Genomic DNA, 71,639 nt, shown 5'->3' on the forward strand with positions numbered 1-71,639 from the left:
AGAAAATAATATTAAGAAAGAGCAAAATAATAAGAGTCACAGAATAAACTTAAGGGAAAAAGGCAGTAAATGAAAGGTATGCATCATTAACAAAAGGAAAACTAATTTGATATTAATAAATTTAATAGAATGTTCTTTTGAGAAATAGCTAGGAAGAGCATCCAGTAGATTAAACAATCTTGAAGAAAATGGAAAAGGCACAACACAGAATATGAACAAGACACAGATATTGAATGTAGGGCATAATTGAAAGGGAATACATTCTTGAACACTAATGTTTTCAGAGTGTGGATGATATGGTTGATATGCTCAGAATGCCTACATTATTTAATATATCCCTGAAATACCTGAATATCTGAACATCACAAAGACTGTGGAAGGACGTGAAATTTGCCAGTTGTACCTCAAAAAACAGTCACTTTTTTTTTTTTTTTTTTTTGAGATGGAGTCTCTCTCTGTTTCCCAGGCTGCAGTGCAGTGGCACGATCTTGGCTCACTGCAAGCCCCGCCTCCCGGGTTCATGCCATTCTCCTGCCTCAGCCTCCCGAGCAACTGGGACTACAGGCACCAGCCACCACGCCTGGCTAATTTTTTGTATTTTTAGTAGAGACGGGGTTTCACCGTGTTAGCCAGGATGGTCTTGATCTCTTGACCTGGTGATCTGCCTGCCTCGGCCTCCCAAAGTGCTGGGATTACAGGCGTGAGCCACTGCGCCCAGCCAAAAACAGTCACTTTTAGAAGCAAATATTTAGCTTTCCAGATGTGTTACTCTCCGATTTTGTTTCCCTCTCCATTTCTTTTTCTTTGCCACACTGCTTATGATGTATAACTCTTTCACGTCTTAATGCCAATAATGATAGTGATACCTTAAAACTTATATTACCATTTAATTAATTACACAAATGGGAATACTTTCCGGTGAAAAATGTGTCATTATTCATATTGACATGATGACTATAGGTGAAAACTGGATGCAAATTTCTAATATATAACTTCTACTAGATAAACATACAATTGATTTATATGTTGATCGCTTACTCTGCAATCTTGCTAACCTCAATTATTGTAGAAGCATTTTTTTTTAGATTGACTTTTCTACATACACTCTCATGTAGTCTTTGACAAAAGATACTTTTACTTCTCCCTTCCAATCTGAATGCATTTTTTTTTGTCACTGGACACAATCTCCAGTGCAAAGCTTAACTATGCCCACATTCTTGCACATATTAGTCTTAGATTGCAGTATCCTGCAGGTAAACACTCAGGACAACTTCCAGCACTTGAATATTTACTCCTTCCCCCACCCCACATACTGGTAGAATTCATGTTGGGATACTACATTTACTATGAACATACACCCCTGATTTGAAACAAGACTAGGATGCAAGGTAAAGAATGTTAATTCACTAAAGTTTTGACAGACTGAGGCCATTGTTTCAGATTGGAAATAGGAAACTTAAAAGAACTACATGGACATTGGGTAAAAGAACATGGGTTGAAATTTGCCTGGCAGTAGCCCAAGAGTAAATGGTCTTCAAGGTGCATATGAAGGAACTGTAAGAGGGAAATGGGATAATTCACATCTCCACCAATAATTAAATGTAGCCACACTAGCTTGGGGGATTTGAGGTGAGACATCTAAAATACTAAGTCATGGTGAGGGCTGGAAGACAAAAGAATGAATCACTTAATAGGAATGGCTGTGGGGAAGGGCTTGACAGAATCAACCTCTCACTTCCATGTGAACCACGAACATTAAACGTGGAGAAATGAGGAGCGGCAGCAGATCAGTTTGGGATGCATCTTCAGGGGATGCTGAAACAACAGCAGCATTTGGTTTCCTCTACACCCCTGTCACCCCTCCCCTATAAGCCCAGGGAGTGGTCAGCAGTGGTGCTTTGTGATGTCTAAGCCACCCTTGGACTGCCATTGGCTGGGACACTGCCTGTATGATCAAACAAAGCTCAAGGGTGTGGCTTTGCCTTGTCACCAGGAGGGTATATATAGGGAGGGCAAGAGCTCTGGGCCACTGGGAAGCTTCAATATAGCTGTGGAAGTCTGGACTCTACAAGATCCTGCTGTAGACATTCAACAAGCAACCAGAATCATGGAAAAGCCCACTTCAAGCACCAATGGGGAGAAGAGGAAGAGCCCCTGTGACTCCAACAGCAAAAATGATGAGGTAAGATTGTTAGGTTTTGAAGCGAAGGCGAGGGTGAAAGAAAGACACACAGAGAGGGGGCAGCTCAAACAGCAACACAGGAATACTGCAGACGCTTGTGGAAGTGGGGGATCAGCTTAATGCCAGATCCCACCACCGCTTACAGCCTGGGGTACTTACAGGTATGGGTGGGAGGGATCTGGGCAGTATGGCTTGCTGCCCGGCAGGATATTGATAAGATGTTCTTATGATCAGGTGGTTTGGCCCTTTTTCTGGTGGAATATCGTTGTGGTGTTCCTTAGAACTTTGCCAAGCAAGATATGATAGGGATGTTTCTTTAGTTGGGCCTTTGTCTGCCTTGTGGACAGGTGGTTAGGCAGGATGTTTCTCACGGCCTGAACCCCCATGGGATGTTTCACTTTGACCAAGGTCTGCAAAATAGCAAAGAACTTACAAAATGGTGCAGTTTGGACTAACAGATGATCCTACCCATGCTCCTCTTCTTCCCCATAGATCCCTACCCTGTGATTCAACCTTGTTCTTCTCTGGATCGAACCCCTTCCTCAACCTGCATTCCTTCTCATAAAGCCCCCCTTGCTATCCAGTCTCTATCCTATTCACCCAAAATAATGTCTTTCTGGCCTCTCCCTGTTTTCTTAACAGATGCAGGAGACACCAAACAGGGACTTAGTCCTCGAACCGAGTTTGAAAAAGATGAAAACATCAGAATATTCAACAGTATTAGTGTTGTGCTACAGGAAGACTAAGAAAATACATTCAAATCAACTGGAGAATGACCAGTCCTGAGAGAACTCCATCAATCCAGTCCAAGAGGAGGAGGACGAAGGATCCTCACAGGAGGACGAAGACCTAGACTCATCTGCAGAATCTTCAAAGCAGGATGAAGACCTACAATTACCTGAAGGATCTTCACAGGAGGATGAAGACCTAGACTCATCTGAAGGATCTTCGATGGAGGAAGAAGACCCAGACTCATCTGAAGGATCGTCAGAGGAGGGTGAGGAAGACTAATTAAACATGGAGAAACCAAATTGGACAAATCCTCACCACCAACGGTGATGATTACAATAAAATCAAGTTTGAGAAGCTGATGGCTGCATATATCTATGCCTGTTTTCTGATGGTGGGGGGGAAGGGAAGGGAAGAGGTAGGCATTTGAGAAGGGAGGGATATGAGGTCCTGTAGGGTTGGTGGACAGACTCGCAGGTTGACAGTAAGCCAGACATTGTAAATAAGGCCTGGGGGAGCACTGATTCCTAAAGAAAATTTTCTTCTTAAAATTTCCTCTCACAGGAAGTGGAGATGTGTATATGTTCATGCAACTGTACCCGGCAGCACATAGTTCTGCTGAATGTACATATCAAAGGTATTCCCATCCCATTTCCATTTGATATTTTCCTAGGTTAGAAATATATGCTTTATAAAGAGTTAATGTTCTGTAAAACACAAAGCACAATACAGACATACACAGACACCTCTGCTCACTCTCTCTAGAGGGATACAATTAAAAACATTGGTTATAGGGCCGGGCGCAGTGGCTTGCGCCTGTAATCCCAGCAGTTTGGGAGGCTGAGGTGGGTGGATCACCTCAGGTTTGTGAGGTTTTCAAAGAAAGATCTTGATCAAAAGAGGGAATGTGAAAGCTGACTGTGCGAATGAACCAGCTTCTCCAGTGCCAATGAGCCTCATTTCAAAGCAGTGGAGATAATTAGAAAATTGTACTGTTACTATAAAAGAATAACAAAAGGGGGAAATTGTAAGGGTAACTAAACATAAAATTGAGATTTTCCTGTTGCCAAAAGAGCAAGAAGAGACCTTCCCCATTTCACTTTCCTTAGAGCATTTCCTTGAGAAAATTTGTATTTATAAATTCTTCCTTTGATATGTAAGCCTCTGGCCACCCTATAACCCAGGAATGTCTTGAACTTGAACTCCAGGCCTCAAGTGATCCTCCAGCCTCAGCCTCCCAAAGTGTTGGGATTACAGGTGTGAGCCACCAAGCACCGCCACCAGGAATGTCTTTCTTCAGGGCCACGGAGCCATCTCTTTGAAAGGTGAACGTTGAGGAAGATGATGTCTTTGTCTCCCTGTCACCAGGGGAGTTTAACTTAGGTGCCTTGCTCCAAGCCGTAAGCACCTGCTTGTCATAGAGATATGAGTTTTATTTTTCCTTCAGATAAAGGCAATTAACTAACACAGATGGGTACTCCAGTTACTCGATGAACTTAGGACTTGCCTGGGAGCATTTAGTGTTCACCCTTGGCTGCTGCTGTACAACAAGGCCAATTACCTACATATCTGGACTTTCTGATTTCTGCTACCACTTTTTATTTTTTGTTTTGTTTTTGTTTGTTTGTTTTTGACGTGGAATCGCCCTCTGTTGCCCAGGCTGGAGTGCAATGGTGCAATCTCAGCTCATTGCAACCTCTGCCGCCCAGGGTCCAGCGATTCTCCTTCCTCAGCCTCCCGAGTAGCTGGGATTACAGGCATGCACCATCATGCCCAGCTAATTTCTGTATTTTTAGTAGAGACGGGGTTTCACCATGCTGGCCAGGATGGTCTCGATCTCCTGACCTCATGATCCGCCTGCCTTGGCCTCCCACAGTGCTGGGATTACAGGCGTGAGCCACCACGCCTGGCCTCTGCTAACACTTTTGGATTGTATGAAACACTACACTTCAAAGTGTGGGATCTGGCTTCCTAGACAGCTGTCAAAGGGGCAGTTGATGCAATCTAGAAGTGTAGGGGAGTTCGCACCTGTGGGGTAAATTTTGACCAATAAGAAAAGGAACCAGGAGTGAGAGTCAGGTACGTAATTCCCTCTCCTCTCCTCCCCTCTCCCCATGCACCAATTCCAGGCATTGTTTCTCAGTATAGTCTGTCTAGAGGTGTCCTGTATGGCCCAAAGCCTGTTTCCTTGGGAATCTGAGCTAAAGCAATGGGCATTCAAACACTCGAAGACAGTGTTAAGTGTTGTGGAGGACCCAGATCTGGGCAGAGGAAAATTATCCCAATAAGAAAATGGACAATTTGAGGATGTGGAATAGAGGGAAGGACTAGAAGAACCAGTAGTAGTATAGCTTAGGGGTACTATTTTTGGAGAAAAGGGCAGTTCTGGTGATTGTTCCAGTGAATCGCTCAGCTCTGTTATATATATATATATGTATATATCCTTTCTTTCCATCATTCTCCCCTATGAAATCATCCGTAAAGTATCCTTTTATAACTCTCTATTGCCTGTGAAGTGAATTTTCTTTTTTTCTTTATCTTTTTTATTTAGAGATAGAGTCTCTGTCGCCCGGGCTGGAGTGCAGTGGTGCGATCTCGACTCACTGCAATCTCCGCCTCCCGAGTTCAAATGATCCTCCCGCCTCAGCTGCCCTAGTAGCTGGGACTACAGGTGCACACCACCAATGCCTTGCTAATTTTTTTTATTTTATTGTATTTTTAGTAGAGAAGGGGGTTCACCATCTTGGCCAGGCTGGTCTTGAACCCCTGACCTCAGGTGATCCACTCGCCTCAGTCTCCTAAAGTGCTGGGATTACTGGTGTGAGCCACTGCGCCCAGCCTGTCACTTTCCTTTTGGAGAATAAAACATATTGAGTCTTGTGCCAAAATGCAGGGGAAGCTGCACCCAGACAGGTAACAAAATATTATATATATATAGATAGATAGATAGGTTTTTTCTACATACCAATATTAACCATTTAGAAAACCAAATTGAGAAAAATTACACTTATATAGTGACAAATATACATAAAATATCTAAAACCAGATGATTGGAGCAAGATGGCAGATAGATCCCGTGCCCCACTCAACATTCCATTGAACTGGGAAGAAAATGTTTTCAAGGGTCAATTCTCAAGAGTAGAGGAAAATAAGAAAACGTGTCAGTGGTTCACCAGAAATATTGAGGCATTCCTGGGAGATAGAGTAGATGTGATCAGACTGGTAGAGAAACCCAAGGAGACAAGAGCATCACTGTAGACGAGAGATGCTGTTTGAGACAAAGACTTACTCCGTCGCCCAGGCTGGAGTGCAGTGGCGTGATCTCGGCTCACTGCACACTCTATCTCCCAGGTTGAAGGGATTCTCCTGCTTCACTCCGAACTGTAACTGGAATTCACAGAGGCCTGCCACCACGGCCAGCTGATTTTTGTATTTTTAGTAGAGACGGGGGTTTCACCCTGTTGGCCAGGCTAGTCTCCAACTCCTGACCTCAAGTGATCTGCCTGCCTCGGCATCCCAAAGTGCTGACATTACAGCATGGGACACCGTGCCTGCCCAGGAGATGATCTTTGTAACAAAGCCTCTGAAAAACTCCAAACCCTGAATCAAAAAAACACGGAGCTGGAAAGGGCCTTAGGATAATCATCAGGTAGGTTAATTTAAAAGTTCATTAGAAACATCTGAATCGGCCAGAGTCCCCTCCAACACCACACTCAGATTGGCTGGCAGTAGCCACTTTTGCCTCTAAGATGAAACTCTGATAATTGTTCATTAAAGAAAGTGAAGGCCTGGCGAGGTGGCTCACACTTGTCATCCCAGCACTTTGGGAGGCTGAGGCAGGAGGATTGCCTGAGGCCAGGAGATCGAGACCAGCCTGGGCAACATAGTGGATGCCGTCTCTACCAAAAATAAAAAACTAGCTGGGTGTGGTGGCGTGTGCCTGTAGTCCCAACTAGATCGGAAGCTGAAGTGGGAGAATCCCTTGAGCCTGGGAGATCGAGGCTGCAGTGAGCTGTACTTGCATCACCGCACTCCAGCCTGGGCGACAGAGTGTGATCATGTCAAAAAAAGAAAGAAAACAACAACAACAACAACAACACACACACACACACACACACACACACACACAAATGTAACGTATCAGAACTTGGTGTAACTTCAGCCCTTCACAAGGAGAGAAACACATTTGTGGAGAGAGGACCATGTTCACTCTTTATCTATCCATGATAGACAGATAGTCCGGAGCTTTATATACCCATGGAACCTAAGGAAAAATGTTGCCTGTCATAACTCACAATCTTCCAGCCACCCTTCCTTGTATCTGTCTTGTGGGCTGGGGGAACCAACTTATGGATCCCATCTTCCCAGGGAGAAAGAAAAATCAAATCCTTCATTATCTCTTTTAGGGTATGCTCTCCTCTATTTGCATGGAGGATACGGCATTCAATATCTAGTAGCCGAATGTTACATTTGGGTAATACAGAACTATATTGGGATAAAATAGAATTTGTTTCCTCTGAGACACAGGTAGAGGTACGTCCACACTGACCTGGGTGGCAGCCACCTCTTCCTGCAGTGCCAGGCAGGGCATGCTCACGGATCTGGGGAACCTCTTGCTCCTGGAGCCCCACAACCTCCTTCCTGGCATCCTTTCCCTCTGGTGGCTGTGACAGCCCACACTTGGCCTTGGGTCTCCCCTGCTTCTTTGCCTGCCCCTCTTCTGCCCACCCTGCATATCTCTGTCTCCCACTGTCCCTGCTGTGACCACGACTGCCTGCCCTCCCTACACTCTCTCTCTCCTAGGGCTCCTTGTCTTCGGTAAATGAACCCACAGCCTTTACATTGTGATTGGAAACAGAGCCTGGGGCTTGTTCAGTTCTCCCTCCTTCCATCACACACCTGTCCGCCTTGATGTTTCTGAAGTCAGTGAGCTCCAAACTCAACTCCTCCTGCACCTGCCAGGTGTAGGACCTGTGACAAGACACCTACCATCTGTCTGGGACTCTGTCTCTCATCTATCATATAGGCATAATGATGATCGTGTCCTCCTTCTAAGGCTGGGGAGAACCAGGAGGCCAAGGTGATGGGCTATGGATGGTCAAAACAGCTCCAAACCTGCCTCCACCTGGGGCTGGTGTTTCAAGTTCATTGTGTGTGAATGGAGCTTTGATGTCTCCATTGACACGCAATGGTTTGTTCTAAAATAGACTCCCCTCTGCCCTTCCCTTCCCCACAACTGTTTCACCTCTGTACCGTGCAATGGTACCTGTGAGAAAGAACTGTCCCATTCCCAAATCATCATCCCCACCCCAGCCCCCAGGCCCTTGGTTGGTGAGACCCTTGATGGGCGCTCTCATGCTTCTGTCCAGTAGACTTTCCCACCAATTGCTCCCCTGCATGGAGACTAAGTGGACTCTTCTATTCCCTGTCCATCACAGGGTCTACATTGCACGCATCTGCCTGATTCTTCCACGTTCCCCAGATGACGATTTCATCTGTGTCTCCTCCCACATCCACCCAAATGGACCGTCCCAGACCTTGAAACCGAAAATCATTCAGAGAGCGAAGGCCAAGATGCCCAACCACCTGCTACAGAATCCTGCTCCAGGACTGAAGTGTATAGTCTGTATCAAAATAAAAACTGGAGGACAGGTGCTGCGGCTCACGCCTGTAATCCCAACACTTTAGGAGACCAAGGTGGGAGGATTGCTTTGGCCCAGGAGTTTAAGTCCAGCCTGGGTAACATAGAGAGACTTTCTTGACAAAACCTTAAAAAACTTAGTGGGTCATGATGGTGCATTCCTGTAGTCACAGCTTCTCTGGAGGCTAAGGTGGGAGGATCACTTGAGCCCACGAGTTCAAGGCTGCATTGAACTATGATCATGCCACTGCACTTTAGCCTGGGCAGTGCAAGACCCCTTCTCTAGAAAAAGCAAACAAACAAAGAAACCCAACAACTGGAAACATCCTCCTCTGGAATGGTGGTCAGGAACATCTGCCTGCCTTGTTCCCTGATGTCTCTCCAGCACCTAGAACAGCGCTCAGCACGAGAACACACTCATTAGTGTTTTGTTGAATAAATGACTCCTTTGACACAGCAATTCAACTTCTAAGAATCTTTCCTAAAGAAATATTCACACACGTGCAGAGACCTGTGCGCACATTAATGAGAGGAGCAAACAACTGGGGAACGTTTGCAAAGGTTTATTAACTGTCAGTGACTGATACGGGGAATCAGAGGAGGGGAGTACATGCTGAACAGGAAACAAATTGAGGGGGGGCTTGACCAGGACTCATGGCAATGGGGAAAAGCATATGGGAGATGCTTATACTGGTACTTGGTGTGTCTGTGTGTGTGTGTGTCTGTGTGTGTGTGTTTGTGTGTCTGGTGTGTAAATGCAGAGGGGAAAATTGGAAATTAAACACTCAGATCTGCCCTCAGTAGTCACATCTGGGGAGAGAGGAGGGTAGTGCTGTTCTATGGAGAGAATACCTGACTATACTTGCTTTCTGAGGTAGGTGCATGGATACACAAACCGAAATACACATTAAGCATGTCTTGCTCATCAATGAAAACGCTAATATCTAACAGAATGGCACACTGTAAGAAAATACAATGGAAACACTAACATCGAACTCTTGTCACACTAAGAAAAATGACGCTCAACTTTTCACTGTTGTGAACACTTGCTTTCACTTGCTATGCACCTGATGACGCGGGGTCCGCAGCCATGCCCATGTTCGTGAAAGGTCACCACGTTCTGCTTCTCATCATGGGCATGTGTCGTATCCCCGAGGCTGAGGCAAGAAGAGAGAAGGAAAGTAAGTGGCAGTGAGTTCCCACTGCCTGATAACTCAATCTCAACTCCTCCTGACCTGCAGACCCTGCACACTCTTGATTCTGCCCTACCCCAGGACCTGCACACGCCTTCCATGGTTCCTTGAAGTGAACCATCTGCTCATGCCACAGTGACTTCTTTGGCTGGGTTATCCATTCCTAGGCTAGAGAAAGGTGTGGCCCACATACAGGGCTGACCTGGAGCTTGGGAACCCACAGCATCCTGAGTAGGGAGGATCCCTGGATATACAGGGCAGGGAGTAAAAAGAGCTTGCGAAGGCCAGGCGCGGTGGCTCACGCCTGTAATCCCAGCACTTTGGGAGGCCGAGGCGGGCGGATCACGAGGTCAGGAGACCGAGACCATCCTGGCTAACATGGTGAAACCCCGTCTCTACCAAAAATACCTGGCTGTTCTCGAACTCCTGACCTCAGGTTATCCTCCCACCTCTGCCTTCCAAAGTACTGGGATTACAGGCGTGAGCCACCACGCCCGGCCTATCCGATAGTTTTTCTGTATAACTCTTTGTTCCTGGGAAGGTGTGTCAGTCCAGACACTCCACATGAGTTTCAGGGTTTCTGGATTGATAGATCGTAGGATACGGAGCCTCTAGAGCTGAGCTGAGCCAATTCTTCTTCCAGTCCCTAGCCTATGAGCCCCCAGAGACCCTTACAGGATTTCTGCCTTACAGTGTGGAGGGAGTCTACAGGTGGATGATATTGGTTGTAATCGCCCAGCTCAGAGGGCAGAGGGAGAGGTAGGAAAGAAATGTTCAGTTACTGGCCAGCTTTGATGAGTCTGCACTTTTTCTAGGAGCTTCCCAAGCCCCTTATTCTTTAATGTTATCAGGCCACTTTGGGCTAGCACTGGGCCAGCCCTGCCAAGTGTCTGCTCTATATGTTTACAGAACAGGTAATAAGCCTTCTAGGAAACAAGGAGAAAACAAGAATGCAACTTAGAAAGCTCCGCCTGGGCTGATCCTCCATCTGTGGCCTCTGACCTTTCCCACTCGAAGCCATCTCATCCCCCAGTGGGGCTAAACCATCAAGGGTTTTGTTACAGGAACTGTTCTGAACTCCAACCACTTCCCACCTCGTCTGTGGCATCTGCAGGGTTTGGTTTGGGAAGGAAGCCAGCAGCTATTCCTGGTTCACCATCTTCTTCTTGAACCAGATATGCCTTTACATTTTAAAAGTAATTTGAAGTCATTACTAACAACAAGTAAAAGATATATACCACTTAACCACATGACAGGCACTATTCTAAGTGCTTTACATGTACTTACCCATTTAATCATAGCAATCAAATGAGCTAGATAGTGTGGTTATCCCCAGTTTACTCTTGAGTAGCCTGAAACACGGAAAGGTTATATGACTTACACAAGGTCACATAGCTTAATAAGTTGAGAAGCCAGAAACTGAACCCAAGCTGTCTGGTTCCAGAGTTTGTACTCTAAAATACTAGCGTTAAGTGGGCACAGTGACTCACTCCTATAATCCCACCACTTTGAGAGGCTGATGTGGGAGGATTGCTCGAGGTCCAGAGTTCAAGGTCAGCCTGGGCAACATAGCCAGACCCTGTCTCTACCAAAAAAAAATTTTTTTTAGTTACCCAGGCATGGTGGTGCACACCTGTAGTCCCAGCTACATGGGAGGCTGAGGCAGGAGGGTCACTTGAGCTGAGGAGGCTGGGGTTGCAGTGAGCCATGATTGTGCTATGGAACTCTAGCCTGGGCACCAGAGTGAGGCCCTGTCTAAAATAAAACAAAATTTAATGCTAGTGCCTTTTACCATTCTACCGTTCTATCATTCATAAACATCTGTATACATTCCCTGAACACCGAAAGAACTTCTCTTTTTTTTCCTGTCCCTCCTCCCATCTTCCATGTTTATAATACCTGGAATTTTATTTCAAGACTATAATTTTTTAAGTTTACAATCAAAAGTTTACACTTTTTAATAAGTTTTACTGGTTTTCTTCTCATCATTGCTTGTTAAAATCACCTCCTTCCTCTTAAATTTACTTTTCTCTTCTCATAGACCTGTATACCAACAATGATTTCTGAAGGGTATATGCGTCATGAATTTTCTGAAATATTTTCTCCCTCATTCTGGATTATCCTGGCTGTATATAGATATCTAGGTTCAACTTTTTTGTTTGTTTTTGTCTTGTTTTGTTTTGTTTTTTTGAGACAGTGTCTGGCTCTGTCACCCAGGCTGGAATGCAGTGGCACCATCTCGGCTCACAGCAATTTCCACCTCCCGGACTCAAGTGATTCTCCTGCCTCAGCCTCCCAAGTAGCTGGGACTACAGGCACGTGGCACCACACCTGGCTACTTGTTGTATTTTTTGTAGAGATGGGTTTTGCCTTGTTGGCCAGGCTGGTCTCAATTTCCTGAGTTCAAGCTGTCCTCCCATCTTGGCCTACCAAAGTGCTGGGACTACAGGCGTGAGCCACTGTGCCTGGCCCAAAGTTATTTTTAATCAGCTCCTTGAAAAACTTCTCCATTGCATTCTCTTTTCTCTCTTTCTCTCTGGGGCCTTTCAGGATTTTATCTTTATCCTAGAAATTTTACTCCTAGGGAGTGTGTGCGTATATGTGTGAGTGTGTGTGTGTGTGTGTGCGTGCCTGTGTGTTAATCAGGTTCAGAACTAGGTGACATTTTTCAGTTTGAAGATTCATGTGTTTGTTCAGTTGAGAAAATTCTAGAATATTATTTCTTCAAGTACCTCCTTCTCTACAGTCTTTCTATTTTTTTTTTTTTTTTTTCCTTTTCGAGTCGGAGTTTTGCTCTGTCATCCAGGCTGGAGTGCAGTGGCACAATCTCAGCTCACTGCAACCTCTGCCTCCCGGGTTCAAGTGATTCTCCTGCCTCAGGCTTCCACATAGTTGGGATTTCAGGCGCCCACCACCACACCGGGCTAATTTTTGTATTTTCAGTAGAGACGGGGTTTCGCCATGTTGGCCAGTCTGGTCTCAAACTCCTGACCTTAGGTGATGTGCCTGCCTCAGCCTCCAAAGGGCTGGGATTACAAGCGTGAGCCACGGCGCCTGGTCCAGTCTTTCTGTTCTCTACCTCTGCAACTTCTATTGGATGAACGTTGAAACCTCTGGGCTCTATCCTCCATTTCCTTTATTATTTTCATTTCATACTTTCTATTTCATAATCCTTTTCTGCTATACGGTGAAGTAGTGCCATGCCTGAACACATTTTTTCATTGGGTTGTTCCAGTTTCTCTTACTGATATGCAAAAGCTTTGTTGTATATTAGAGATGGTTACTGTTAATTTATTGAGGATGCTTCACCAATTTCCCCAACATTTGCCTTTTTAAACAGTTTTGTGGTGTTTTTTGAATTAGATGATACTTCAATTTTTACATCGTTATGTCAGATTCATTGTTCATAGCCTTAGTGTAATATCAGGAAGTGCCTATGACACCTCAAGATGTCTTACACTGTAATATTTTCCTAAATTTTCATCTAGTTCTTTATGACTTCACATTTTCACGTTTAAGTAACTGATTTTTTAGAATTTATTATTTTATGTGGTTTAAAGTAAGGATTTAATCTTCATTTTTTCAAATAGATAGACACTTGTCAAGCAATCATTTATTATACAACCCATCATCTTTTGCCCACTGTTTGAAAATGCATGCTGAAATTTGCGTATAGATTAGTCTGTTTCTTGACTTTCTATTTTGTTTCACTAATAAATGTTTCTATGTGCATTCATTTTTTATTGCAGCTGTAACAAATTTTCGGTAGCTTAGACAACGCTGGGCGCAGTGGCTCAGGCCTGTAATCCCAGCACTTTTTGGAAATCTTTACCAACAAAGAAAAATTCTGATGTATTCTCTTTCAGTTGAATGTCCTCAGATGACTTTCGGCAGACTCTAGAGAATCTTCCCGAAGGTGAGTATCTCTCAAATCTAAATGACCAGAGAACCTTTGTCCCTCCATGGATGCGAAAACTGGTAAGAGTGGGAGAATATCAAAAATGCCCTCACTGCCTCCTTTTTCCCATGTCTATCACAACACCTGATGTAGCATTGACGGCTTGATAACACCGACAGTTGTAATCCTTAACACTTCTTTTGTTTTCATAGTGATGCCAGATATTCTAAGCAGGTTACATGGATTAATTTATTTAATCCTTAAGAATACGTCTATGACGTTGTTTCTATTATTATCTCCAAATAATAACGTCTCATACATTTCAGTTGTCATCCACACAAAAGCCATGTGACTTGGCGCAAATCTTCTAAGTTCTCTGAGCTCCAGACTCCTGGGCCATGAAATGGAAGTAAAGAATCATAGTTCATGTTTTAGATCATAGTTATCAGCAAAATAATAATAACATGAGACTATCGTGGTACAGAGATGTTAGAGAATTTTCCTGAGGTGCAGCGGCAGTGGTAGTCTGATCCAGAGCTCCAAGCCATTTAAAGCTCATTCACGTTTGCATTTGTTTATGAAGTTCAGATGTTGCTCACTAGGGCTTTACCCCATAGGGCCTGCTGGTGCTTCCAAGGAGACACCCACTCTCGCAACAGGAAGGACCAGCTGGCTTCTGATCCGTTACTGGGGCCACTCGCATGGCTTAGGAACAGGTTTGACTGTGGGCCCTTCCCTACTGTGAGCTCCTTGAGGGCTTTGTCTACACCTGGTGCATCCGAGAAACCCCAGTCCCAGCCCAGGGGTTTCCTTGGAGGCCCCTGAACGAGTGACTCCACAAGTACATATTCAATTCCGGTTTAGAGGGTAAAGGGATCTGGGATTGGGTTGCCAGTATGGAGGCCAAATTCAAAGAAGGATCATGAAAGGTATTAATTGTTATTATTACTACATTTAAACAGTGTTTATAAGCTCAGAGAGGACTTTCCCTTAGCCTATTTTACATGTATTGTTCACTATTTCATAAGTGAGGAAGCTGAATAAATGTAGCTTAAGACTGTTGGTCAGTGACCCATCCCAATGCAACCAGAATTGATATGGTTACCACCTCACTGAATTCCACATTCAATGTTGGTGCCTCGGTAGGCTGGTATGCCAGATCTGGTACTGCTTTCTTTGCTGCCTGGATTAATTTCAGCAAACCATTTCTTTCCCTCTCCCTTCCCTGTATTCCTCTCCCCACACCATCTTTCCCAGCAGTGTTTCGTCCCCTCCCTATGTTTTTACATTTACCCTCCCAGCAGCTGTCTACGAGCTTTTATGGGATCCCTTGTATTTTATAGAAGCTCTTCCTTTTGTAGACCTGTGAATTCTTAGAATGCTATGCTCCAAATCTTCTGTATATCACACTCTCAATTACATGGAGATTTTTGCTGTTTGCAAGAATATCAGTCCTAAAAGAGTGGGAAGATAAGCATTCTATCCCTGGAAACCCCATTCATGCAGGCCAATCCTTTCCCTTCTAACCTCCCCTCCCAGGTTTCTCCTAATTTAGGCAAGTGTAACTCTCCCAGCTTTGTTGAGAACATTGATTAAGGTAATGCATGCGAAGACGCTTTGTAAGCTCTAAAGCACTACAGAAATGGCACTGATTCTGTTTATCTGTGACCCTCACATTATAAAGATCATGCCCAAGAAGCCAGCAGAGGAAGGAAATGATTAGAAGGGAGTGCCAGAAGCATCTGCCCCACAAAACGATCCGAAGCAGCTGTGCCCACCCAGGAAAAGCAAATACCTCTAGAAGATTCACAAGAGATCTGGTAAGAGGAAACAATTCGGGAACAAACCCTCTGGCTTTCCTGGCTATGTTCAGGTGTGTGGATTGGGTGTGTGGCACGGACCCCAGACAAGCCTGGGTCCCGGCTGGGCTGAGGAGCTTGCCCAGCTCCAGAAGAGATGTTAGACATGACTTCCAGAGACACAGAGTGGAGTTGTCATCCATATACAAACCACGTGACTTGGGGCAAGTCTTCCAAATTTTCTCAGCTCCAGATTCCCAGTCCATACGATGGAAGTAAAGAATCATAGTTCACAAATTGTTTGGAGACATTATATTTAGTCTAGAAGGCCTGATGACATGAAAGGTGCTCAAGCAATTCTATCTGTAATTACCTGGGATCATGTCTTACGCAGCTCAATGCCTGATACCCAATCAGGTGTACTTCAGAGATATTGCAGGTTCGGTTCCAGACCACTGCAATAAAGTGAGTCACACATTTTTTTTTGTTATCGTCGTTTCGCAGTGCATAAAAACATTACGTTTTCACTATAGTGTACTCTACTAAGTGTGCAATAGCATTGTCTAAAAATGTACATACCTTAATTTTAAAATAATTCATTGATAAAAAATGCTAACAATCTTCTGAGCCTTCCGTGAGTCACACTCTTTTTGCTGGTGGAGGGTCTTGCCTTGGTGTTAATGGCTGCTGGCTGATCAAGGTGGTGGTTGCTGAAGATGGGAGTGGCTGTGGCAGTTTCTTAAAAGAACACAACGGTGAAATTTGCCACATTGATTAGCTCTCCCTTTCATGAAAGATTTCCCTGTAGTGTGTGATGCTACTGGATAGCATTTTACCCACAGTAGAACTTCTTTCAAAGTTGGAGTCAATCCTCTCTAGCTATGAAAGTCCTAGATGGCATCTCCTTCCAATAGAAGGCTATTTTATCTACACTGAAAATCTGTTGTTTCGTGTAGCCACCTTCATCAGTGATCTTAGCTAGATCTCCTGGATAACTTGCTGCAGCTTCTCCATCAGGGTTTGCTGCTTCACCTTGCACTTTTATGTTATGGAGACGGCTTCTTTCCTTAAACCTCACGAACCAACCTCTACTAGCTTCACGTGTTTCTCCTGCAGCTTCTTCACCTCTCTCAGCTTTCATGGACATGAAGAGAGTTCAGGTCTTTCTCTGAATTAGACTTTGGCTTAAGGGAATGTTGTGGCTGGTTTCATGTTCTGTCCTGACCACGCAATCTTCCTCTATTTCAGCAGTAAGGCTGCTTTACTTTCTTATTCGTGTGTTCACTGGAGTATTAGTATTATTATTTCCTTCAAGACCTTTCCTTTGCATTATATACTATTATTTCCTTCAAGAACTTTTCCTTTGCAATCACAGCTTGGCTGTTTGGTGGAAGAGGCCGAGCTTTCAGCCTGTCTTGGCTTTCAGCGTGCCTTCCTCACTAAGCTTAGCCATTTCTAGCTTGTGATTTAGAGTGAGAGACATGCGACTCTTCCCTTCCTTTGAACACTTAGTGGCCATTGTAGGGTTGTTCATTGTCCTAATTTCAGTATTGCTGTGTCTCAAGAAATAGGGAGGCCCAAGAAAAGGAAGGTAGGCAAGGAAGAGCTCATCGGTGGAGCAGTCAGAACACACACAACATTGATCAGTTAAGTTTGTCATCTTCTGTGGGTGCAGTTCCTGTTACCCCTAAAACAATTACCCACAACAGGGTGATTATTGTCAATAATAACCTAATTTCACATTTAAAAAAACTAACACAGTGTAAATGGATCGTTTGTAACACAAGGATAAATGGTTGAGGGGACGGATACCCTATTTGCCATGATGTGATTATTATGCATTGCATGCATGTATCAAAACATCTCACGTACCCCATAAGTATATACACCTACTGCGTACCCACAAAAATAAAAAAATTATTTTAAAAGACTAAAGAACAACAAAACAATCGCAATCATAATATCAAAGCTCACTGATCACAGATCACTATAACAGATATAATAATAATGGAAAAGTGTAAAATTGGTGAGAATTTCAAAAAAAAATTGCAGTATCTGCGAAGCAGGATAAAAATGAGGTGCCATAAAACAAGGTTTGCCTTCTGCCCTTAACAAATACGTGCAGCATGAAAGGAGGTATGGGTGAGTGTTCCCATAAGTGAAGAGGTTGGGAATCTAAACCTGACAACGGAAGGAGCCAGAAGCTAAAACTTTAATTGGTATTTGTCGTGTATTGGTGTGGATCTAAGGCCTCAGCCTCTCTAAGCCAGAGAATGTGAAAAACTGGATAAAGAAGGCCCATGGGCACTTGGTGGTGGGGAGGCATCTCCTTTTTTGAGAAAACAGAGCCTAACACTCTCCAACCCACCCAACCCTCACTTTCCAACTATTCTCCATCATAGGACCCAAAAGGGGGAAACATGCCTGGACCCACAGACTGCGCGAGAGAAAGCAGCTGGTGATTTATGAAGAGATCAGCGACCCTGAGGAAGATGACGAGTAACTCCGTAAGTGAACCTTCCGCTCATCCCCCACATCCCTGCAGATGTGCTATTCTGTTATGATACTGGTATCCCATCTTCTCACTTGCTCCCCAGATAATTCCCTTTTCTAGGGTACAGCATTGAGGCTGAATGATGAGATTTCCCATTCTCTTTCTTTCTTTCTTTCTTTTTTTTTTTTTTGGAGGGATTCTTGCTCTGTCGCCCAGGCTGGATGTGGTGGCCCGATTTCGCCTCACTGCAACTTCCGCATCCCGGTTCAAGCAATTTTCTTGCCTCAGCAACCTGAGTAGCTGGGATTACACGTGTGCACCCCACACACCCGGCTAATTTTTGTATTTTTAGTAGAGATGAACTTTCACCATGTTGGTCAGGCTGGTCTCGAACTCCTGACCTCGGGATCCACCTGCCTCGGTCTCCCAAAGTGCTGGGTTTACAGGCGTGAGCCACCGCACCCGGCCGATTTCCCATGCTCTTTCTACTCTCTACCCTGTATATCCAGGGATGCTCCCTACCCAGGATGCTGTGGGTTCCCAAACCCCAGGTCAGCCCTGATATGCGGGCCACACCTTCCTCTAGCCTAGGAATGGATAACCCAGGCGAAGAAGTCACTGTGGCATGAACAGATGGTTCACTTCGAGGAACCGTGGAAGGCGTGTGCAGGTCCTGAGGTAGGACAGAATCAGAGTGTGCAGGGTCTGCAGGTCAGGAGGAGTTGAGATTGAGTTGTCACGTGGTGGGAACTCACTGCCACTTACTTTCCTTCTCTCTTCTTGCCTCAGCCTCGGGGATACGACACATGCCCATGATGAGAAGCAGAACGTGGTGACCTTTCACGAACATGGGCATGGCTGCGGACCCCTCGTCATCAGGTGTATAGCAAGTGAAAGCAAGTGTTCACAACAGTGAAAAGTTGAGCGTCATTTTTCTTAGTGTGCCAAGAGTTCGATGTTAGAGTTTACGTTGTACTTTCTTACAGTGTGCCATTCTGTTAGATATTAACATTTTCACTGATCAGCAAGACATACTTAATGCATATTTCAGTTTGTGTATCCATGCACCTACCTTAGAAAACAAGTATAGTCAGGTATTCTCTCCATAGAACAGCACTACCCTCCTCTCTCCCCAGATGTGACTGCTGAGGGGAGGTCTGAGTGTTTAATTTCAGATTTTTTCCTCTGCATTTACACACCACACGCACACACACACAAACACCAAGTAACACTATAAGCATCTCCCATCTGCTTGTACTCCCCTCATCCGATTCCCCTCTATCAGTCACTGACAGTTAATAAACATTTGCAAACGTTCCCCAGTTGTTTGCTCCTCTCATTATTGTGCACACAGCTCTCTGCATGTGTATGAATATTTCTTTAGGAAACATTCTTAGAAGTGGAATTGCTGTGTCAAACGAGTCACTTATTCAACAAAAAACTAATGAGTGCATACTCATGCTGAGCGCTGTTCTAGGTGCTGGAGAGACACCAGGGAACAAGGCAGACAGATGTTTCTGACCCCCATTCTAGAGGAAGATGTTTCCCGTTGTTGGGTTTCTTGGTTTGTTTGTTTGTTTCTTCTAGAGATGGGGTCTTGCTCTATCCAGGCTAGAGTGCAGTGGCATGATCATAGCTCAATGCAGCCTTGAACTCCTGGGCTCAAGTGATCCTCCCACAGCAGCCTCCAGAGTAGCTGTGACTACAGGCATGCGCCATCATGCGCCACTGATTTTTTTAGGTTTTGTCTAGAGAGTCTCACTATGTTACCCAGGCTGGTCTCCATCTCCTGGGTTCAGGCAATCCTCCCACCTTGGCCTCCTAATATATTGGGATTACAGGCGTAAGCCACCGCACCTGGCCTCCAGTTTTTATTTTGATAGAGACTATACACTTCAGTCCTGGAGCAGGATTCTGCAGCAGGTGTTTGGGCATCTTGGCCTTCGCTCTCTGAACCATTTTCGGGTTCTAGGGCTGGGACGGTCCATTTGGGAGTATGTAGGAGGAGACACAGATGAAATCGTCATCTGGGGAACGCAGAGGGATGAGGAAGATGCGTGCACTGTAGACCCTGTGATGCACAGGGAATAGAAGAGTCCACTTAGTCTCCATGCAAAGGAGCAACGGTGGGAAAGTCTCCTGGACAGGAGCATGAGACTGCCCATCAAGGATCTCACCAACCAAGGGCCTGGGGGCTGGGGTGGGGACGATGATTTGGGAATGGGACAGTTCTTTCTCACATATACCGCTGCACGGTGCGGAGGTGGAACAGTTGTGGGGAAGGAAGGGCAGAGGGGAGTCCGTTTTAGAACAAACCAGTGTGTGTGAATGAAGACATTAAACCTCCAGTCACACACAACAGACTTGAAACACCAGCCCCGGGTGGAGGCAGGATTGGAGCTCTTCTGACCATTCATACCCCATCACCTTGGCCTCCTGGTTCTCCCCAGCCTTGGAAGGAGGACACGATCATCATTATGCCTATATGATAGATGAGAGAGGGAGTCCCAGACAGATGGTAGGCATCTTGTCACAGGTCCTACAGCTGGCAGGTGCAGGAGGGGCTGAGTTTGGAGTTCATTGACTCTAGAAATATTAAGGAGGAAAGGTGTGTGTGGTGGAGGGAGGGAGAATTGAACAAGCCCCGGGTTCTGTCCCCAGTTGCAAGGTAGAGGTTGTGGGTTCATTTTCCAAGACAGGGAGCCCTTAGAGATGGAGAGTGCAGGGAGGGAGAGGCAATCGTGGACATAGTGGGGACAGTGGGAGAGAGAGATGTGCAGCCTGGGCAGAAGAGAGGCAGGCAAAGAAGCAGGGGATACCCAAGACCAAGTGTGGGCTGTCACAGCCACCAGAGGGAGAGGGTGCCAGGAAGGAGGTTGTGGGGGCTCCAGGAGCAAGAGGTTCCCTAGATCTGTGAGCATGCCCTGCCTGGCACTGCAGGAAGAGGTGGCTGCCACCCAGGTCAGTGTGGACGTACCTCTACCTGTGTCTCAGAGGAAACAAATTCTATTTTATCCCAATATAGTTCTGTATTACACAAATGTAACATTCCGATACTAGATATTGGGTGCCTTATCCTCCATGCAAATAGAGGAGAGGATACCCTAAAGGAGATACCGAAGGATTTGATTTTTCTTTCTCCCTGGGAAGATGGGATCCATAAGTTGAGTCCCCCAGCCCACAAGACAGGTGCAAAGAAGAGTGGCTGGAAGATTGTGAGTCATGACAGGGAACATTTTTCGTTAGGTTCCATGGGTATATAAAGCTCCCGACTATCTGTCTATCAGGGATAAAGAGTGAACATGGTCCCCTCTCCACAAATGTGTTTCTCTCCTTCACTATTACAGTGAAGGTCTGAAGTTCCGTCAAGTTCTGATACATTACTTTTATTATTATTATTTGTTTTTCTCTTTTTTTTTTTTTTTTTTGAGACAGAATGTCACTCTGTCGCCCAGGCTGGAGCGCAGTGGCGAGATCTCCCACTGCACTTCCAAGTTCGAAGGAATGTTGGGTAGGGTACGGGATCTATCTGCCATCTTGCTCCAATCATCTGGTTTTAGATATTTTATGTACTTTTGTCACTATATATGTGTAATTTTTCTCAATTTGGATTTCTAAATGGTTATTATTGGTATGTAGAAAAGCTATCTATTACTGTATATAATATTTTGTTACCTGTCTGGGTGCAGCTTCCCCTGCATTTTGGCACAAGACTCAATCTGTTTTATTCTCAAAAAAAAAACAAAAACAAAAACAAAAACAAAACAAAACAAAACAAAAACCTGATAGCCTGGGTGCGGTGGCTCATGCCTGTCATCCCAGCACTTTGGTAGGCCGAGGTGTGTAGATCACCTGAGGTCAGGAGTTCGAGACCAGGGTGGCCAAGATGGTGAAACCGCATCTCTTCTAAAAATACAAAATAAAAAAAAAATTAGCCACGCCTGGTGGCGCATGCCTGTATTCCCAGCTACTAGGGCAGCTGAGACGGGAGGATCACTTGAACTCGGGAGGCAGAGATTGCAGTGAGCCAAGGTGGCACCACTGCACTCCAGGCTGGGCGACAGAGTTTCCATCTCTAAACAAAAAGAAAAAGAAAAAAAGAAAAATCACTTCACAGGCAATAGAGAGTTATAAAAGGATACTTTATGGAAGATTTCATAGAGAAGACTGATGGAAAGAAAGAAGTGTATATTTTACAGAGCTGAGCAGTTCACAGCAAAAATCACCAGAACTGCCTTTTTCTCCAAAATTATTACCCCTAAGCTATTCTACTACTGGTTCTTCTAGTCCTTCCCTCTATTCCAAATCCTCAAATTGTCCATTTTCTTATTGCAATAATTTTCCTCTGCCCAGATCTAGGTCCTCCACAACACTTAGCACTCTCTTCGAGTGTTTGAATGCCCATTGTTTTAGCTCAGGTTCCCAAGGAAACAGAATTTGGGCCATTCCGGACACCTCTAGACAGACTATACCGAGAAACCATGCCTGGAACGGTGCATGAGGAGAGGAGAGGAGAGGGAATTTACATACCTGGCTCTCACTCCTGGTTCCTTTTCTTAACGGTCAAAATTTATCCCACAGGCACGAGCTCCCCTACACTTCTAGATTGCATCATCTGCCCCCTTGGCAGCTGTCTGGGAAGCCAGATCCCACACTTGGAAGTGTAGTTTTTCATACAATCCAAAAGTGGTAGCAGAGGCCAGGTGTGGTGGCTCACGCCTGTAATTCCAGCACTTTGGGAGGCCGATGCAGGCAGATCGTGAGGTCAGGAGTTCGAGACCAGCCTCGATAGCATGGTGAAACCCCGTCTATACTAAAAGTACAGATTTAGCTGGGCATGGTGACGTGCACCCGTAATCCCAGATACTCCGGAGGCAGAGGTGGGAGAATCGCTTGACCTCGAGAGGCAGAGGTTGCACTGAGCTGAGATCTCACCATTATACTCCAGCCTGGACGACAGAGTGAGACTCAATCTCAAAAACAAAACAAAACAAACAAACAAACAAACACAAAAGTGGTAGCAGAAGTCAGAAAGTCCAGGTATGTAGCTACTTTGCCTAGTTGTAAAGCAGCAGCCAAGGGTGAAAACTGAATACTCCCAGGCAAGTCCTAAGTTCACCGAGTAACTGGAGTACCCATCTGTGTTAGTTAATTGCCTTTATCTGAAGGAAAAGTAAAACTCATGTCTCTGTGACAACCAGGTGCTTACAGCTTGGAGCGAGGCACCTAGGCTAAACTCCTCTGGTGACAGGGAGACAAGGACATCATCTTCCTCAATGTTCACATTTCAAAGAGATGGCTCCAAGGCCCTGAAGAAAGACATTCCTAGGGGATGGGCATGGTGGCTCACGCCTGTAATCCCAACACTTTGGGAGGCTGAGGCTGGAGGATCACTTGAGGCCTGGAGTTCAAGTTCAAGACATTCCTGGGTTCTAGGATGGCCAGAGGCTTACAGATCAAAGGAAGAATTTACAAATACAAATTTTCTCAAGAAAATGCTCTAAGGAAAGTGAAATGGGGAAAGGTCTCTTCTTCCCTTTTGGCAACAGGAAAAATTCAATTTTATGTTTAGTTACCCTTACAATATCCCCCTTTTGTTATTGTTTTATAGTAACACTGCAATTTTCTAATTATCTCCACTGCTGTTTCTATCTTTCTCTGTGTGGTTTAGAGCCACCTAGATATCCAACAAGTCCATAGTAAGATGCAAAGCAAAGCAATTATCAGGATTATAATAGAATGATTTTTTTTTTCAGGACAGAGTTTCGCTCTTGTTGCCCAGGCTGGAGTGCAGTGGTGCGATGTCGGCTCACTGCAACCTCTGTCTCCTGAGTTCAAGCGATTCTCCTGCCTCAGCCTCCCGAGTAGCTGGGATTACAGGCATGTGCCACCATGCCCAGCTAATTTGGTATTTTTTGTAGATATGCGGTTTCACCATTTTAGCCAGGCTGGTCTTGAACTCCTTACCCCAGGTGATCCGCCCACCTCGGCCTCCCAAAGTATTAGGATTACAAACGTGAGCCACCATGCCCTGCCTAGAAAGAATTCTTAAATTCAGTATAATACTCCCCTTGTTTGGGCGGCGGGACCTTTAAACACATCATACTGGTTAATTGTGTCAAAGTCAAAATAAATTATAGAGACAAATCCCTAAATCAAATGCTGTATTTGGGAATCACAAAAGTGCAATCCAGGGCATATACAAGGACTAGGGTGGTCTTCAGTGTGTCCAACGAACAAACAGAAGTTGGAAATTTTATTAGAAAGAAAAATGTTACATATCGTTTTGAAATGAGGCTCATTGGCCCTGGAGAAGCTGGTTCATTCGCACAATCAGCTTTCACATTCCCTCTTTTGATCAACATCTTTGTTTGAAAACCTCACTGATTAACCATATTAAAGTGAGGCTTCACTGTCACTCCATGCCAGGATGGACGTGGGCCGGTTGTCTTTGTCCCATGTCAAGGGAAAGGTAAGGGAGTCTAGATCAGGGACATGGGCCATATTTGAGCCACAAAGAGGCCAGAAGGAAAAAAAAAAATTCAGGCAGGTTTGTCTGGAGTTCAGCATCAAATTCCATCTTGTTAGTCCCATCTATATTAGCATTCATCTTGAAGCACTAGGCCAACATTTTCCTGTTGGTAGAACTGGCTTAACAAATATTAGACAGGCAACAAGAATGGAGCTCAAAGATCATAATACAAAAGTAATTAGCTATCGTTATTTTATTTTATTATTTTGTTTTATTTTATTTTATTTTATTGCAACGCGGTCTTGCTCTGTCACCCAGGCTGGAGTGCAGTGGCGTGATCCCGGCTCACTGCAACCTCCACCTCCTGGGTTCAAGTGAATCTCCTGCCTCAGCCTCTCGAGTAGCTTGGATTACAAGTGCTCACCACCACGCCCGGCTAATTTCTGTCTTTTCAGTAGAGACGGGGTTTCATCATGTTGGCCAGGCTGGTCTCGAACTCCTGACCTCAAGTGATCCGCCCTCCTTGGCATCCCAAAGTGCTGGGATTACAGGCACAAGCCACCGCACCCAGCTATAATTAGCAATAGTATAATAAATTTAGTTTGTACAATGATTTTGAACTAAGATCCCAAGCCTAAGGGCCACCAGCTAAACAAATCAAAAGACTATGGGGGAATTGAATGAGACCTCTTACAGTCTTTGAGTAGCATTTGAGGACTGGGTTGAATTAAAGCAGAGTGCCAACTCTATAAAAGGGACCACTCTATAAAAAGGATTCACTAGGTGAATCAAAGGATTTGGGAGTCATGGTCTGCCAAGTGAAAAATGTAGACATTAAGGGGATAAGAGTCTCACTATGATATGAAGACTTATTCTGATATCTTGGGAAAAGCTGTCTACAATGTGGAATCGTCAACTTCTCATCCTGATTTGTCGTTCGAATGTCTCTGGTTATGGCATTCGACAGTTTGGTGAACTTTTTGTGTGGTCCATACATCAGACACGAGACTTGTTCCTTAAAATTTATGCAGTTTGGATGGGTGCAGTGGTTCATGCCTGTAATCCTAGCACTTTGGGAGGCTGAGGTGGGCAGATCACGAGGTCAGGAGATAGAGACCATCCTGGGTAACTCGGTGAAACCCCGCCTCTACTAAAAATACAAAAAATTAGCCGGGGATGTTGTCACGTGCCTGTAGTCCCAGCTACTCGAGAGGTTTGGGCAGGAGAATCGCTTGAACCCGGGAAGCGGAGGTTGCAGTGAGCCGAGATCTCACCACTGCACTCCAGCCTTGGCAACAGTGTGAGACTCCGTCTCAAAAAAAAAAAAAATTATGCAGTTTTTATCTTAGAGTATTTGTAAACCAAAAATAGCATCCTAAGCACCCCCACCCTTAACCATCTGAATGGACGTCCTCCTCAGCCAGAGCTCTTTTAAAATTAACCTGGGAGACTGTTTTAGGCCATGACAGGACTTGTGGGTCAGACATGCCTCATTATATCTCTCTGGCATCAATATGAACACAGACTTAAATCTCATAAGAAACATGTTACAACCTAGTCTCTCTGAAGTCTAGTACCTGAAGGCTTCCTCTGCAAATAAGAACTTGGGTCACCACAATCCTTTATCTCAACCCAGGCATTCCTTTCTGTTGATCCTAGGCATGTTTGTTTGTTTGTTTTTGTTTTGAGACAGAGTCTAGATCTGTTGCCCAGGCTGGAGTATAATGGTGCATTCTCTGCCAACTGTAACCTCTGCCACCCGGATTCAAGCAATTCTCCTGTCTCAGTCTACCCAGTAGTTGGGGTTACAGGCACCCGCCATCACATCCAGCTATTTTTTTTGTATTTTTAGTAGAGACGGGGTTTCACCATGTTGGCCAGGCTGGTCTCCATCTCCTCACCTCAGGTGATTCATCTGCCTCAGCCTCCCAAAGTGCTGGGATTATAGGCATGAGCCACTAGGCCTGGCCGATCCTAGGTTTTTAGAAAACCCAGCCAATTGTCAACTAGAAAATTTTTTAATCTACCTGTAAGCTGGAAGCCCCTGCTTCGAGTTGTCCTGCCTTTCTGGACCAAACCAATGTATTTCTTAAAAGTATGTGACTGAGTCTCCATAAAATCTGTAAAACCAAGCTGCACCCCAACCTCCTTGGGCAACTCAGGACCTCCTGAGGCTGTGTCATGGGCCATGGTCGCTCCTATTTGGCTCAGAATAAGTCTCTTCAAGTGTTTTCCAGAGTTTGACTCTTTTCATCAGCAGGCTTCAGGAACAGAGCAATTTCTGTTTTTAGTAATTTTATGGGAAAAAGTTGGATCTAGTCTAGTCTGTATGTAGATAACAAGAACTCGGCCAGGCGCAGTGGCTCAGGCCTGTATTCCCACCACTTTGGGAGGCCGAGGCGGGCGGATCACGCGGTCAAGAGATTGAGACCATCCTGGCCAACATGGTGAAACACCGTCTCTACTGAAAATACAAAAATTAACCGGGCGTGGTGGCATGCACCTGTAGTCCCAGCTACTCGGGAGGCTGAGGCAGGAGAATCGCTTGAACGCGGGAGGCAGAGGTTGCAGTGAGCCGAGATCCCGCCACTGCACTCCAGCCTGGTGACAGAGCGAGACTCTGTCTCAAAAACAACAACAACAACACAAAAAGAAAAAAAAAAGAAAAAAAAACACAAGAACTCGAAAAAATGCAGAGAGCTACAATCTAATAACTGGTCTATTAGAGCTTTTCTTTAGCAACATAATTTTTCTCTATACATTGATCACTTAGGAATCTCAGATTTAAAAACCTCTTGAGCATAGAAAGTCAAACCAAGGCCGACTTTAGATTTCACCTACCTTCTTAAGGTTCCTGGGCCTGACAGAAAGTGACCGTTTTTATTCACCCACTCTAAAGCTAAAAACACTTGAAGTCAGGCATTCCATGCATTTTGATGAAAGCCTTGGTAATATAACCAATTTCTTTTTCTTTTTGAGACAGAGTCTTGCTCTGTCACCCAGACTGGTGAGATCTCAGCTCGCTGCAGCCTCCACCTCCTGGGTTCAAGCAATTCTCCTGCTTCAGCCTCCTGAGTAGCTAGGATTACACATGTACACCACCATGCCCTACTACATTTTTTCTTTATAATTTTTAGTAGAGATGTGGTTTCCCCATGTTGGCCAGGCTGGTCTCAAACTCCTGACCTCAGGTGATCCACCCACCTCAGACTCCCAAAGTGCTGGGATTACAGGTGTGAGTCACCATGCCCGGCCTTATAACCAATGTTTTTAATTGTATCTGTCTATAAAGAGAGAGCAGATTTTTTTGTGTGTGTTTAGAAAAAAGGTGGGTCAGGTGCAATGGCTCACACCTAAAATCCCAGAGCTTTGGGAGGCCACTTGAGCCCAGAAGTTCAAGATCAACCTGGGCAACATAACTAGACCCCCATTGCTAAAAAAAAAAAAAAAAAAAAAAAAGAAAAAGAAAAAAAAAGGAAAGATAGATGGAAAAGAGAAAAGAAGTATGGTTTTATAACTACCTGCAGGTAGGGCCTGCATGAGGTGGTGGGTGTACTTGAGAGAAGAGAAGAGGAACGGAGGAGAGGAGAGGGGAGGGGAGGAAAGGGGGGGAGAAGGGCGAGGGGAGGGGGAGGAAGGGGACAGGGGAGGGGGAGCGGTGGAGCGGCACGGAGGAGGGAATGGTTTTATTACTACCTGCAGGCAGGGCCTGCATGAGGTGGTGGGTGTGCTGGGCCCAGGGTACGTGTGGGCTGTGAGGAGATGGTGATGGTGAGGCTGGAAGGAAAGGGGGTGGCTTGGAAACCAGGCCCAGGGGATCCTCAGATCCGCTTCTTGGAATGGGCAGCCTTGAGAAAAGAGTCATGGTAAGCCACAGTCATGCCATCCATCAGATGCAGACATTCTTGGAAATCTAGCTGCCCATCACTAGTGAGGTCCAGTTTCTTCATCATGTGGTCAAAGACACTGGGGGCCTCTGGTTCTTCATGAAGGCATCCAGTTCTGTATTCATGAAGCTTGGGAACTCCATCTTGGAGTGAGTGCTATCGTAACCATCCTTTCCAGCCTATTTCTGGAAAATAGCAATCAGGGACTCTCTGTAGGGCTGGAGACTTTTGCCATGTTGGAGTTGAATGAGGCACCAAGAGCAGGTTATTACTGGACCTGTGTAAATAACCATATTGCCATAGGAATATTTACAAATAGTTTTCAAATTCTGGAGGAATTGAGTAGTAAGAAAAAGCAAACATTTCCATCTCAGTTTACAAAAGTATACTTCACAAAATTATTATAAACTATAGATAGTTTAACAGAGAAAATTTTCTCTTTTTTTTTTCATTTTTTTGAGAAAGGATTGTGCCCCGTCGCCCAGGCTGGAGTGCAGTGGTGCAAACACGGCTCCCTGCAACCTCTGCATCCCGACTCAAGTGATCCTCCCACCTCGGCCTTGCAAGTAGCTGGGACCACAGGTGCGTGCCACCATGCCCAGCTAATCTTCTTATTTTTGTTTTTGTTTTTGTAGAGACAGGGTTTTGCCATGTTGCCCAATCGGGTCTGGAACTCCTGGGCTCAAGCAATCCTCCTGCCTTGGCTTCCAAAGTGAGCCACCACATCCCACCAGAAAATTTTCTTAAATGTGGAAAACAAAACATTTAGGTAAAAAACAAGTAAAGTTTTATTTTCTTAATTTCTTTCAGAAACCGGGTCTCCTATATTTCCCAGGTTGGTCTTGAACTCCTGCACTCAAGGGATCCTCCTGTTCCAGCCTCCAAAAGTGCTGGGATCAGAGGTGTGAGCCACTGCACCCAGCCCAAGAATAAATAAAGTTTTAAATAAAGGTCACAAAAACATTATTGGTTATTTAGCCTCATATAATTAATGTTTGTTCTGCTTGATCTTGATAATCAGTTGCATGAACCCATCAGTTTTCGTTAGAGTTTTCAAAAATAATTCATTTAGTTCATTGATCTGGAAGTTATTACAAATCTATATTCAACAGTACTTGTTAAAATATTTTTTATGAATCTGATTCTGGATGCCTTTAGAGAAGAATCAGCACTGTAGATGATAAAGCTTAGAATAGTAACGATTAAAATCCGATGAAAGTTCAATAATTGACAAGGAAATTCAGTTATTTCTATTATAGAGAGAATCTTAAGATAACAACCAGAATCATGACTAACAGCATCACACCAGGACCATCAGACCTCTGTAAATTTTATATGATCTTCTGAACATTAACATCAATAATATATCTATATAAATGTAAACACCAATTAGTATTTTTTATTATCTGACATTGTTTTTCATATAATGTGACATATCAAATAAGCCTAATGAGAGACACATTCTTTGAGGCTCTCCAGGGGCCTCACTGGTAAATCTCAAAGTCAATTTTAGGTTAAAAAGACTTAAATTAGAATTTGATTAGTTTGTTCAACAGCAATAGATAAATTAAAAAAGAATTGCATTTTGGGGAAGTTTGTCAAAGATGTTAAAAGGCTCAAAACACTTGTGCAAAACAGGATCACGGGTCACTGTGAAATAATAGTCACTCATTTAACCAGAGTGATAGTCCACAGACTTCAAAAGCAATACAGAAAGTTACATGGACTTAAAAACTTACCCTTTCAAAGCTCAGTTTTCCTAAGCAAGAAGAAACCTAATTAGTAGGCCGGGCGTGTTGGCTCACGCCTGGAATCCCAGCACCTTGGGAGGCCGAGGCGGACAGATCACTTGAGGCCAGGAGTTCAAGACCAGGCTGAGCGACATGGCAAAACCCCTTTTCTACTAAAAGGACAAAATATTAGCTGGGTGTCGTGGCCCACGCCTGTGGTCCCAGCTACAGGAGGCAAAAGAATTGCTTGAACCCGGGAGACAAAGGTTGCAGTGAGCCAAGATCCCACCCATTGCATTCCAGCCTGGGCGACAGAGAGAGACTCCATCTCAAAACAAAACCCTAGGATCAACAGAAAGGAATGCCTGGGTTAAGATAAAGGATTGTGGAGACCCAAGTTCTTATTTGCAGAGGAAGCCTTCAGGTACTAGGCTTCAGAGAGACTAGGTTGTAACATGTTTCTTATTAGACTGAAAGTCTGTGTTGATGTTGATGCCAGAGAGGTATAATGAGGCATGCCTGACCCCCACTTCCTGTCATGGCCTGAAACCATCTCTCAGGTTGAATTTTAAAAGAGCCCTGGCTGAGGAAGAAGTCCATTCAAATGGTTGCGGGTTGGCGGGGGATAGGATTTTATTTTTGATCTACAAGTTCTGTAAGATAAAAGTGCATACATTTTAAGGAACAAGTCTGCTGCCTGATGTATGGACCACACAAAAAGTTCACCAAACTGTCCAATGCCATAACCGGAGACATTCGAATGACAAATCAGGATGAGAAGCTGACGTTTCCACACTATAGACAGCTTTTCCCAAGACGTCAGAATAAGTCTTCATATCGTAATGAGACTCTTACCCCCTGAATGTCTACATTTTTCACTTGACAGAACCCGACGCCCAAATCCTTTACCTCACCTAGTGGTCCCTTTAGAGTTGGCACTCTGCTTTAATTCGACCCAGTCCTCAAATGCTACTCAAAGACTGCAAGAGGTCTCATTCAATTCCCCCATAGCTTTTTGATTTGTTTAGCTGGTGGCCCTTAGGCTTGGGATCTTGGTTCAAAACCATTACACAAACTAAATTTATTATACTATTGCTAATTATAGCTGGGTGTGGTGGCTCACGCCTGTAATCCCAGCACTTTGGGATGCCAAAGAGGGGGGATCATTTGAGGTCAGGAGTTCGAGACCAGCCTGGCCAACATGGTGAAACCCCATCTCTACTGAAAAGACAAAAATAAGCCAGTCATGTTGGTGGGCACCTGTAATCCCAGCTACTGGGGAGGCTGAGGCAGGAGAATAGCTTGAACCCGGGAGATGTAGGTTACAGTGAGCCGGGATCACGCCACTGCACTTCAGCCTGGGCGACAGAGCAAGAATCCATTGCAATAAAATAAAATAAAGTAAAATAATAAAATAAATAAAATAAAATAAACAATTGCTAATTATTTTAGAATTATGATCTTTGAGCTCCATACTTGTTGCCTAATATTTGTTAAGCCAGTTCTCCCAAGAAAATAATGTTAGCCCAGTGCATCAAGATGATTGCTAATATAGATGGCACTAACAAGATGGAACTTGATGCTGAACTCCAGGCAAACCTGCCTGAAATTTTTTTTCCTTCTGTCCTCTTTGTTGCTCAAATATGGCCCATGTCCCTGATCTAGACTCCCTTACCTTTCCCTTGACATGGGATAAAGACAACCGGCACAGGTCCATCCTGGCAAGGAGTGACAATGAAGCCTCACTTTAAGATGGCTGATTGGTGAGGTTTTGAAAGAAAGATGTTGATCAAAAGAGGGAATGTGAAAGCTGATTGTGCGAATGAACCAGCTTCTCCAGGGCCAATGAGCCTCATTTCAAAACGATATGTAACATTTTTCTTTCTAATAAAGCTTCCAACTTCTGTTTGCTCGTTGGACATACTGAAGACCACCCTAGTCTGTGTGTATGCCCTGAATTGCAATTTTGTGATTCCCAAATACAGCATTTGATTTAGGGATTTGTCTCTATAATTTATTTTGACTTTGACACAGTTAACCAGTATGATGTGCTTAAAGGTTGCCCCACCCCCTGACAGGGTGAGTATTATACTGAATTTAAAAATTCTTTCTAGGCAGGGCATGGTGGCTCACATCTGTCATCCTAACACTTTGGGAAGCCGAGGTGGGTGGATCACCTAGGGTGAGGAGTTGAAGACCAGCCTGGCTAAAATGGTGAAATCCCATCTCTAAAAAAATACCAAATTAGCTGGGCGTGGTGGCACATGCCTGTAATCCCAGCTACTCGGGAGGCTGAGGCGGGAGAATCACTTGAACTTAGGAGACAGAGGTTACAGTGAGCCGACATCGCACCATTGCACTCCAGCCTGGGCAACAAGAGCGAAACTCCATCCCGAAAAAAAAATCATTCTATTACAATCTTGATAATTGCTTTGCTTTGCATCTTACTATGGATTTGTTGGATATCTAGGTGGCTGTAAACTACACAGGGAAAGATAGAAACAGCAGTGGAGATAATTAGAAAATTGTAGTGTTCCTATAAAACAATTAACAAAAGGGGGAAATTGTAAGGGTAACTAAACATAAAACTGAATTTTTCCTGTTGCCAAGAGGGAAGAAGAAACCTGTCTCCATTTCACTTTCCTTAGAGCATTTCCTTGAGAAAATTTGTATTTGTAAATTCTTCCTTTGATCTGTAAGCCTCTGGCCATCCTAGAACCCAGGAATGTCTTGAACTTGAACTCCAGGCCTCAAGTGATCCTCCAGCCTCAGCCTCCCAAAGTGTTGGTCTTACAGGCGTGAGCCACCACGCCCTGCCCCCGAAATGTCTTTCTTCAGGGCCTTGGAGCCATCTCTTCGAAATGTGAACATTGAGGAAGATGATGTCCTTGTCTCCCTGTCACCAGGGGAGTTTAGCCTAGATGCCTTGCTCTAAGCTGTAAGCAGCTGGTTGTCGTAGAGACATGAGTTTTATTTTTCCTTCAGATAAAGGCAATTAACTAACACAGATGGGTACTCCGGTTACCTGATGAACTTAGGACTTGCCTGGGAGCATTTAGTGTTCACCCTTGGCTGCTGCCATACAGCCAGGCCAATTACCTACATATCTGGACTTTCTGATTTCTGCTACCACTTTTTATTGTTTGTTTGTTTTGCTTTTTTTTTTTTTTTTTTTTGAGGCGGAGTCGCCCTCTGTTGCCCAGGCTGGAGTGCAGTGGTGTGATCTCAGCTCATTGAAACCTCTGCCTCCCAGATTCAAGCGATTCTCCTACCTCATCCTCCCGAGTAGCTGGGATTACAGGCGCGTACCACCATGCCCAACTAATTGCTGTTATTTTTAGTAGAGACGGGGTTTCTCCATTCTGGCCAGGCTGATCTCCAACTCCTGACCTCATGATCCGCCTGCCTTGGCCTCCCAAAGTGCTGGGATTACAGGTGTGAGCCACCACGCCTGGCCTCTGCTACCACTTTTGGATTGTATGAAACACTACACTTCCAAGTGTGGGATCTGGCTTCCCAGACAGCTGCCAAAGGGGCGGGTGATGCAATCTAGAAGTGTAGGGGAGTTCGTGCCTGTGGGATATCTACTGCCTGTGAAGTGAATTTTCTTTTTATTTCTTTTTCTTTTTTATTTAGAGACAGAGTCTCTGTCGCCCGGGCTGGAGTGCAGTGGCCCGATCTCGGCTCACTGCAATCTCTGCCTCCTGAGTTTATGTAATCCTCCCTCCTCAGCTGCCCTGGTAGCTGGCACTACAGGCATGCAACACCAGTGCCTGGCTAATTTTTTCATTTGTGTGTTTAGTAGACAAGGGGGTTCACCATCTTGGCCAGGCTGGTCTCACACTCCTGACCTCAGGTGTTCCACCTGCCTCAGTCTCCCAAAGTGCTGGGATTACAGGCGTGAGCCACCGTACCCGGCCTGTCACATTTATTTTGGAGAATAAAACAGGTTGAGTCTTGTGCCAAAATGCAGGGGAAGCTGCACCCAGACAGGTAACAAAATATTATATACAATCATAGATAGGTTTACTACATACCAATAATAACCATTTAGAAAACCAAATTGAGAAAAATTACACTTTCATAGTGACAAAAGTACATAAAATATCTAAAACCAGATGATTGGAGCAAGATGGCAGACAGATCCCGTGCCCCACTCAACATTCCATTGAACTGAGAAGAAAATGTTTTCAAGGGTCAACTCTTAACAGTAGAGGAAAATAAGAAAACGTGTCAGTGGTCCGCCAGAAATATTGAGGCATTCCTGGGAGATAGAGTAGATGGGATCAGACTGATAGAGAAACCCGAGGAGACAAGACCACAGCTCAAATCACTGTAGTAAAGAGATGCTGTTTGCTTTTTGAGACAGACTTACTCTGTGAGACAGACTTACTCTGTTGCCCAGGCTGGAGTGCAGTGGCGTGATCTCGGCTCACTGCACCCTCCGTCTCTCAGGTTCAAGGGATTCTCCCGCCTCACTCCCCGCAGTAATTGGAATTTACAGAGGCCTGCCGCCACTACCGGCTAATTTTTGTATTTTTAGTAGAGACGGGGGTTTCACCCTGTTGGCCAGGCTGGTCTCAAACTCCTGACCTCAAGTGATCTGCCTGCCTCGGCTTCCCAAAGTGCTGATATTACAGAGTGGGTCACCGCGCCCGCCCAGGAGATTCTCTTTGTAACAAAGCCTCTGAAAATCTCCAAACCCTGAATCAAAAAAAACACGGAGCTGGGAAGGGCCTTAGGATAATCACATCATGTAGGTTAATTTAAAAGTTCATTAGAGGAACCAACCCAAATGTCCAACAATGATAGACTGGATTAAGAAAATGTGGCACATATACACCATGGAATACTATGCAGCCATCAAAAACGATGAGTTCACGTCCTTTGTAGGGACATGGATGAAGCTGGAAACCATCATTCTCAGCAAACTATCGCAAGGACAAAAAACCAAACACCACATGTTGTCACTCATAGGCGGGAATTGAACAATGAGAACACATGGACACAGGAAGGGGAACGTCACACACCGGGGCCTGTTGTGGGGTGGGGGGAGGGGGGAGGGATAGCATTAGGAGATATACCTCATGGTAAATGACGAGTTAATGGGTGCAGCACACCAACATGGCACATGTATACATATGTAACAAACCTGCACGTTGGGCACATGTACCCTAAAACTTAAAGTATAATGAAAATAAAAAGTTCATTAGAAACATCTGAATCAGCCAGATTCCCCTCCAACACCACAGACAGATTGGCTGGCAGTAGCCACTTTTGCCTCTAAGATGAAACTCTGATAATTGTTCATTAAAGAAAGTGAAGGCCTGGCGAGGTGGCTCACACTTGTCATCCCAGCACTTTGGGAGGCTGAGGCAGGAGGATTGCCTGAGGCCAGGGGATCCAGACCAGCCTGGGCAACATAGTGGATGCCGTCTCTACAAAAAAATACAAAAACTAGCTGGGTGTGGTGGCGTGTGCCTGTAGTTCCAGCTAGATCAGAAGCTGAAGTGGGAGAATCCCTTGAGCCTGGGAGATCCAGGCTGCAGTGAGCTGTACTTGCATCACTGCACTCCAGACTCAGCAACAGACTGCGATACTGTCTCAAAAAAAAAAAAACAGACAAACAAACAAAAAAACAAAAACAAAAACAAAAAACCACGAAAAAGTAATGTATCAGGACTTGGTGTAACTTCAGCCCTTTACAGTAATAATCGAGGAGAGAAACACATTTGTGGAGAAGGGACCATGTTCACTCTTTATCTATCCATGATAGACAGATAGTCCGGAGCTTTATATACCCATGTAACCTAAGGAAAAATGTTCCCTGTCATAACTCACAATCTCCCTGCCACACTACGTTGCACCTGTCTTGTGGGCTGGGGGACCCAACTTATGGATCCCATTGTCCCAGGGAGAAAGAAAAATCAAATGCTTCGGTATCTCTTTTAGGGTATCCTCTCCTCTATTTGCATGGAGGACATGCCACTCAATATCTAGTAGCCGAATGTTACATTTGTGTAATACAGAACTATATTGGGATAAAATAGAATTTGTTCCCGCTGCCACACTGACCTGGGTGGCAGCCATCTCTTCCTGCACTGCCAGGCAGGGCATGCTCACAGATCTGGGGAACCTCTGTTGCTCCTGGAGCTCCACAATCTCCTTCCAGGCACCCTCTCCCTCTGGTGGCTGTGACAGCCCACATGTGGCTTTGTCTCCCCCGCTTCTTTGCCTGCCCCTCTTCTGCCCACCCTTCGTATCTCTGTCTCCCACTGTCCCTGCTGTGACCACAACTGCCTCTCCCTCCCTGCACTCTCTCTCTCCTAGGGCTCCTTGTCTTCGGTAAATGAACCCACAGCCTTTACATTTTGATTGGGGACAGAGCCCGGGGCTTGTTCAATTCCCCTTCCCTCCACCACACACACCTGTCCTCCTTAAAGTTTCTGAAGTCAGTGAGCTCCAAACTCAGCCCCTCCTGCACCTGCCAGCTGTAGGACCTCTGACAAGACACCTACCATCTCTCTGGGACTCCGTCTCTCATCTATTATATTGGCATAATGATGATAGTGTCCTCCTTCGAAGGCTGGGGAGAACCAGAAGGCCAAGGTGATGGGCCATGCACGGTCAAAACTGCTCCAATCCTGCCTCCACCTGGGGCTGGTGTTTCAAGTCCATTGTGTGTGAATGGAGCTTTGATGTCTTCATTCACACACAGTGGTTTGTTCTAAAATAGACTCCCCTCTGCCCTGCCCTTCCCCACACCTGTTTCCCCTCCACACTGTGCAATGGTACATGTGACAAAGAACTGTCCCATTCCCAAATCATCGTCCCCACCCCAGCCCCCAGGCCCCTGGTTGGTGAGACCCTTGATGGGCAGTCTCATGCTTCTGTCCAGGGGACTTTCGCACCGACTGCTCCCCTGCACGGAGACTAAATGGACTCTTCTATTCCCTGGCCATCACAGGGTCTACAATGCACGCATCTTCCTCATTCCTTCATGTTCCCCAGATGACGATTTCATCTGTGTCTCCTCCCACATACTCCCAAATGGACCGTCCCAGACCTTGAACCCGAAAATCATTCAGAGAGCAAAGGCCAAGATGCCCAAACACCTGCTGAAGAATCCTGCTCCAGGACTGAAGTGTATAGTCTCTATCAAAATAAAAACTGGAGGCCAGGCATGGTGGCTCACTCCTGTAATCCCAGCACTTTAGGAGGCCAAGGTGGGAGGATCGCTTTGGCCCAGGACTTTGAGACCAGCCTGGGTAACAGAGCGAGACTTTCTTGACAAAACCTAAAAAAATTAGTGGATCATGATGGTGCATGCCTGTAGTCACAGCTTCTCTGGAGGCTGAGGACGGAGGATTGCTTGAGCCCAGGAGTTCAAGGCTGCACTGAGCTATGATCATGCCACTGCACTCTAGCCTGGACAGAGCAAGACCACCATCTCTAGAAGAAACAAACAAACAAATAAAACCCAACAACTGGAAACATCCTCCTCTAGAACGGGGGTCAGGAACTCCTGTCTGCCTTGTTCCCTGACGTCGCTCCAGCACCTAGAACAGCGCTCAGCACGAGGATGCACTCATTAGTGTTTTGTTGAATAAATGACTCCTTTGACACAGCAATTCCACTTCTAAGAATCTTTCCTAAAGAAATATGCACACACGTGCACAGAGCTGTGTGCACAATAATGGCACGAGCAAACAACTGGGGAACGTTTGCAAAGGTTTATTAACTGTCAGTGACTGCTACAGGGGAATCGGATGAGGGGAGTACATGCTGACCAGGAAACAGAGTGAGGGGAGCTTGACCAGGACGCATGGCAATGGGAAAAGCAGATGGGAGATGCTTATACTGGTACTTGGTGTGTGTGTGTGTGTGTGTGTGTGTGTGTGTGTGTGTGGTGTGGTGTGTGTGTGTGGTGTGGTTTGTGTGTGTGTGTGTGTAAATGCAGAGGAAAAAATCTGAAATTAAACACTCAGAACTGCCCTCAGTAGTCACATCTGGGGAGAGAGGAGGGTAATGCTGTTCCATGCAGAGGTAACCGACAATACTTGTTTTCTAAGGTAGGTGCATGGATACACAAACCAAAATATGCATTAAGTATGTCTTGCTCATCAATGAAAATGTTAATATCTAACAGAATGACACAGTGTAAGAAAATACAACGTAAACGCTAACATCGTACTCTTGGCACACTAAGAAAAATGACGCTTAACTTTTCACCGTTGTGAACACTTGCTTTCACTTGCTATGCACCTGATGACGAGGGGTCCGCAGCCATGCCCACGTTCGTGAAAGGTCACCACGTTCTGCTTCTCATCATGGGCATGTGTCGTATCCCTGAGGCTGAGGCAAGAAGAGAGAAGGAAATAAGTGGCAGTGAGTTCCCACCACGTGGCAACTCAATCTCAACTCCTCCTGACCTGCAGACCCTGCACACTCCGATTCTGCCCTATCTCAGGACCTGCACACACCTTCCACGGTTCCTCGAAGTGAACCATCTGTTCATGCCACAGTGACTTCCTCACCTGGGTTATGAATTCCTAGGCTAGAGAAAGGTGTGGCCCGCATATCAGGGCTTACCTGGGGTTTGGGACCCCACAGCATCCTGGGTAGGGAGGATCCCTGGATATATACAGGGCAGGGAGTAGAAAGAGCATGGGAAATCTCATCGTTCAGCCTCAATGCTGTACAGTAGAAAATTATAAGAAGGGAATGATTTGGGGAGCAAGTGACAGATGGGATACCAGTCTCATAACAGAATAGCACATCTGCAGTGATGTGGGGGATGAGTGGAAGGTTCTCTTACGGAGTTACTCGTCATCTTCCTCAGGGTCACTGATCTCTTCATAAATCACCAGCTGCTTTCTCTCACGCAGTCTGTGGGTCCAGGCATGTTCCCGCCTTTTGGGTCCTATGATGGAGAATAGTTGGAAAGTGAGGGTTGGGTAGGTTGGAGAGTGTTAGGCTCTGTTTACTCAAAAAAAGGAGATGCCTGCTTCCTCCCAAGTGCCCATGGGCCTTCTTCATCCAGTTTTTCACATTCTCTGGCTTAGAGAGGCTGAGACCTTAGATCCACACCAACATAGGCCAAATGCCAATTAAAGTTTTAGCTTCTGGCTCCTTCCCTTCTCAGGCTTAGATTCCCAACCTCTTCACTTACGGGAACATTCCCCCATACCTCCTTTCATCCAGCACGTATTTGTTAAGGCCACACAGGCGTACCTTGTTTTGTTGCACCTCATGTTCATACTGCTTCGCAGATGCTGCAATTTTTTTTTTAAATTCTCACCAATTTTACACTTTTCCATTATTATTATATCTGCTATAGTGATCTGTGATCGGTGAGCTTTGATATTATTACTGCAATTGTTTTTATTGTTTTTTAGTGTTTTAAAATAATTTTTGTTCTTTATTTTGTGGGTACGCAGTAGGTGTATATTCTTATGGGGTACATGAGATGCTTTGATACAGGCATGCAATGCATGATAATCACATCATGGAAAATAGGGTATCCATCCTCAAGCATTTATCCTTGTGTTACAAACAATCCATTTACACTTTTAGTTTTTTTAATGTACAATTAAGTTATTATTGACTATAATCACCCTGTTCTGTGTAATTGTTTGGGGGGTGGGTACCAGGAACTGCACCCATAGAATATGACAAACTGAATCGACCAATGTTGTGTGTGTTCTGACTGCTCCACCGATGAGCTGTTCCGCGTCTCTCTTCCTTTTCTTGGGCCTCCCTATTTCCTGAGACACAGCAATACTGAAATGAGGATTATTAACAACCTTACAATGGCCGCTAAGTGTTCAAATGAAAGGAAGAGTCGCATGTCTCTCACTCTAAATCACAAGCTAGAAATGGCTAAGCTTAGTGAGGAAGCATGCTGAAAGCCAAGACAGGCTGAAAGCTAGGCCTCTTGCACCAAACAGCCAAGCTGTGAATGCAAAGGAAAAGTTCTTGAAGGAAATAATAATACTAATACTCCAGTGAACACACGATAAGAAAGCAAAACTGCCTTACTGCTCAAATAGAGAAAGTCTGAGTGGTCAGGATAGAAGACGAAACCAGCCACAACATTCCCTTAAGCCAAAGTCTAATTCAGAGCAAGACCAGAACTCTCTTCAAGTCCATGAATGCTGAGAGAGGTGAAGAAGCTGCAGGAGAAACATGTGAAGCTAGCAGAGGTTGGTTCATGAGGTTTAAGGAATGAAGCCGTTTCCATAACATAAAAGTGCAAGGTGAAGCAGCAAACCCTGATGGAGAAGCTGCAGCAAGTTACCCAGAAGATCTAGCTAAGATCACTGTTGAAGGTGGCTACACGAAACAACAGATTTTCAGTGTAGATAAAATAGCCTTCTATTGGAAGGAGATGCCTTCTAGAACTTTCATAGCTAGAGACGATTCACTTCAACTTTGAAAGAAGTTCTAAAGTGGCTAAATGCTATCGAATAGCATCACATACTACAGAGAAATCCTTCATGAAACGGAGAGCTAATCGATGTGGCAAATTTCACTGTTGTGTTCTTTTAAGAAACTGCCACAGCCACTCCACCCTTCAGCAACCACCACCTTGATCAGCCAGCAGCCATCAACACCGAGGCAAGACCCTCCACCAGCAAAAAGAGTGTGACTCACTGAAGGCTCAGAAGATTGTTAGCATTTTTAACAAAGAATTATTTTAAAATTAAGGTATATACATTTTTAGACACAACGCTATCGCACACTTAGTAGACTACACTATAGTATAAACATAATGTTTTTATGCGCTGCCAAACCAAAAAACAACGTGTGTGACTCACTTTATTGCAGTGGTCTGGAACTGAACCTGCAGTATCTCTGAAGTACACCTGTATTGGGTAACAGGCATGGCGTTGAGCTGAGTCTTAATCAGGTAATGATCCCAGGTAATCACAGATAGAATTGCTTGAGCACCTTTCATGTCATCAGGCCTTCTAGATTAAATTTAATGTCTCCAAACAATTTATGAACTATGATTCCTTATTTCCATCTTACGGACTAGGAATCTGGAGCTGAGAAAATCTGAAAGACTTGCCCCAAGTCACATGGTTTTTTCTATGGGTGACAAATCAAGTCTGTCTCTGGAAGTCATGTCTAACATCTCATCTGGAGCTGGGTGAGCTCCTCAGCCCAGTCTAGACCCAGGGTTACCTGGGATCCATGCCACACACCCAGTCCATATACCTGAACATCGCCAGGGAAGCCAGAGGGATTGTTCCTGAATTGCTTCCTCTTACCAGATCTCTCGTGAATCTTCTCAGAGGTAGTTGGTTTTCCCGGGGGGCACAGCTGTTTCCCATCATTTTGTGGGCCAGATGCTTCTGGCACTTCCTCCGAATCATTTCCTTCCTCTGCTGGCTTCTTGGGCATGATCTTTATAATGTGAAGATCACAGATAAATAGTATCAGTGACATATCTATAGTGCTTTTGAGCTTACAAAGGGTCTTCACATGCATTAGCTTATTCAATGTTCTCAACAACACTGGGAGAGTTACACAGGCCTAAATTAGGAGAAACCTGGGAGGGGAGGTTAGAAGGGAAAGGAATGGCCTAAGTGAATATGGTTTCCATGGATAGAATGCTTATCTTCCCACTCTTTTAGGACTGACATTCTTGCAAACAGCAAAAATCTCCATGTAATTGAGAGTGTGATATACAGATGATTTGGAGAAGAGTAGCATTCTAAGAATTCACAAGGTCTACAAAGGGAAGAGGTTCTGTAAAATACAAGGGATCCCATATAAGCTTGTAGACAGCTGCTGGGAGAGTAAATGTAAAAACATAGGGAGGCGACAAAACACTGCTGGGAAAGATGGTGTGGGGAGATGAATACAGGGAAGGGAGAGGGAAAGAAATGGTTTGCCGAAATTAATCTAGGCAGCAAACAAAGCAGTACCAGATATGACATACTACCCTACCGAGGCACCAACATTCAATGTGGAATTCAGTGAGGTGGTACCCATACCAATTCTGGTTGCATTGGGATGTGTCACTGACCAACAATCTTAAGCTACTTTTTTTTTCTTTCTTTCTTTCTTTCTTTTTTTTTTTTTTTTTTTTTGAGACGGAGTCTCACTGTGTCGCCAGACTGGGGTGCCGTGGCATGATATCGGCTCAAGGCAACATCCGACTCCCGCGTTTAAGCGATTCTCCTTCCTTAGCCTCCAGAGTATCTGGGACTACAGGCAGGCACTACCACGCCCCGCTAAGTTTTGTATTTTTAGTAGAGACACGGTTTCACCATGTTGGGTAGGATGGTCTCGATCTCTTGACCTCGTGATCTGCCCGCCTCAGCCTCCCAAAGCGCTGGGATTACAGTCGTGAGCCACCGCGCCCGGCTCTTAAGCTACTTTTAATTCAGCTTCCTCCCTTATGAAATAGTGAACCATACATGTCAAATAGCCTACAGTAAAGCCCTCTCTGAGCTTGTAAACACTGTTTAAATGTAGTAATAATAACAATTAATACCTTTCACATTCCTTCTTTGAATTCAGTCTCCACACTGGCAACCCAACTCCCAGATCCCTTTACCCTCCAAACCAGAGTTGAATCTGCACTTGTGGGATCACTCATTCAGGGGCCTCCGAGGGATCCCCTGGGCTAGGACTGGGCCTTCCCAGATGCCCCAGGTGCAGACAAGGCACTCAAGGAGCTCACAGTAGGGAGGGGCCGACAATCAAAGCGATTCCTAAGCCATGCAAGTGGCCCCAGCAACACAGCAGAGACCAGATGGTCCTTCCTGTTGAGAGAGTGGGTGTCTCAATGGAAGCACCAGCAGGCCCTATGGGGTGAAGCCCTAGTGAGCAACATCTGAACTTCATAAACAAATGCAAATGTGAATGAGCTTTAAATGGCTTGGAGCTCTGGATTAGACTACCACTGCCACTGCGCCCCAGGAAAATTCTTTAACATCTCTGTACCACGATAGCCTCATTTTATTATTATGTTGCTGATAACTATGATCTAAAACATGAACTATAATTCTTTACTTCCATTTCATGGACCAGGAATCTGGAGCTCAGAGAACTTAGAAGATTTGTGTCAAGTCACATGGCTTTCATATGGATGAAAACTGAAGTGTGTGACTCATTATTATTTGGAGATAATAGAAACAATGTCTTCTTAAGGATTAAATAAATTAATCCATGTGAACTGCTTGAAATAGTATCTGGCATCACTATGAAAACAAAAGAAGTATTAACAATCGCAACTGTTGGTACTATCAAGCCGTCGGTGCTACATCAGGTGTTGTGATAGACATGGGGAGAAGAAGGCAGTGAGGGCATTTTTGATATTCTCCCACTCTTACCAGTGTTCGCATCCGTGGAGGGACAAAGGTTCTCTGGTCCTTTAGATCTGAGAGACACTCACCTTCGGGGAGATTCCCTGGAGCCTGCCGAAAGTCATCTGAGGACGTTCAACTGAAAGAGAATACATCAGAATTTTTCTTTGTTGGTAAAGGTTTCCAAACTCTAGAGAGACTTCTGTCGCATCAGGGTATTCTGCAGCAGAGGGTTATGAGTCCACTCATTGTTGGGGAGTTATTTCAGATTTGCTTCTGAATTATGTTTAGTCATGGTTGGTGCATTTATCTGTGGCTTCAATTCAGAATTTTCCATCTCATGGTTTATCACATGGGGACTACACCCCATCACAGTCTCATCTTATTCCATTACATATCTTTTACTTTTTCCCAAATAATTAAATTGATTGGTTGGGAACCTGAACTGTATCCACTCAAGATGTGCAACAACTGAAAATCATTGTACACTTCAAATGGGTGAATCTTATGGTATGTGAATTAAGCTGTTAAATGTGTGATGAACCATGGATGATTTGGTCCAGTGGCTCTGAAATATTTTCAGTATAAAGACACTCCTTTACTGTCAAAACTTGGCAGATACTCAAGCACTGGCTTTTCAGGTCTCTTATAGTGATTGCGGGAGATTGTAGAATCTGGCCTGTTTAGTTGGCGAGTAATACGTCTATTGGAGACGGTTTGGACATTCTGACCTTGTCTTATAATTATGTTGTCAGAGTAGAAGAGCAAGTAAACACATATGTCCCCTTTATATTCCTGAAATGTACAAAGCTCTCTACCCAAGAACCTGTCTTTTTTTCACCCTATGTTATCTCTGCTCTCTGACAAGTGGGAAAGCTCTCTGTGTGTTGGATAAGGGGTCACTCCTTCAAACTCTCTTCCAAGCTCATCACGGAGAATCAGGGTTCTTTGGGAATGAGAAGACTATTTGGTTTTGATAAAATACAGAGAAACAGCGATCTTTATTACATAATGTGTTCATCACCCTCACTCCTAAGATACCTATCCAATACCTACATGCTGTTAATGAAACAAACTCTGGAAGTTTTTGGCGGATCTACAGTTTTAACACTTTCTTTCTTTCTTTTTTTCACTTGTAGCATTTTTTTAGCAGTCCTTTGATTCATTAACGGTGCTTAGGAAGAACAACATCTCGTTTAAAAAAGAAATATTTCAAACACACAGAAAAGTATGGGGAATAATATTGAGTCCAGTCGGATCTCAACATTACCCCACAGCTATGTTAGGTCTGATTTATTTATTCAGAATATTAGAAAAACTGCAAATAGGCCGGGCGTGGTAGCTCACAGTTGTAATCCCAGCACTTTGGAAGGCTGAGGCGGGTGGATCACCTGAGGTCAGGAAGTTTGAGACCAGCCTGGCCAACATGGTGAAACCCCGTCTCTACCATAAATTAAAAAATGAGCTGGGTGTGGGGGCACGTGCCTGTAACCCCAGCTACTCGGGAGGCTGAGGCAGGAGAATCACTTTAACCCAGGAGGTGAAAGTTGGAGTGAGCTGAGATTGCCTTATTGCACTCTACCCTGGCCGAGAAGAGTGAAACTCCATCTCAAAAACAAAAACAAACAAAACACACTATCAACAAGTCACAGCTGAAGCTGTCTGTGCCGCACTCAGCAATCCCTGCCCGCCCTCCCTCCCTCCTCCACTTACAGCCAGTCACCTTAATTTGATGGCTTTTTATTCACATTCATGTTTGTATACATTTACCATTTACTTATTATCCATAAAATATATATTCTTCTTTTGCATGTTTTAAAATTTTATATGAATGGCCTCTGTAGTTAACTTTCTGCATGCAATTTTTTTTTTTTTCACTCAGCCCTGATGTGTATGAGGGAACAAATGCCTGAGGATCTTTCTCAGGTAGCTGAGCTGAAAAGCAATTGGGCTTGGGGAGACCCTTTCCAGCCCCTTCCCATCTACTCACCCTGATTCCCACGGTTAGGGTCATTATCAAAATCATTCCCCTGGAAGTCTTCGGCCCGTTTATTACACATGAAAGGTGGGAGGGTGGCCTTGAAACCTAGAAAGAAGCAAAATGTTTATTCCTTAAGAGACAAGCTTGGGCCTGGTATGGTGGCTCATGTCTGTAGTACCAACACTTTGGGAGGCTAAGGCTGGAGAATTGCTTGAGGCCAGGAATTCAAGGCTGCAGTAAGCTATGATTGCACTACTGCCCTCTAGCCTAGGTGACAGACTGAGACTGACTCAAAAAAAAAAAAAAAAAAAGGAAGAGACAAGCCGAGAGAAGGTAGGGTGGGTGTGTGTGGGGTGGGGGTAGGGGGGTTGCCGGGATGCCACAGAGACAGTTGGGCTCATCAGAACAGAAGCCTAAGGGAGAGAAACGTGCAGGATCCAGGTATAAGCTCCACTGTGGCCAGTCCCTGCCCTCAGCCCTGACAGGATACAGAAGAGCAGAACACCCAGAAGCTGCCTTGCGATTTTTCCCTGCACAAAAGGAAAATGTGAGGTACTTTCTGCAGCCTAAGAAGTAGCCAAAGCAGGAAAAGGGATGCTCATGTGTCCCCAGACTTGTCTGTTCCTAGAACTTTCTGTTACCTAGTTTAGTCATAGCCTCATACTTTCTCTTCATATACACATAGAAGATTTTCTCTGAGGCTTTCATCTTTTCCCACTCTTCCTTAGAGAAGTATTTGGCAATATCATCGAAGGCCTACAAAAAAAAAAAAAAAAAAGGAATTATGGCAGGGACTCAGCTAGGCATGTCTGCCATTCAGCTGGAGCCGCTTCCTGTGTGCTAGATCTGGGAACTGGGGATGATAATCCTTCCTGGTTGATGCCATGGCTAACTGACAGAACACGAGGGACCTTCCCTAGCTTCACCCCTGCCACACAGTAGGGCTTTAATGCTGCTGGCTGGCTCTCTTCCCACCTTCCAGAATGGACTGAGAGTCACCAGATGTAGTGCAAGGTCACAGACTTGTCTCCAGGGATGCTAGGTGATGACAGAGCGAGGGTGGGAGGCTCCCAAGGGTCCAGATCTCCCCCGAGACCCTGCTCCTTGTCTCCAGTATCTCTGTCCTCCCCTCCTCAGAAACCGGGTCACCCCACACTGTCCCCTGGGCCACTACTCTGCTCCCTCCAGGTCACCTCACCTTTTGGATCTTCTCTGGTATTTGAGCACCAACCGTGGGTCTCCTTGCAAAAGCGTCGTCTCCGTTCATGGCACCGGGAGCAGTCTGACCTGCAAGAGAAATAGCCTGAGTCTTTCCAGCCACAGCAGCTTTGATCCTGTGGAGGGAGAAATCAGTGAAGGCCGGCCACCCTCAGTCACCTGGAATCAGCTGCTGCATTTCTCCATCTGGGGCTTATCTGTCCCTGAGTAAGGATATGGGGAGAAATCAGATGAAAACAGGGAACCAGGGGTCTCTGGGAGAAGTATTGATAGGGAATGACAGGTTTCCTATGGGCAAAGCAGCCTTGAGTCTTTGGGAGGGGGTTGGCTAATGTTGTTAGTAGTTTCCCTGGAGCTAGGCTTACCCTGAAAGATGTACGGACCCTTGTTGGGGAGGCAGGGACATGACTGTGTAATTTTATTCAGTGGGGGCATGCTGACACCCCCACTCAATAAATAAAGGAAGGGAAGTTAGTCCCAGAGATAACATGGTCTCTTTGGCGATGGATCTGATCAGGCAGAGGGATGGGGGGTTCTGTTCTATTGAAGAGAAATGAGCATCGCTAATATGAACGTGTTCAGAGGCTATTACTCGGTGATTTGTAAATTATTAGAAGGAAGAGAGCTAGAATTTCTGAGACTACAAGAGCCCGCCATCACTTAGAGAGAATGTGGGGCATTTCAAGATGCAGCAATCAGCCAGGCACCGTGGCTCACGCCTGTAATCCCAGCACTTTGGGAGGCCGAGGCGTGCAGGTCGCTTGAGCCCAGGAGGTCGAGACCCGGCTGGGAAACACAGCAAAACCCCCGTCTACAAAATACACAAAAAGTTAGCTGGGGTTGGTGGAGCAGGCCTGTACCATCCCAGCACTTTGGAAGGCCAAGGTGGGCGGATCGCCTTAGCCCAGGAGCTGGAGACCAGGCTCGCAAACGTAGCAAAACCATCTCTACTAAAAAAAAAAAACAAAATTTAGCAGAAGCGGGGTGGTGCGCGCCTGTAGCCCCAAGGCCTAGGCGAGAGGCTCACTTGAGCCCAGGAGGAAAGATTTGAGTGAGCTTTTTTGGTTTTTGTTTTTTCAGACAGGGTCTCGCTCTGTTGCCCAGTCGGGAGTGCACTGGCGTGATCATGGCTCACTGCAACCTCCGCCTCTTAGGTTCAGGCGATCCACCAGCTGTGGCTTCCAAAAGTGCAGGGATTACAAGTGTAAGCCACCGCGCCCGGCCCAAATTTCTTAAGTTGCTACAGAGTTCCTAGGAAAAATCCCGTACCTGAAAAAGTTAGAAACTGACAGGAAAGATTTGAGATGGCGGCCTGCCTCATATACACTCCTTATTAAAACTAGATAGCAAATGCACCGCGGAGGAGGGGAGGGGTAGGAAGAATGGAAAAAGAAAATCAGCCTATGCTTACTCTGATTTTGGAAGAATCCAAAGAGAAAATCAGACCGTGCGTACTCTGAGTATGGAAGAATCGAAAGAGAGAGAAAGTCAGAGCATGCGTACTCTGAACTTAAAGTAGCCAATCCCAGGGGATGCTTTAGGCGGGAAAATTAGAGTCTCCACCCCCACTTTGAGAAGGTTTCGTCCCTGGAGCCGGGACTGATAGAAGCCACATCCGCTTTGCTTGTTCCGCCTACTGTTCTGACTTCTAATTGGCCAGATGGAGTTCACTAACTGCCCTGATTGGTCCATCATCCTTGGGCAGCGACATTGCAGAATAATGTCTCCTCCTCCAGCCACACCTTGTCGCCACTGCGAAAAAGTGGGTGGTCCTCAGGCGCCATCAGATTTTGAACTCTCTGAAGACCGTTCCTGGATCTTGGGTTAAAAATCTGGATTCTAGTCTGAACTGTGGGAAGAAAAAAATAGTCAATCTGTGATTTTTCTACTTGAAAGACACGATGTTTTCCAAACTAGCACATTTGCGGAGGTTTGCTATACTTAGTCGTGGCTTTCATTCTTCAGTGGCTTCTATATCTGTTGCCACTGAAAAAACAGTCCAAGGCCCCGCAACCTCTGCTTACATTTTTGAAAGGGAATCTAAGTATGGTGCGCACAATTACCATCCTTTACCTGTAGCCCTGAAGAGAGGAAAATGTATTTACTTATGGGATGTGATTGTGGTATTGGTTACATCTGCCTTGGCCAATCCTCCAGCCTCCGTCTTGGGACTACAGGCGCAAACCACCCTACCCCCACTAATATTTTTTATTTTTTGATTTTTTAATAGAGAAGGTTTCGCTGTGTTGGCCAGGCTGGTCTTGACGTCGTGGGCTCAAGCGATCCTCCCACCTCGGCCTCGGGACTACAGGCATTCACCACCCAGCCCACGCTTTTTTTTTTTTTTTTTTTTTTTAAGTAGAAACCAGGTTTTGCTATGTTGGCCGGGCTGGTCTCATCGTCCTGGGCTCAAGGGATCCTTCCGCCATGGCCCCGAGACTACAGGCATGCACCACCCTGCCCACGCTTTTTTTTTTTTTTTTTTTTTTTTTTTTTTAGTAGAAACCGTGTTTCCCTATGTTGGCCAGGCCGGCATCAAGCTCCTGGACTCAAGGGATCCTCCCATCTCAGGACTACAGCCATGCACCACCCTGCCCAAGCTATTTTTTGTTTTGTTTTGTTTCGTTTTAGTGGAAACCGGGTTTCGATATGTTGCCCAGGCTGGCCTCAACCTCTCAGGCTCAGATGATGCTTCCACCTCGGCCTCAGAACTATAGGCGTGTGCCATTCTACCCCGCTCATTTTTTATTTATTTATTTATTATTTATTTATTTTTTTATTTTTTAGGAGAGGCAGGCTTTCGCTTTGTTGGCCAGGCTGGTATCAAACTCCTGGGCTCAAGCAATGCTCCCACCTTGGCCTCAAAACTACAGGAGTGAGCCACCCCGCCCACGCTATTTTTTTGTTGTTCTTGTTGTTAGCAGAAATGGGGTTTCGCTATGTTGGCCAGGCTGGCCTCGACCTCCTAGGCTCAAGCAATCCTCCCGCCTCGGCCTCGGGACTACAGGCTCACACCACCCCGCCCCCACTAATATTTTTAATTTTTCTATTAGAGACAGTTTCGCTATGTTGTCCAGGCTGGGCTCTACCTCTGGGACTCAAGTGATTCTCCCGCCTCGGCCTTGGGACTACAGGCATGCACCACCCTGCCTTTTGCTATGTTTCCCAGGTTGGTCTTGACCTCCTGGGCTCACTCAATGATTTGAACCCGGGAAGTGGAGGTTGCATTGAGCTGAGATCACACCACTGCACTCCAGCTTGGGCGACAGAGCAAGACTGAAAAAAAAAGAAACAAAGAAAGAAAGAAAGAAAGAAAGAAAGAAAGAAAGAAAGAAAGAAAGAAAGAAAGAAAGAAAGAGCGAGAGAGAGACCAGCTGAATCTCCGTAAGAACAGTGAGCTTTGTGGTATTTTTACTTGCCCTCGTCCCATCTCATGCTCCCAGCTTGGTTCTGTTCATTGCTGATGAAATACAGATAGGATTGGCCAGAACTGGTAGATGGCTGGCTGTTGATCATGAAAATGTCAGACCTGATATAGTCCTCCTTGGAAAGGCCCTTTCTGGGGGTTGATACTCTGTGTCTGCAGTGCTGTGGGACGATGGCATAATGCTGACCATTAAGCCAGGGGAACATGGGTCCACATATGGTGGCAATCCACTAGGCTGTTGAGTGACCATCGCAGCCCTTGAGGTTTTAGAACAAGAAAATCTTGCTGAAAATGCAGGGAAAAAAAAGGGTATTATCGTGAGAAGTGAACCCATGAAGCTACCTTTTGATGTTGTAACTGCCATAAGAGGAACAGAATTATTATTATTGCTATTATTTTGAGTCAGAGGTTCATTCTGGTTGCCCAGGTTGGAGTGCAATGGCGCGATCTTGGCTCACTGCAACCTCTGCCTGCTGGGTTCTAGCGATTCTCCTGCCTCAGCCTCCTGAGTAGCTGGGATTACAGGCACGCGCCACTATGCCCAGCTAATTTTTGTATTTTTGGTAGAGACGGGGTTTCGCCATGTTGGCCAGGCTGGTCTCGAACTCCTGACCTCAGGCGATCCACCCGCCTCAGCCTCCCAAAGTGTTGGGATTACAGGCGTGAGCCACTGTGCCCGGGAGGAAAATAATTATTAAATGCTATTGTTATTAAAGAAACCATAGACTGTAATGCTTGGGAGGTGTGTCTATGACTTTGAGATTATGGACTTCTGGCCAAGCCCACCCATGGTGACATCATCAGGTTTCACCTCTGCTGGTGATCAAGGAGGATGAGATTCGAGAGTCCAGTGAAATCATTAACAAGACCATCTTGTCGTTCTGAGGGTAGCAGCTGTTTTCAGTGGTCCCTGGGAGCCGGCTGGAGACAGGTGGTCCTGTAAAAGCTCTGCTCTAAATGTAGGCACATTCCACTCCCAGGTGCCGTCAAAATCTTTTTGTGTATATATGTTTTTTTCAGTTGATACACAATGGAACAATGTTCATGAACCTGACATTTGCTTTGTAGTGTTAAGAGAATGTAATGGCATCTATATTCAGTGAAAGTGTTTTGATGTGCACGTGTACTTTATAAGGTGAAATGCATCTGTATATACAGGCAGCCTTTAAATCACATCCTTCAGTATACTTTATATATGCTTTTATAATCTCCTTGCTGGTATAAAGGTTTTGTATTTGAAAAAGTATCTCTAGCGTATTACATAAAAGGCTGCACCTTATAAAGTCAAATCATTGTTTTCATTGAATTTTAGGAAGGATCAATGGTTAAGCATATAAAAAATACTAGTTCTTTTGTTTTCTTTTGTTTTTTGTTTTTGTTTTTGTTTTGAGACGGAGTCTCGCTCTGTCGCCCAGGCTGGAGTGCAGTGGCTCGATCTCCGCTCACTGCAAGCTCCGCCTCCTGGGTTCACGCCATTCTCCTGCCTCAGCCTCCCGAGTGGCTGGGACTACAGGTGCCCACCAAAACGCCTGGCTAATTTTTTGTATTCTTAGTAGAGACGGGGTTTCATCGTGTTAGCCAGGATGGTCTCGATCTCCTGACCTCGTGATCCGCCCGCCTCGACCTCCCAAAGTGTTGGGATTACAGGTGTGAGCCACTGAGCCCGGCCTATAAATTGCTAATATTAAGTAAACTTTATGTTGACCAACACCAGGATATATTCTATGGATGTCATTATTTTGAATTAAGAATTAGTGTTTAACATCCCTAAATTGTTTTGAGTGCTTGATTATAATTTGTAAAAAAAAGTTTATTTTTAATATTTCTTTACATTTTAAACAAAGCTTATATTTCAGAAAAAAAAAAAAAAAAAGAGAGAGACAGAACATGGCCGGGTGCAGTGGTTCACGCTTGTAATCCCAGCACTTTGGGAGGCCGAGGTGGGCAGATCACTTGAGGTCAGGAGTTTGAGACCAGCCTGGCCAACATGGAGAAACCCCGTCTCTACTAAAAGTACAAAAATTAGCCAGGCATGGTGGCACCCGCCTGTAGTCCCAGCTACATGGGAGGCTGAGACAGAATAGCTCGAACCCGGGAGGCAGAGGTTGCAGTGAGCTCGAGAGTGTGCCACTGCACTACAGCCTAGGAGGCAGAGTGAGAATCCCTCTTGAAAAAAAAAATGTACAGTACATTTTCATCACCGCAATGCTATCCCTTGTGCTACTCATTTTTAGTAATACTCTCCTCCCATCCGCCATCCCTAATCCCTGGCAACCACAAATCTGTTTTTCGTTTCCACAATTTTGTCTTTTCTACAATGCTGTACAAGTGAAATCTTACAGTATATAACGTTTTACGGGCTTATTTCACTCAGCGTAATTCCATGGAGATTCCTCCAAGATATTGATATTTGTGTATCAATAGTTCATTGTTGTTGTTGTTGTTGTTGTTGTTGTTGTTGTTGTTGTTGAGACAGAGTCTCACTCTGTCACCCAGGCTAGAGTGCAGTGTCTCGGCTCACTGCAACTGTCTGCCTCCCGGGTTCAAGCAATTTTCCAGCCTCAGCCTCCCGAGTAGCTCTGACTACAGGTGCGCGCCACCACACCCGGGTAATTTTTGTATTAGTAGTAAAGATGGGGTTTCAACATACTGGCAAGGCTGGTCTTGAACTCCTGACGTCATCATCCACCCGCCTCGACCTCCCAAAGTGCTGTGATAACAGGGTGAGCCACTGTGCCCTGACGATAGTTCATTTTTATTGCTGAGTAGCATTCCAGGGGATGGATGTACCACAGTTTGACCATTCACTTATTTTAGGACATATTGATTATTTCCAGCTATTGGCTATTACAAGTAAAGCTGCTATGAACAATTATGTACAAGTTTCTGGATGGGCATACATTTTAATTTCTCTGAAGTGTAATTGTTGAATTGTATGGTCACTGCATTGTTTAGTTTTATAAGAAACTACCAAACTGCTTTCCAGAGTGGCTGTAAGATTTTACCTTCCCAGCAGCACTTAATGAGGTGTCCAGTTTCTCTGCATCCTTGTCACCATTTGGTGTTGTCACTATGTCTTTTATTTTAGCTATTGTAATAAGTGTGTAGTGATACCTCATCGTGGTGTTATTCTGCATCTAGTGAAGCAAATGAGTGTTGAACATCTTTTCATGTGCTTATTTGCTTATTTCCTCTTCAGTGAAATGTATGTTCATATCTTTTCATGATTTTCTAATTGGATTATTTGTTTGTATTTTTTACCATTGAGGTTTTTATTATTATTTTTTTCTTGAGACAGAGTCTTGCTCTGTTACCCAGGCTGGAGTGCGGTGGCACGATCTTGGCTCGCTCCGACCTCCACCTCCGAGGTTCAAGTGATTCTCGTGCCTCAGCCTCCAGAGTAGCTGGGATTACAGGCATGCATCATCATGCTTGTCTAATTTTTGTATTTTTAGTAGAGATGGGTTTTTTGCCATGTTGCCCAGGCTGGTCTTGAACTCCTGGCCTCAAGGGATCTGCCCTCCGTCCACCTCGACCTTTCAAAGTGCTGGGATTACAAGCGTGAGCCACCACGCTCAGCCTACTGTTGAGTTTTGAGAGTACTATACGTATCCATTATATATTCTGGATGTGAGTCCTTTCTTGGATATGTGGTTTGCAAACATTTTCTTTCAGATCGTACCCTATTTTTTCATCCTTTTAACAAGATTTCTTGCAGAGCAAAAGTTTTAAATTGGATAAAATCTAATTTATTTTTTTCCTTATGTATTATGCTTTTTGAACCATTCACTATGCCCTAGATCTCAGACGTTTCTCCTATATTTTCTTGTAAAACTTTGTTTTTAGTTTTGTTTGTTTGTTTGTTTGTTTTTTGAGATGCAGTCTCGCTCTGTTGCCCAGGATGGAGGGCAGTGGCACGATCTCGGCTCACTGCAAGCTCCACCTCCCGGGTTCACCCCATTCTCCTGCCTCAGCCTCCCGAGTAGGTGGGACTACAGGCGCCTGCCACCACGCCCAGCTAACTTGTTTGTATTTTTAGTAGAGACAGGGTTTCACTGTGTTAGCCAGGATGGTCTCGATCTCCTGACCTCGTGATCCGCCCACCTCGGCCTCCCAAAGTGCTGGGATTACAGGCGTGAGCCACCGTGCCCGGCCTTTTTTAGTTTTATATTTTAGATTTAAATCTATGATCCACTTGACTTACTTTTTTGTATAAAGGTATGAAGACTAGGCCTTATTATTATCATTTTTTTTTTGGCCTATGGCTCTGCAACTGCCCCAGCACCATTTGTTAAGCAGATGATCTTTCCCTATTTTTGTCTCTTGGTAAAAAATCAGTGTGGGCTATTTCTAGGTTTTCTATTTTGTTACAGCGATCTATGTGTCTATTTTTCTCCCAATGGTATATAGTCTTGATTCCTGTAGCTATATAAGAAGTATTGAAATATGGTAGAGCAATTCCTCCCACCTTATTCTTCTTTTTCAAAAATTGTCTTAGCTATATAAATATTTTTTGAGATGGAGTCTCACTTTTGTCGCCCAAGCTGGAGGGCAGTGGGGTGATCTCGGCTCACCGCAACTTCTGTCTACTGTGTTCAAGCGGTTCTCCTGTCTCAGCTTCCCGAGTAGCTGGGATTTCAGGTGCACGCCACCACACCCGGCTAATTTTTGTATTTTTAGTAGAGACAGGGTTTCGCCATGTTGGCCAGGCTGGTCTCAAACTCCTTACCTCAAGCGATCTGCCCCTCTCAGCCTCCCAAAGTGCTGGGAATACAGGCGTGAGACACGGGGCCCAGTGTTGTCTTAGCTGTTGACAATTTGTTACAGCAGCAATCAAAAATGAATACACATAGAAATAGATTAATTAGTGAAACAAAATAAAAAGTCAAGAAACAGACTAATTTATATACAAACTTCAGCATGCATTTCCAAACAGTGGGCAAAAGATGGGGTGTATAATAAAGGATTGTATAATAAAGGATTGTTGTCTATCCATTTGGAAAAATAAACATTAAATCCTTACTTTCAACCACATAAAATAATAAATTCTAAAAATTCAGAGACTTAAATGTGAAAACGTGAAGTCATAAAGAGCTAGATGAAATTTTAGGAAAATATTACAGTGTAAGACATCTTGAGTTGGCATAGGCACTTCCTGATATTACACCAAGGCTATAAACAATGAATCTGACATATTTAAAGACGTAAAAAGTAAAGTATCATCTAAGTCAAAAGACACCATAAAAAAACTGTTTAAAAAGGCAAATTTTAGGCCAGGCACAGTGGCTCATGCCTGTAATCTCAGTACTTTGGGAGGCCAAGGTGGGCAGATCACGAGGTCAGCAGATCAAGACCATCCTGGCTACCACGGTGAAACCCTGTCTCTACTAAAAGTACAAAAAATTAGCCAGGTGTGGTGGTGGGTGCCTGTAGTCCCAGCTACTCGGGAGGCTGAGGCAGGAGAATGGTATGAACCCGGCAGGAGAATGGCGTGAACCTGGGAGGCGGAGCTTGCAGTGAGCCGAGATTGCACCACTGCACTCCATCCTGGGCAATAGAGTGAGACTCCGTCTCAAAAAAAAAAAAAAAAAAAAAAAAAAAGGCAAATTTTGGGGAAAATGAAGCATCCCCAATAAATTAACAGTAACCATCTCTAATATGTAACAGAGCTTTTCCATATCAATAAGAGAAACTGGAACAACCAAATGAAAAAATGTGTTCAGGCATGGCACTACTTTATCGTATAGCAGAAAAGAATTACAGAATAGAAATTACGAAAGGAAAATAATAAAGGAAATGGAGAAGAGATCCAAGAACTTTCAACGTTCATCCAATAGAAGATCCAGAGGTAGAGAATAGAAAGACTGGGACGGGCGCGGTGGCTCACGCCTGTTATTCCAACACTTTGGGAGGCCAAGGCAGGCAGATTACCTGAGGTCAGGAGTTCGAGACCAGCCTGTCCAACATGGTGAAACCCTGTGTCTACTAAAAATACAAAAATTAGCCCAGTGTGGTGGTGGGCGCCTGAAATCCCAGCTACTTGGGAGGCTGAGGCAGGGGAATCACTTGAACCCGGGAAACAGATGTTGCAGTGAGCTGAGGTCCTTCCACAGCACTCCAACCTCGGTGTCAGAGCAAAATTCCATCTCAAAAATGAAAAAAAAAAAAGACTGGAGAGAAGGCACTACTTGAAGAAATAATGTTCTAGAATTTTCCCAGTTGAACAAAGACATGAATCTTCAACCTGAAAAGAGCCACCTAGTTCTGAGCCTGATTAACACACATGTGCACACACACCTGTGCACGCAGGAGCGCGCACACACACACACACACCCCCTCGGGGTAAAATTTCTAGGATAAAGATAAAATCCTGAAAGGTCCCAGAGAGAAAAAGAGAAGAGAGAATGCAATGGAGAGGTTTTTCAAGGAGCTGATTTAAAATAACTTTGGGCCAGGCGCAGTGGCTCATGCCTGTAGTCCCAGCACTTTGGGCGCCAAGACCGGATGCTCGCTTGAGCTCAGGAGTTTGAGACCAGCCTGGCCAACAAGGCGAAACCCACTTCTACAAAAAATACAAGTAACCAGGTGTGGTGCCACATGCCTGTAGTCCCAGCTACTTGGGAGGCTGAGGCAGGAGAATTGCTTGAGTCCGGGAGGTGGAGATTGCAGTGAGCCGAGATTGTGCCATTGCATTCCAGCCTGGGTGACAGAGCCAGGCACTGTCTCAAAAAAACAAAACAAGAACAAACAATAAAAAAGTTGAACCTAGATATCTATATACAGCCAGAATAATCCAGAATGAGGGGAAAAATATTTCAGAAAATTCATGACGCATATACCCTTCAGAAATAATTATTGGTATCCAGTCCTGTGAGAAGGGAAAACTAAATTTAGGAGGAAGGAGGTGATTTCAGTAAGCAATGGCGAGCAGAAAAATAGTAAAATTTATTGAAAAGTGTAAGCTTTAGATTGAAAAATTTTAAAATTACAGTCTTGAACTAAAATTCCCAGTATTATAAACTTGGAAGACGGGAGCAGGGACAGGAAAGAAAAGATAAGTTTTTTTGGTGTTCAAGGAAGGGATACAGATGCTAATGAATGATAGAATGCGGTGGTGCACGCCTGTAACCTGAGCTATTCAGGAGGCTGGGGCAGGAGAATCACTTGAACCTGGGAGGTGGAGGTTGCATTGAGGTGAGATCACACCATTGCACTCCAGCCTGGGAAACAAGAGTGAAACTCTGGAAAAAGAAAAAAAAAAAAAAAGGCCAGGCACAGTGGCTCAAGCCTGTAATCCCAGCACTTTGGGAGGCCGAGACAGGTGGATCCCTTGAGTTCAGGAGTTCGAGACCAGTCTGGCCAACAAGGTGAAACTCCATCTCTACTAAAAATTCAAAAATTAGCCTGGCACAGTGTCACATGCCTGTGGTTCCAGCTACTCAAGAGGCTGAGGCAGGAGAATTGCTTGGACTCGGGAGGCAGAGGTTCAGTGAGCCAAGATCGTGCCACTGTGCTCCAACCTGGGCGACAGAGGAAGACTCTGTCTCAAATAAATAAATAAATAAATAAATAAATAAATAAATAAATAAATAAGTAAATAGAAAACCTATTGGATAGATTGGATATGAAAACATTAACTGCTCAAATAAATAATTCAGCGGAATAGATTGGATGTTAAAACCGATATAGTTGAAAAAGCAATTACTGAGCTGAGGAAATGCGTCTAAAGAATTCATAAAAGTAATCAGTAATGGATAGAGAAGAAGTAAATGAAAGAAAAGTTAATTAATAGAGAGGATAGAAGAATAAATGTCAAAACACATCTAATAGTAGCCTTATAAGAAGAGAATACAGTTATTAAAAAGGAGAGTGTACTTAAATAAGTAATCAATGAGAATTCCTCAGATTTAAAAAAATGACTTAAGGTTTAAAGGTATTATAGTACACACATACACACAGGAAAAGTGAAATGTAAAATTGTGAAAGACAAAGAAAAAAATATTTTAAAAACAGTCAGAGAGAAATAGCAGGTTACTTACGGAGGAAAAATAAACTGACACCGGATCTCTCAAATACCACACTGGAGGCAAGGATACAATGGTGTAATAACTCCAAGCTGTTGAAAAAAATGATTTTTTTTTGAGACAGAGTCTCGCTTTCTCACCCAGGCTGGAGTGCAGTGGCATGATCTCAGCTCACTGCAACCTCTGCCTCCTGGGTTCAAGCAAATCTCCTGCCTCAGCCTCCTGAGTAGCTGGGGCTACAGGCGCACACCACCACACTCGGCTAATTTTTGTACTTTTAGTAGAGATGGGGTCTTGCCATGTTGGCCAAGCTGGTCTGGAACTCCTGACCTCAGGTTATCTGCCTGCCTCGGCCTCCCAAAGCGCTGGGATTACAGGCGTAAGCCACTGCACCCGACGAAAGAAAGGAATTTTTATACCGGGTGGAGTAAAGACAATGTCAGCCACATGACTTCAGGAGATTGAAGACACAGGGAAATGTTAAAGCAAACAAGTATTTACTGCACTTATTAGAGACTGTAAGGAAGGGCCAGCTGCAGTGGCTCGTGCCTGTAATCCCAGCACTTTGGGAGCCTGAGGCAAGAGGATTGATTGAGCCCGGGAGTTCAAGACCAGCCTGGGCAACATGGCAAAACGCCGTCTCTACAAAAAATTCAAAAATTAGACGGGCATATCAAGTTCCTGGGTCTGTAGAGAATTAAAAAAAAAAAAAAAAAAAAAAAAAAAATATATATATATATATATATATATATATATGGCTGGATTTGGTGGTGCGTACCTGTAGTCCCAGCTATTCGGGAGGCTGGGGCAGGAAGATTGCTTGGGCCCTGGAGTTTGAGGCTGCAGTGAGCTAGGATTGGGTCACTGCACTCCAGCCTGAGTTACAGAGTGAGACTTTGTCTCTGAAAAAAAAAAAAAAAAAGATCGTAAGGACGATTTTACTCAGAGGGGGGACTCCTGTGATAGGTACAGGGACCACCGTAATGGGGTCTTGCGGTGGGAGAGTGATATTGGGATCGACTTCAACTCCACAAGGACAAGTGGGGATTTGTAGTCAAGGAGTAGGGTCGGGGGGTCAGAAGATGGGAAATTACTTGGAGGAAACCTCAGGTGCAGGGGAATTCTGGCTAAACTGACTTGACAGGATTTTTGCTGAAACAGGCTAAATGGGCAGAGTCCCTGGATGAAGGACAGAGCCCGAGGTTGGGACCTAGTCAGAAACAGGACTCAGAGGAGCCCGATTCAAGTTTGGTCAAAGGAGAGTGTCTCTGTCTGAAAGCAAAAGCAAGAAAGCCAACAGCAGTAAAATGAATGGGTCACAAAGGAGAATTTTTGTGCATTGCTAAACAGGACTCTGCTTTAAACATTGTGAAAGTTGATTATGTGAAGTGAGTCACTCTTAGTTGTTTTTTTTGTTTGTTTTGTTTTGTGTTTTGTTTTTTTTTTGTTTTTTGTTTTTTTTAGATGAAGTCTCGCTGTGTCACCCAGGCTGGAGTGCCATGCGTGATCTCGGCTCACTGAAACCTCAGCTTCCTGGGTTGAAGCGATTCTCCCGCCTCAGCCTCCCGAGTAGCTGGGACTACAGCCACGTGCCACCACACCCGACTAATTTTGTATTTTTACCGGAGACAGGGTTTTGCCATGTTGACCAGGCTGGTCTCAAACTCCTGACCTCAAGCCATCTGTCCGCCTTGGCCTCCCAAAGTGCTGTGATTACAGGCGTGCTCCACCGCAACCCACCTGAATTGACTCATTCTTGACATACACAACTATGTCAGAGTTGTGTGGCCAGGGGAAAAAGCACTCAGGGCACATTGCACCTGCTCTAAGAATTGAATTTTCCACAAGGCTGGTGGCTGAAATGGCCTGCTGCCACCCTAAGAGCACTTTTACCTAGTAACTGCTGAAACAACCTGCAATGACTCTAAGGCTTGTTTTACCTATTGTCCACACTCACCAATCAGAGCTTCCAGCTCCTGAAAGCTTCTCTGGTGCCAATGGACTTGCTTTAAAAACTATAGGTAACATTTCTGTTTCTAATAAAACTCTCAACTTTCTCTTTCTTCTTTGGACATACCAAAGACCAGCCAGTTTGGGTGTATGCCTCAGATCACAATTCTGTGATTCTCAGGTAAAATGTTTAGAGATTCATGGCCTGGCGTGGTGGCTCACCCTGTAATCCCAGCCCTGTGGGAGGCTGAGGCCGGTGGATCGCTTGAGCCCAGGGGTTCGTGACCTGCCTGGACAACGTGGTGAAACCCTGTCACCACAAAAAAATACAAAAATTAGCTGGATGTGGTGGTGCATGCCTGTAATCCCAGCTATTCCAGAGGCTGAGTCGGGGAGGCAGAGGTTGCAGTGAGCCGAGATTGTGCCACTGCACTCCGGGGTGGGCGACAGAGTGAGACCCGGTCTCAAAACAAAAAACAAAAACAAAAACATAATGTAACATCCTTAATATTGTAGTTAAAAAAAGAGACTCGTCTCCATAGGTTTTGACTTTGATATTTGTGGTGTCAGAAGTGGGGTCCGAAGCTGACTCACCTTGGAGATATCAATGACCTCTGGAACTATGGTGTGAGGTCTGCGTACTTGGTCCCCTTGAGCTTTTGCTTTTCTGGTTGCCTCTTTCCCCCCTGGTGAGTCTTTCTTGGATCAAACTGCCATTTGCTGAGGAGTTGAGTTCAGTTTTATTTGGGAATTTGTTAGGAAGGGTCTTTCTCTCTCTCCTGGTTATGAAACCTCCTCTTTTCTTTTCCTTTCTTTTCTTGTCTTGTCTTTTTTATCTTGTCTTTCTCTTTTCTTCTTTTTTTGAGACAGTGTTTCGCTCTGTCGCCCAGGCTGCAGTGCAGTGGTGTGATCTGGGCTCACTGCAACCTTCACCTCCCAGGCTCAAGTGATTCTCGTGCATCGTCCTCCCGAGTAACTGGGATTACAGGTGTGCGCCACTACGCCTGGATAATTTTTGTGTTTTTTAGTAGACATGTGGTTTCACCCTGTTAGCCAGGCTGGTCTTGAAGTCCTGAGCTCAAGTGATCTGCCTGCCTCGGCCTCCCAAAGTGCTGGGATTACAAGCGTGAGCCACTACACCCAGCCAGAGACGGCCTGTTTAAGAGGGATTTTCTCCCTCCGGTTATGAGGCCTGGTTACAGAGATTTTTCTGTTAGGGAAGGCTTCTCATGCTTCCTGGTAAGTTTGTACTTTATTTTCTGAATCGTTTGCATGCTTAGAGTTTAATTTGGCTTTTGTGTATTAGGCATTAAACCGAATCACCTAGATTAATTTATTTACACACAGGCTCTCAAAGTTCAAAGGCATGCCAACATAGTTCTCTCTTTCTGGGATGCCAGCTGGTAATATGTGCCAACATTATGGGGATCATTCACGCAGTCTGTTTTCCTCAAACTGAACTAAAATAATACAGTCCAAATGGGACTCCTATCTCAGTTGGTATCTTGAGGCTCCAGAACACATTCAAGACTCAAAGGCTGCCTCACTGCAAGATACTGTCTAAAGCTAGCTGAGATTTTCTTCTCCAAAGCCTTCCCCTCTCCTTTGTTTACCTCTTCCTCTTTATCCTTCTTTAAGCAAAACTCTTTTTCCAAAACTCCTCAGCTACTCTGGCATACTGACTATTAAAATAAAGACAGTTGAAAGACATCAGATACAAATAAAATAAAATCACTGACCTTTGTAGTGTTTCTTAAAAGCAAAAGATGAAATTCCCATGTAAAAGATCTCCTTCCTATACTAAAAGGGAAGACAACACTCTTATCTTCAAGGATGAGGAATTGAGACCAAGAGAACACTATACAAAGCTTATTGGAATACCACTTATCTTTTGGGCCTTCTCACATAATTCAGTCACATTTTTACAGTTAACAATTCTTTGTCTAATTCAACATGTTGGTAACTGACTCAAACTGCTTTACCCAAAATTTGGGTCACCACCTTCATAAGATTACCTATTGAGGAGAAAAATCTTAAATAAAGTTTAGCCTTCTTCCATTTTGTCAGAAATATAATTTAGATCCAACGTCTTTTATAAATTGGTGAGTTTGTATGTTTTACTGTCCCATAATCAAAATTCTAAAATGAAAGTTATCTTTGTTTATGTACGTATCTGTGTTTGGGCGTATTCATACGTATGTACATGTGTTATGTTAAATGTGTCTACATGGTAAAATCTGGAATCGTTGGCAAACAATTATTTAAAGAATCCTATTCAGATTGGCTTAACTAGGTACTCATATAAATATACAGTAATTAACTAAAACGCATTTAGTTCATGCAACTTAATTAAGTAGTTGAAAAATAAGCTGGTTTTAAAATTGTTGGTAAAATAAAATGAGAAATGTTTTCAAAATTGTGACCACACATTTTTGGCTGGGTTTACTGGTTCTATATTTGTCTCTGTTGGATGTTTTAAGGTTATGAAACATAAACCTAACCTAAAAACAGAATGGTCTTTTATGTGCAATTCTTTGATAAGTAAGACTAATTTAATATTGTGGGTGTAATAAAACAGCTGTATTTTCTGAGTTATTGGCAAAATACTCATATATTTAAGGTTTTTGCTCAGGTGGATACCTGACATTTACAGGCTATAAAAATGTTTTAATAGGAAAATAACTCCAAATGACTAGCTTTATTTATTTATTTATTTATTTATTTATTTATTTATTTAGAGCAGAGTCTCCCTCTGTCGCCCAGGCTGGAGTGCAGTGGTGCTATCTCGGCTCGCTGCAGCCTCTGCCTCCCAGGTTCAAGAGATTGTCCTGTCTCAGCCTCCCAAGTAGCTGGGACTCTAGGCGTGCGCCCCCATGCCTGGATAATTTTTGTATTTTTAGTAGAGATGGGGTTTCACCTTGTTGGCCAGGCTGGTCTTGAACTCCTGACCTCAAGTGATCTGCCCTTCTTGGCCTCCCTAAGTGCTGGGATTACAGGCGTGAGCCACCGACCCCGGCCGACTGGCTTTGTTTAATATGTCAGTTTTCATAAGTAATCTAGGTATAATAGTTAAAATGAACAAATGAGGTAACTGTGAGATACATGTTTATAAGTGAACTTTTCATGTAATTTGAAATGTTTTTTTCTCTTGCTCTTACCATATGGAGATGAAATATTAAAGTTGTGTTATGTTAGATTAAGTAATAGGTACTCACTAAATGCCAGGATCATGTCCAACTAAGAAAACAATGGATCCACCTGCCTAGGCCTTCCAAAATGCTGGGATTACAGGCGTGAGCCACCATGCCCAGTGAGGAAAAGAAGTATTAAACGCTATTGTTACTAAAGAAACCAAAGATCGTGATGCTTGGAAGGTGATTCTAAGACTCGAGATAATGGACTTCTGGCCAAGCCAACCCATGGTGACATCATCAGGTTTGCGCCTCCACTGGTGATCAAGGAGGATGAGATTCGAGAGTCCAGTGAAATCATTAACAAGACCATCTTGTCTTTCTGAGGGTAGCAGCTGTTTTCAGTGGTCCCTGGGAGCCGGCTGGAGACAGGTGGTCCTGTAAAAGCTCTGCTCTAAATGTAGGCACATTCCACTCCCATGTGTCTTGAAAGCCTTTGTGTGGAATATCCATTTTTTTCAGTTGATACACAATAGAACAACGTTTATGAACCTGCCTTTTGCTTCGTAACGTAAGTAAGAGAATGTAGTGGCATCTATATTCAGTGAAAGTGTTTTGATGTGCATCTGTACTTTCTAAGGTAAAACATATCTATGTATACAGAAGAGCCTTTAAATCACGTCCTTCAGTATACTTTATATATGTTTTTATAATTTCCTTGCTGGTATAAATGTTTTGTATTTGAAAAAGTTATCTCTGGGGTATTGCATAAAAGGCTTCATCTTGTAAAGTCAAATCACTGCTATCATTGAATTTTAGGAAGGGCGAATGGTTAGTCATATGTAAAATACTAATATTAAGTAAACTTCATATTGGCCAACACCAGAATGTATTCTATGGTTGTCATTATTTTGAATTAAGAATTAGTGATTAAAATTCCTAAATTGTTTTGAGTGCTTGATTATAATTTGTAAAAAAAGTTTATTTTTAATATTTCTTTAAATTTAAAATAAGGCTTATATTTCAGGAAAAAAAAAAAAGATACAGAACATGGCCAGGTGCAGTGGTTCACGCCTGTAATCCCAGCGCATTGGTAGGCCAAGGTAGGCAGATCACTTGAGGTCAGGAGTTCGAGACCAGCCTGTCAAGATGGTGAAACCCCCTCTCTACTAAAAATACAAAAATTAGCCAGGCGTGGTGGCACGTGCCTGTATACCCAGATCCATGGGAGTGTGAGACAGGTGAATGGCTCAAACCTGGGAGGCAGAGGTTGCAGTGAGCCGAGAGATCCTGCCACTGCATTCCAGCCTGGGTGACAAAGTGAGACTCAATCTTGGAATTAAAAAAAAAAAATGGTACAGACCATTTCCATCACCACAGTGCCATCCCTTGTGCTACTCATTTTTAGTAATACTCACTCTCCTCCCATCCACCATCCCTAACCCCTGACAACCACTAATCTATTTTTCATTTCTACAATTTTATGTTTTCTACAATGCTATACGAATGAAATCTCATGGTATATAACATTTTAGAGGCTTATTTCACTCAGCATAATTCCCTGGAGATTCATCCAAGCTATTAATATTTGTGTATCAATAGTTCATATTTTTGTTGTTGTTGTTGTTGAGATGGAGTCTCACTATGTCACCCAGGCTGGAGCGCAGTGGCGCGGTTTTGGCTCACTGCAACCTCTGCCTCCCGGGTTTAAGCGATTCTCGTGCCTCAGCCTCCCAAGTAGCTGGGACTACAGGTGCACGCCGCCACGCCCAGTTAATTTTTGTATTATTAGTAGAGACAGGGTTTCACCGTATTAGCCAGGCTGGTCTCAGACTCCTGACCTCATGATCTACTTGCCTCCTGACCTCATGATCTGCCTGCCTCGGCTTCCCAAAATACCAGGATTACAAGTGTGAGCCACCGCGCACGGCCAATGGTTCATTTTTATTACTGAGTAGTATTACATGGTATGGATGTACCACAGTTTCACCATTCACCTATTGTTGGACATATTGATTATATCCGGCTATTTGGCTATTACAAGTAAAGTTGCTATGAACAATTATATACAAGTTTCTAGATGGGCATACATTTTAATTTCTCTGAAGTGTAATTGATGAATTGTATGGTCACTGCATGTTTAGTTTTATAAGAAACTACCAAACTGCTTTCCAGAGTGGCTGTAAGATTTTACCTTCCCAGTAGCATTTTACTAGATGTCCAGTTTCTCTGCATCCTTTCCAGCATTTCGTATTGTCACTATGTCTTTTATTTTAGCTGTTGTAATAAGTGTGTAGTGCTGCCTCATCGTGGTCTTAATTTGCATCTAGTGAAGCAAGTAAGTGTTGAACAGCCTCTCATGTGCTTATTTGCTTATTTCCTCTTCAGTGAAATGTATGTTCATATATCTTCATAATTTTCTAATTGAATTATTTGTTTGTTTGTTTTTACCGTTGTTTTGTTTTGTTTTTGAGACAGAGTCTCGCTCTGTTACCAAGGCTGGAATACAGTGGCATGATCTTGGCTCACTCCAACCTCTGCCTCCCAGGTTCAAGCGATTCTCGTGCCTCAGCCTCTGGTGTAGCTGGGATTACAGATGCGAACCATCATGCCTGTCTAATTTTTGTATGTTTAGTAGAGATGGGTTTTGCCATGTTGCCCAGGCTGGTCTCGAACTCCTGGCCTCAAGGGATCTACCCCCCCCATCCACCTCGACCTCCCAAAGTGCTGGGATTACAAGCGTGAGCCACCACGCCTGGCATACCGTTGAGTTTTGAGAGTACTATACGTATCCGTTATATATTCTGGATGTGAGTCCTTTCTTGGATACGTGGTTTGCAAACATTTTCTCCCAGTTTACACCCTGTTTTTTCATCCTTTTAACACGGTTTCTACAGAGCAAAAGTTTTAAATTGGATGAAATCTAATTTATTTTTTTCCTTATGGATTATGTTTTTTGAACCATTCACCATGCCTAGATCTCAGACGTTTCTCCTACGCTTTCTTGTAAAAGTTTTTTTAGTGTTATATTTTAGATTTAAATGTATGATCCACTTGAGTTTTATATATATATACACGTATATATTACACATATATACGTGTATATATACACATATATGTATATGTATATATGTACGTGTATATATACACATATACACATATGTATATGTGTATATATACGTACATATATACATATGTATATGTGTGTGTGTATACGTATATACACATATATACACATATGTGTATATATACATATATGTGTGTGTGTATATACGTATATACACATATATACACATATGTGTATATATACATATGTGTATATATACACATATATATACGTATATATATATGAAGATTAGGTGTTTTTTGTTGTTGTTGTTGTTGGTTTTTTGTTGTTGTTGTTTCTTGTCTATGGATATGCAACTGCTCCGGCACTATTTGTTAAGCAGACGATCCTTCCTTCTTTTTGTCTCTTGGGGAAAATCAGTGTGGGGCTATTTCCAGGTTCTCTATTTTGTTCCAGTGATCTTTGTGTCTATTCTTCTCCCAATACTACACAGTCTTGATTCCTGTAGCTATACAAGAAGTATTGAAATATGGTAGAGCCATTCCTCCCACCTTATTCTTCTTTTTCAAAAATTGTCTTAGCTACATATACATTTTTTGAGAAGGAGTCTCACTTTTGTCACCCAAGCTGGAGGGCAGTGGGGTGATCTCGGCTCACTGCTATCTCTGCCTCCCATGTTCAAGCGATTCTCCTGTCTCAGCTTCCCAAGTAGCTGGAATTTCAGGTACCTGTCACCACACCCAGCTAATTTTTGTATTTTTAGTAGAGACGGTGTTTCTCCATGTTAGCCAGGCTCGTCTCAAACTCCTGACCTCAAGCGATCCACCCATCTCGGCCTCCCAAAGTATCTTTGTTCAGTTCAGAAAATTCTAGAACATTATTTCTTCAAGTACTGCCTTCTCCCCAGTCTTAATATTCTTTTTTTTATGTTTTTCATTTTTGTGACGTAGTTTTGCTCTGTCACCCAGGGTGTAGTGCAGTGGCAAGACCTCAGCTCACTGCAACCTCCGCTTCCCAGGTTCAACTGATTCTCCTGCCTCAGCCGCCCAAGTAGCTGGGATTTCAGATGCCCACCACCACACCGGGCTAATTTTTGTATTTTTAGTAGAGACAGGGTTTTGCCATGTTGGACAGGCTGGTCTCGAACTCCTGACCTCAGGTAATCTGCCTGCCTCGGCCTCCCAAAGTGCTGGGATGACAAGTGTGAGCCACCTCGCCAGGCCTTCACTTTCTTTAATGAACAATTATCAGAGTTTCATCTTAGAGGCAAAAGTGGCTACTGCCAGCCAATCTGTCTGTGGTGTTGGAGGGGAATCTGGCTGATTCAGACGTTTCAAATGAACTTTTAAATTAACCTACATGATGATTATCCTAAGGCCGTTTCCTCCTCCGTGTTTTTTTGATTCAGGGTTTGGAGTTTTTCAGAGGCTTTGTTACAAAGAGCATCTCCTGGTCGGGCACAGTGACTCACGCTGTAGTGCCAGCACTTTGGGAGGCCGAGGCAGGCAGATCACTTGATGTCAGGAGTTTGAGACCAGCCTGGCCAACAGGGTGAAACCCCCGTCTCTACTAAAAATATAAAAATTAGCCAGCCGTGGTGGCAGGCTCCTGTGAATTCCAGTTACTGCAGGGGCTGAGGCAGGAGAATCCCTTGAACCTGGGAGATGGAGGGTGCAGTGAGCCGAGATCACGCCACTGCACTCCAGCCTGGGCGACAGAGTAAGTCTCCGTCTCAAAAAACAAACAGCATCTCTCGCCTACAGTGATTTGAGCTGTGGTCTTGTCTCCTTGGGTTTCTCTATCAGTCTGACCCCATCTACTCTATCTCCCAGGAATGCCTCAATATTTCTGGTGGACCACTGACACGCTTTCCTATTTTCCTCTACTGTTAAGAATTGATCCTTGAAAACATTTTCTTCCCAGTTCGATGGAATGTTGAGTAGGGCACGGGATCTATCTGCCATCTTGCTCCAATCATCTGGTTTTAGATATTGTATGTACTTTTGTCACTATGAAAGTGTAATTCTCAATTTGGTTTTCGAAATGGTTATTATTGGTATGTAGAAAAGCTATCTATTACTGTATATAATATTTTGTTACCTTTCTGGGTGCAGCTTCCCCTGCATTTTGGCACAAGACTCAATCTGTTTTATTCTCCAAAAGAAAACTGACAGGCTGGGCGCAGTGGCTCACGCCTGTAATTCCAGCACTTTGGGAGACTGAGGAGGGTGGAACACCTGAGGTCAGGAGTTCGAGACCAGCCTGGCCAAGATGGTGAAACCCCATCTCTACAAAAAAATACAAAAAATAATTTAGCCATGCGTTGTTGGCACACGCCTGTAGTCCTAGCTACTAGGGCAGCTGAGGCAGGAGGATCACTTGAACTCAGGAGGTGGAGATTGCAGTGAGTCGAGATCACCCCACTGCACTCCAGCCTGGGCGACAGCAATTCTATCTCTAAAAAAAAAAAAAAAAAAGAAACGAAAAAGAAAAAAACAAAATTCACATCACAGGCAATAGATAGCTATAAAAGGATACTTTATCAAAGATTTCACAGGAGAGACTGATGGAAAGAAAGAAGTATATATCTTACAGAGCTAAGCAGTTCACTGCAAAAATCAATGGAACTGCCTTTTTCTCCAAAAATAGTACCCCTAAGCTATATTACTACTGGTTCTTCTAGTCCTTCCCCCTATCCCAAATCCTCAAATTGTCCATTTCCTTATTGGGATAATTTTCCTCTGCCCAGATCTGGGTCCTCTACAACACTTAACCCTGTCTTCGGGTGTTTGAATGCACATTGTTTTAGCTCAGGTTCCCAAGGAAACAGGCTTTGGGCCATACAGGACACATCTAGGCAGACTATACTGAGAAACCATGCCTGGAAAGGTGCAGGGGGAGAGGAGAGGAGAGGCAATTTACGTACCTGACTCTCACTCCTGGTTCCTATTCTTATTGGTCAAAATTTACCCCACAGGCACGAACTCCCCCACACTTCTAGATTGCATTAGCTGCCCCTTTGGCAGCTGTCTGGGAAGCCAGATCCCACACTTTGAAGTGTAGTGTTTCATACAATCCAAAAGTGGTAGCAGAGGCCAGGCATGGTGCCTTACTCTGTAATTCAATGCCATCCCCATCAAGCTACCAAGGACTTTCTTCACAGAATTGGAAAAAACTACTTTAAAGTTCATATGGAACCAAAAAAGAGCCCACATTGCCAATTCAATCCTAAGCCAAAAGAAAAAAGCCAGAGGCATCATGCTACCTGACTTCAAACTATACTACAAGGCTACAGTAACAAAAACAGCATGGTACTGGTACCAAAACAGAGATATAGATCAATGGAACAGAACAGAGCCCTTAGAAATAATGCCACATATCTACAACCATCTGATCTTTGACAAACCTGACAAAAACAGGCAATGGGGAAAGGATTCCCTATTTAATAAATGGTGCTGGGAAAACTGGCTAGCCATATGTAGAAAGCTGAAACTGGATCCCTTCCTTACACCTTATACAAAAATTAATTCAAGATGGATGAAAGACTTAAATGTTAGACCTAAAACCATAAAAACCCTAGAAGAAAACCTAGGCAATACCATTCAGGACATAGCATGGGCAAGGACTTCATGTCTGAAACACCAAAAGCAATGGCAACAAAATCCATAATTGACAAATGGGATCTAATTAAACTCAAGAGCTTCTGCACAGCAAAAGAAACTACCATCAGAGTGAACAGGCAGCCTACAGAATGGGAGAAAATTTTCGCAACCTACTCATCTGACAAAGGGCTAATATCCAGAATCTACAATGAACTCAAATAAATTTACAAGAAAAAAACAAACAACCCCATCAAAAAGTGGGCAAAGGATATGAACAGACACTTCTCAAAAGAAGACATTTATGCAGCCAGAAGACACATGAAAAAATGCTCATCATCACTGGCCATCAGAGTAATGCAAATCAAAACCACCACAATGAGATACCATCTCACACCAGTTAGAATGGCGATCATTAAAAAGTCAGGAAACAACAGGTGCTGGAGAGGATGTGGAGAAATAGGAACACTTTTACACTGTTGGTGGGACTGGAAACTAGTTCAAGCATTGTGGAAGTCAGTGCAGCAATTCCTCAGGGATCTAGAACTAGAAATACCGTTTGACCTAGCCATCCCATTACTGGGTATATACCCAAAGGATTATAAATCATGCTGCTATAAAGACACATGCACACGTATGTTTATTGTGGCACTATTCACAATAGCAAAGAGTTGGAACCAACCCAAATGTCCAACAATGATAGACTGGATTAAGAAAATGTGGCATATATACACCATGGAATACTATGCAGCCATAAAAAATGATGAGTTCATGTCCTTTCTAGGGACATGGATGACACTGGAAACCATCATTCTCAGTAAGCTATCACAAGGACAAAAAACCAAACACTGCATGTTCTCACTCATAGGTGGGAAGTGAACAATGATAACACATGGACACAGGAAGGAGAACATCACATTCCGGGGACTGTTATGGGGTGCGGGGAGGGGGGAGGGGGGAGGGATAGCATTAGGAGATATACTTAATGAGAAATGACAAGTTAATGGTTGCAGCACACCATCATGGTACATGTATACATATGTAACAAACCTGCACATTGTGCACATGTACCCTAAAACTTAAAGTATAATAATAATAAAATTTAAAAAAATGTTTTCAAGGATCAATTCTTAACAGTAGAGGAAAATAGGAAAGCGTGTCAGTGGTCCACCAGAAATATTGAGGCATTCCTGGGAGATAGAGTAGATGGGGTCAGACTGATAGAGAAACCCAAGGAGACAAGACCACAGCTCAAATCACTGTAGGCGAGAGATGCTGTTTGTTTTTTGAGACGGAGACTTACTCTGTCGCCCAGGCTGGAGTGCAGTGGCGTGATCTCGGCTCACTGCACCCTCCATCTCCCAGGTTCAAGGGATTCTCCTGCCTCAGCCCCTGCAGTAACTGGAATTCACAGGAGCCTGCCACCACGGCTGGCTAATTTTTATATTTTTAGTAGAGACGGGGGTTTCACCCTGTTGGCCAGGCTGGTCTCAAACTCCTGACATCAAGTGATCTGCCTGCCTCGGCCTCCCAAAGTGCTGGCACTACAGCGTGAGTCACTGTGCCCGACCAGGAGATGCTCTTTGTAACAAAGCCTCTGAAAAACTCCAAACCCTGAATCAAAAAAACACGGAGGAGGAAACGGCCTTAGGATAATCATCATGTAGGTTAATTTAAAAGTTCATTTGAAACGTCTGAATCAGCCAGATTCCCCTCCAACACCACAGACAGATTGGCTGGCAGTAGCCACTTTTGCCTCTAAGATGAAACTCTGATAATTGTTCATTAAAGAAAGTGAAGGCCTGGCGAGGTGGCTCACACTTGTCATCCCAGCACTTTGGGAGGCCGAGGCAGGCAGATTACCTGAGGTCAGGAGTTCGAGACCAGCCTGTCCA

The 71,639-nt window shown here is 44.2% G+C and overlaps 2 protein-coding genes and 2 pseudogenes across 5 annotated transcripts; 2 read left to right on the plus strand and 2 right to left on the minus strand.

The window, feature by feature from the left end:
* The first annotated feature begins 2,037 nt into the window (after nucleotides 1-2,037).
* LOC117977560 (sperm protein associated with the nucleus on the X chromosome N5) lies at nucleotides 2,038-3,272 on the plus strand. The gene is made up of 2 exons (XM_034949649.2): nucleotides 2,038-2,182; nucleotides 2,825-3,272. Exons 1-2 carry the CDS (start codon nucleotides 2,108-2,110, stop codon nucleotides 2,966-2,968), a joined length of 219 nt encoding a protein of 72 aa, XP_034805540.2. The 5' UTR covers nucleotides 2,038-2,107; the 3' UTR covers nucleotides 2,969-3,272.
* On the plus strand, nucleotides 3,134-18,899 carry LOC129395224 (protein SSX2-like; annotated as a pseudogene).
* Nucleotides 9,100-50,480, minus strand: LOC100977365 (protein SSX2). Of its 4 annotated transcripts, none has more exons than XM_057301065.2 (8): nucleotides 48,002-50,477; nucleotides 46,527-46,615; nucleotides 45,970-46,084; nucleotides 45,338-45,433; nucleotides 43,437-43,486; nucleotides 41,302-41,437; nucleotides 38,844-38,948; nucleotides 9,100-9,709 (listed from the first exon to the last, which is right to left on the minus strand). In XM_057301065.2, exons 2-7 carry the CDS (start codon nucleotides 46,593-46,595, stop codon nucleotides 38,848-38,850), a joined length of 567 nt encoding a protein of 188 aa, XP_057157048.1. In that variant the 5' UTR covers nucleotides 46,596-46,615; nucleotides 48,002-50,477; the 3' UTR covers nucleotides 9,100-9,709; nucleotides 38,844-38,847. The 4 variants fall into 4 exon arrangements, with proteins under 4 accessions (XP_057157048.1, XP_054962369.1, XP_054962370.1 ...); XM_055106394.2 differs by lacking the exon at nucleotides 9,100-9,709 and adding an exon at nucleotides 37,745-38,380 and having other exon boundaries at nucleotides 47,958-50,477; XM_055106395.2 differs by lacking the exon at nucleotides 9,100-9,709 and adding an exon at nucleotides 46,226-46,366 and having other exon boundaries at nucleotides 38,597-38,948; nucleotides 46,527-50,480.
* On the minus strand, nucleotides 26,687-28,530 carry LOC117977562 (protein S100-A11-like; annotated as a pseudogene).
* Nucleotides 50,481-71,639: the final 21,159 nt, after the last annotated feature.

This window comes from Pan paniscus, chromosome X, assembly GCF_029289425.2.
Source record: "Pan paniscus chromosome X, NHGRI_mPanPan1-v2.0_pri, whole genome shotgun sequence".
Lineage (NCBI taxonomy): Eukaryota > Metazoa > Chordata > Mammalia > Primates > Hominidae > Pan > Pan paniscus.

Coding starts and splice junctions, on each gene's coding strand:
- LOC100977365 (XM_055106395.2), bottom strand. CDS start 46,595: ATGAACGGAGACGACGCTTTTGCAAGGAGACCCACGGTTGGTGCTCAA. Junction 46,085..46,225: donor GGGAAGGTCCCTCGTGTTCT/GTCAGTTAGCCA, acceptor TTTTTTTTGTAG/GCCTTCGATGATATTGCCAA. Junction 43,487..45,337: donor CCCTAACCGTGGGAATCAGG/GTGAGTAGATGG, acceptor ATTCTCTTTCAG/TTGAACGTCCTCAGATGACT.
- LOC117977560 (XM_034949649.2), top strand. CDS start 2,108: ATGGAAAAGCCCACTTCAAGCACCAATGGGGAGAAGAGGAAGAGCCCC. Junction 2,183..2,824: donor CCAACAGCAAAAATGATGAG/GTAAGATTGTTA, acceptor TTTTCTTAACAG/ATGCAGGAGACACCAAACAG.